A 72089-nucleotide genomic window follows, 5' to 3' on the forward strand; every position below is an offset into this window, starting at 1 on the left:
ATAATAAATCTGGGTTTAATCCTCACTTATACTAAAAACTGATTGGTATTTTGGTCTGATAATAAAGAATTATCATCAAGAGCAACGCCTTTGAAAATCTCTCCCAAAAAAAAAAAAAAAAGTTTCGCTTGTGAAATGCATCACAACTAATGACATGATTTGAGTGTGGAATCCTCTTATTTACCCTTTAATAAAAATGCCATACTATAGGAAATCACATCATATACCCAACAAAAAGACACGTGGCTAATTTGATCGAGAAAGATTGAGAGATTCTTGTAAGTGCGGGAGACGTGTCAATGTTCAAAAGACCAAAAAAGTAGATATTTTTACCCTTAATTTATGTTGATGATTAAGGAAAGGAAAGAAATTTTTTTAGGAAGTTCCGGTATACGGTGAAATGGTACTCCTACTTCTTATATTTATGGTAGATCTCGTCATGAATTTAATGAGTGGACCTTATCACAAATGTGAAAGAAGAGAGTACCATTCTCCGTACTTTGAAAGTACCTAAGAATTACTCGAAAGAGAAGTGAGAGCTATGTCAGTGTAAAGGAATAAGGGAAAGAGCTTTTTTTGGACGTTTGAGTGTTTGACAACGTAAATAATGATTTAATTTGAAGTTTTGGCAGACATAATACTATTCTTTCATTCTCACTCAAATTAGTGTCTCGAAACTTTTATTCCATTCATCCATCGAAATTTTTATTCCATTTATCCATTGTAGACTTCTGAATTAGAGTCAGCACTTTTTCTAAATTCTTTTTGGTTTTTACATGCTTTTTTGTTTTGTTTTGTTTTTTTTTTTTTTTTAACAACAAAATTTATTATATTTTGTAACATTAACATTTATAAAAGCAATGTAATTTCAATTGCTTTCAAATAATTGTTAGCTTAGAATTGGGATTGTGAAAGTAAAGTAATTTTACTCAAATATGTGTCAATCCATCGAAAGCTTTATTCTATTCATTTACTGTAGACCTCTGAACTAAAGTCTTCACCTTCTCTAAATTCTTTTTGGTTTTTATTTGCTTTTTTGTTTTATTTTGTTTGTTTTCGATTTTTTAACAACAAAATTTATTATATTTTGTAACATTAACATTTATAAAAGCAATATAATTTCAATTACTTTCAAATAATTGTTGGCTTAGAATTGGGATTGTGAGAGTAATTTAATTTCACTCAAATACTTGTTATCCATTGAAAGCTTTATTCCATTCATCCACTAGACCTCCGGACCAGAGTCTGCTCCTTCTCTAAATTTCTTTTGGTTTTTACATGCTTTTTTGTTTTATTTTGTTTGTTTTTGATTTTTTAACATCAAAATTTATTATATTTTGTAACATTAACATTTATAAAAGCAATGTAATTTCAATTACTTTCAAATAATTGTTGCCTTGTTGGCTTAGAATTGGGATTGTGAGAGTAATGTAATTTCACTCAAATACGTGTCATCCTTCGAAAGCTTTATTCCATTTGATGATGTCGAAAATATCACCAGTAAGCCACACGGTCCTCGCGCGCTCCAAACAGTACCTGCACAGCAAAAAGAAAGGACCTGGCAGAGAGCACCAGTGTGATGCTGGCCAAATACCCTCCGAAGGTCAAGTCAGAACTATTCTCACAACTCTAGAGTGTTAGAGAGGGTAAATTATGCGTACCTTGGTTCATGAGCGTGCTTGGGTTTTTATAGTAGTAGGGGTTGACCCCTTTTCCTTGGAGTAAAAGTCTTTTCCTTATAAGAGTCTTCTTGAGCGTATTTTGCGGGATCTTTTCCATATAGGAATCCCTCTTAGGTTTCTCAAAACGTGGAGGACAAGTCATTTCCTTATACACGCAAACGTGGTTAGCAAGCATTTTTTGACTAGTGTCGTTAGCTTACATTATGCCTTCAGTCTTCATCCCGTCAACTTCAGAATCCCTTCAGCTTTATGATCCCGTCAGCCTTTGGATGCCTTTGGTGCCTCTCCCTACAACTCTCGCCCGTCGTCAGTCATTAAATAGGGGCTGACGACTCAGTAGATCCCATCACCTATAAACCGTCGGCTTATCTTTTGTGATCAATCTCTTTTATCCTTATCACCATTCATCCACTAGACCTCCAGACTAGAGAGTCTGCACCTTCTCTAAATTCCTTTTGCTTTTTACATGCTTTTTTTTTGTTTTATTTTGTTTGTTTTTGATTTTTTAACAACAAAATTTATTATATTTTGTAACATTAACATTTATAAAAGCAATGTAATTTCAATTACTTTCAAATAATTGTTGGCTTAGAATTGGGATTGTGAGAGTAATGTAATTTCACTCAAACACGTGTCATCCATCGAAAGCTTTATTCCATTCATCCACTAGACCTCCGGACTAGAGTCTGCACCTTCTCTAAATTCCTTTTGGTTTTTACATGCTTTTTTGTTTTGTTTGTTTTTGTTTTTATTTGCTTTTTTTTTAATAAAAAATTAATTATATTTTGTAACATTAGCATTTATAAAAGTAATGTAATTTCAAATTTTCAATTACTTTCAAATAATTGTTGGCTTAGAATTGGGATTGTGAAAATAATGTAATTTCAATTACAACTTAATTGTAACATTTAATATTTATAAAAAAAAAAAATTATAAAACTTGTGTGTCCCTAAAAAATTACTCTTAATTTAATAGGGCAACATGTATATTTCATTTCAATCAAGTTAATTACTCTGAATTTTAGGCGGGGTGGGGGATGGTACTTTATGATTTTATCTTTTCTTCCTAGCTTTCTTTGTCATTAAATCTTGTCACCCTTTTTCTTTTTTGTTTTTTGGGAATCTTGTCAACTTCATTCTATATGGCAATGACATGTTCCAAAACAATGGAGATGATGACCGTCGTATATCACTTACACGTGTAATTGGGGAGTATTAGTAAAGACAGTAAAGACTTTGTTGTACATGTTATATAACATTTTTTTGATACAATGTTATATAACATTTAAGTCAAAAATTGTGCAATACATTATATTTTTCAATTAAATTTAAATATATGGTTTTACTGACCAAGGGAAAGACAAACAATATTTTCTTTTCTAAATGTAATGTAGCTACATATTATCAATTTTTTTTATTAATCTCAATATATCTTGTGACTTTTATACTCATAACTACACTTTCAATATTTTCAATATGAACTAGTTCCTATAAAAAGAAAAAAAGAAAAAAAAAGAATTAGCTAGTTATTAGGAAGTTAGGAACCCTAATCTATTGTCAAGGTTTGGGATATATGTACAAAGAAGAAGAGTTTCAATAATATGAACTAGTTATTAGGAACATACGGGTTAGTTATAGGAACCCTAATCTATGGGCAAGGCTTGGGATATGTACAAAGAAGAAGAGGATGCACAGGATAACCATTTTTTTTTTAATAATGATGGGAATCAGTACTGTCATTACCTTGGAGTACTGAATTCTTATAGCAATTACCCAATTCAGAAAGCCACGCCAAAGTTGGTTACTTGAAATTATAAAGGCATGAAGAAATTTAAGCAAAAGGAAAGAAGAATATGTTGAATGAACTTAAGTCGACGTACTGCTTCAATTAGTGGGCTATGCCTTTTCTTTTCTTAGAAATAAATTCTGTTTACTTTGAACCAAATGCTTCCTTAGTTGATTGCGCAACTGAAAAATTCACTCCAATGTTATTTATTGAAGTTAAACGTGTATTATTCTTAGAAGAAATCGAAGAATATGTTGAATCAGCCATTAGTATTATCTTCTCAAAAAAAAATAATAATAAAATAAAATAAAAATAAAAGGGAAAAAGAAAAGAGAAATACTATTAGTAAGGTCTTACCACATAACCCTCAAGGCATCTGCATGAAAGAATTTATAATGCTAAGATCAATGTAAAATAAAATTTTAAATGTAAAAGTTATATTACACTAAAAAAGTCCTAGATTTTCCATCTAAGAAATTAATCAAATACTATAAGGCATATAAGAATATTTCCACGATGGCCTATTATATATTTTTTTTAATAATAGGAATGGCCTATATTACATTCTAAATGTACAAAATGAAAAAGAAAAAAATTATGAGCCAAACTTTATATATCTAGGTTGCAAATTTTTCCCCCATTTTGGCCATGTGTTCACATATATGAACAAGTAAATAATATAATACATGTTAAACTTAAATAGAGTCCAACCGTGGAACTAATATATAATGTACATTTTAAAAGCAATCATTAATATATATATATATATATATATTTATATATCAAAGGAGTTTTTTTTTTTTTTTTGATGGGCCGGTAATTCAAAGGAGTTAGCTCAATCGATAAAGTCTATTGTCATCGAATAACTATACCATATTAATTAACATATAGGTTCAGTGCTTGTTGGATCTTAAGGGTTGCCAAGTGGTTGTAGTCTCCGTAGATTAAGTGGTTTAGAGTGTTTAAACTTTAGATGCATGATATGCTAATTACTCACATAGCAATACCACTAGGGATTTTTATTTGATTGAGGCCATAGTTATTAAATCCAGCCGGACATTTAATCCAGTCTATGAGCCAAATTATTGCATCATTAGTTTAGCTAATGGGTCATCGGTCAAATCATATAGTCAAATAATTTTTTTCAAAATAAATAAATTTGAGAAATCATAACGTAAATATTTTTTAAAAAGGCATTTGCCTAAATTAAACTGGCCATTATAAATTAAAATTAAGGTTTCACAATAATAAAGTAGTCTTCTAATAGGATGAGAGTCTTGGAGATAGGCAAATGGACAAATAAGTGCTTTTTTTAAATATAAAAAATAGGTTCTCTCTTCTTTAAGTTACTATATTATAACACATTAAACAGCGCAAAAGTCAATAAGTGGATTTATAGATGTAATTTCACAAATTTTGTAAACTTAACCGGGTGATAAAACCCATCCGAGTTACATGGGTTACCTAGTCGAGTCGGTTATGTTAATAACTACTCTTGGGGGGAGGGGGTAGTTAACTTCAAAAGTTGAATAATCATAACCATATATACTTTGGGTTTGGCTTATTTCTAGTACTTTTTAAAAATGAATCTCATTTTGTTTTAAGGAGAGACTGTCACATCACATATTAACTAAATAAAATGTGGAGATTGAAATCCGCTTCCACTTGTCATTGTATATTTAAAACAAAATGACATATCTAATTTAAAAAGTACAAGAAGTAAGTTAAACCCAAATACTTTTATTGGACAGAAAAAAATGAGTACTCTTGCAGCAATCTGTCCCGAAGAAAGGGGAAAATATCTATAGTTATTTACGAAAGAAACATTATTCTAGGGTTTTTAATTTATGTTGTCCCATCCCATTTAGAGCCAAACACAAGTAATATAAGTAGATAACAAGCACCTTGTCCTCCATTTAATTAAAAAGACGTTCCCTTATTGAGAAGATATTTGTTTGCCTTTTTATTTATTTATTTATTTTATGTGGATGCATTGTTAGCCTTTTTTTAATATGAGAAAGTATGTGCATATAGAGAAAGCACCTTAAAAAGCCGAATTCCGATTTGCCCAAAGATATGATATTATAGTGGGGAAAAAGGTGTTTTTTGAACTATAGTGGGGAAAAAGTTGTATATATATATTCTCTATTCCCACCACAACCAATAAGCCAAAGACATGTTGAATTCAGCTACACAAAATGTTTTCAGAGGGATATCTTAGAACAAACCCAGCAAATTATAACCTCTATAGTGGCATCTTTCCACATTCTTGAAAATAGACATTTAAATTTGCATACAACACATGTCCTTTCTGTATACATAATACACACATAGACAAAAACCCTTTAATTTATGGATATATATTTTTTTTTTTTTATAAAAATTTTATAGATTCTTTTAAGCCTCTAATCCATGCTATTGAAGTCTCTTTCCTCATTGTGCCTATAAAAACACCCCCTCATAACCACACTTCCATTGCACCAACATTAACACAAAGTACTTCACTCTCTCCCTAAGTTAGCCATTTTTTTTTCCTAATGTCGAGGCTCATAGAAACACTCAGTGTGGGGAGAGTAGTGGGAGAGGTGGTAGACATTTTCACTCCAAGTATTAGACTGAATGTAATTTACAACTCTAACAAGCAAGTTGCCAATGGCCACGAGTTCAAGCCTTCTGTCATTATTTCTAAACCACGCGTAGAGATTGGTGGGGATGACATGAGGACTGCTTATACACTGGTGAGTTTTTTTTATTCTTGAAGATAAATATAACTTGGTCATTAATCATGTTGTATTACAATATATTTTTCAGCTATTACGTATAACTAATGCTACAAATACTGTGTGAACTTTTTTTTTCTTGAAGATTATGACAGACCCAGATGCTCCAAGTCCTAGTGATCCATCTTTAAGAGAACACCTCCACTGGTTTGTATCATCAAGCTCTAGCTTTTTTTCTTTTTGTACACATTGCATTCAAGACTTTTCGCAAAATTTTTGACTTCAGATATATCTTTGATCAGGATGGTCACAGATATTCCTGGTACAACTGATGCTTCCTTTGGTGAGTTTATATATTACTAAACACATTGCGTGTTGTCATTACTGTATACTTAAAATGTGTCAATAAGTGATATTACTCTAAATACAATAAGTTATATAAGTAATTGTAGTAAAATCTAATACTATTAAAAAAAAAAGGTTTGTGTCATCGATTGTTGAAGGGTTATTGCTTAAAAATTAATGACTTTCACTTTATTGGTTTATTGTTTAAACAGGGAAAGAGATTGTGAGCTATGAGACTCCCAAACCGGTGGTTGGCATCCATAGGTACGTGTTCATCTTGTTCAAGCAGACAGGAAGAAAAACAGTGACGCCTCCAACTACAAGAGACTATTTCAACACAAGAAGATTCTCAGCAGAGAATGGTTTGGGACTGCCAGTGGCTGCAGTGTACTTCAATGCACAGAGAGAAACTGCTGCAAGAAGACGATGATTCAAGGAAAAGGAATAGACTGACCATAATCAATGGGAGAAAATAAAAGGTTGTTTTTTATTTCATTTTATCAGTATGGGTGTATTATTAGGTTATCAGACTATGGTGTAAATTTGGTAGGTATTGGTGCTCCTCCCTTCTTCTTCTTTTTTGGTTTAAGATGTATTGTATTTGCATTCCGAAAAACATAGGTACTGTATTTGATAAAAGTTATCATTTTCATAGTTTTTATATACCCACATCTTGATTATCAAAAAAAAAACCCCACGTCTTATTCGCAATTTTTGTCTATTATTGATTGTGATAGGGATACATGCTAACATAACAAATTTTGATTGAAAAAACTTCATTTTTATATGAATTTATTATCGGTAGATATTTATTAGCACCAATTAAACTATGGTCCATTTAGAGACACTTTCAAATCTATGCTCATTTTCATATCATGTTTAAGTATTAACTTCTAATTGGAACACAATACCTATATATGGGACTATAACAAATACTCGATAAAAAAGTAAATTTGAATATACTAATCATAAGTTAGCAATTAAATATGTTGTGAATTTAGATGTGAACTTGTATGTAACCAGAATTTTTCATTAATATGTGTCACTTTGACAAATAAAAAAAATTGTAATTAGTTTAAAGTATCCTTAATTAACAATGAAGTTTTGAAGTATATAAAAATAAAATTTTAAAAAAAAAAACCAAAAAAAAAAAAGTCTTATTATTGGTCCTTGGTGTCCTAGGTGTTCTCTCAGTTGGACAGGAAAACTGTTGTTTTGGACTTGTTCAGTTTTACTGCTAGGTTTCAGAAGTTTCTGGGTCCTACAACTTTTTAGGTTTCTTTAAGGATCTAGTTGATGATAAGATTGAATGTATCATCAGAGCTAGCCATGTGTTCCCAGCTAGTGCGTAGGTGAAGAAGCAATTAGCAATGGGATGTGTTCCTAGATTGTGATGGGTCCTCCTATTTTTTGGTGAATGCCTAAAACGTGTCACCCTTATGGGTAAGGTGCCACCTATTTTGCAATTAGAATATTATTTCTCCTCTACTTTGTTTTTCTTTTGACTCTAGTTTTTTACCATGAAAAATCATTACTTTTCTTTGACATGAAGGTGAATTGCCTGATGGTGATTATCACTCGTCTATCACAAAGGTTATTATAATAAAGTTTTTAGAATTATTCCTCGCATATTATAAAGGAAAGCTTGCATTATTTGCCAATTGCCACCGTTAAATTGGAGGTGAGCAAAATATTTAAAACAAATCTATTTCCTATTTGTTTGATCAGTCAATAACAGACTATTAATTATATCAAATATACATATAGACAATTAATTTGTAGCTTGCATTCGTAGCGAGCTATTAATGAGTATGATTTGTTGTCAAGATAATTAATACATTTGTAAGTATGAGACTTGGGTATTTCCATAATATGATCCTTGAGATGAGGATTAGGTTTTTTTTATTTTTTTTTTATTTTATTTTTTTTCTGGGTGTGTGAGAAGAAAGATGAGAATTTCTTAGTTTTATCATTACATATTACTTCAATAAGTCTGTGATAAAAATTATTATCTAATTCATAAACTTTTTTTTTGGGGCTTGAATAATTGAAAATCTTATAGACTAAACCAGCCTAACAAAAGAATGGAAGGGTCTAGGCCCATCTCCTCCTAGCGCTTGGATAACTGGCCTAATCCAATTACAAAAGCAAAGCATTATTGCTCACTACGACCTTATCTTCACAGTAGTTTGCATCGAAATTGCATTTCACCTAGGCTGCTAGGGACAGCAACCATTTCGGTTGCTTCTTTTGAAACCCAATTCGTTCCATGCTATCTTATGATCTTTGAAAGGCCTAGCCACTTGGGTTCTTAACTCCCTTTCTAATTGAGCTCCTAATCATCCATAATTGATTTTTATGCGCATCTAATGATTTTTGAACCCACAACCTCACCCTCCACATAAAACTTATAAGCGAAGTACAGGCCAGTTGAGCTGGCACATAAGGTTGAAACATAAATTTGGAAATTGTTCACTAGCTCATCTATAATGCCTAAGGCCTTCTTTGGGTCAATGAGGATCTTGACCAGAGTTGCAAATGAATGGTCATAGACATTGATTTTCTTAAAGCTAGGGACCACAGTTGCAAATGAATGGTCATAGAGCTAGGGACCACAGTAGCACCGCCCAGAGACATTTCAAAAATTGGTGCTTCATAGATTCCTCACCGTTGCTGAGAGAACATTCTGTTTAGTACTTCCTTCTGGCTAAAGAAGCCATGATTCATTTATAGAATCATAAAAAAAAAAAAAAAAAAAAATCAGACAGTTTAACAAGGACAAAGCACCTATTTCTACCATAAAAACGTAAAATTAGAGCGTGTTCCTTCTTACATTCTAGATGACAGTAAATAAATCTGTAACAATCTAAAAAACAACAATTTTTCCAGAACGTTGGGCTACTTATTATGTGCACTTCACTGGATTTTAAACCAGAAACATGCCCTATAATTTGACCCCAAAGGAGCCTAATCCAGACAGGCAACGCAACTTATTTTCTTGCTTAACAGAATCGAAAGTATGACAAGAATATTCTACAAAACTCTATATTTAGGATCATTAGCATACAAGATCCGTGGTAAATTTTTTTTTGGAAAGAAAATATTCCTGTTCCCTTTTGACATTCACTTACAATCAATTACAATCCCAACATTAAAAATTTTACAACCCTCTCTCTAAATATCTTAAAAAACAATCCAGAATGCCATCAAAATACGATGATGCAAGACCCATATCTGTCGCCATGTAGCCGCCAAGCAAATACCGATGATGCAAGACCCATATCTGTCGCCATGTAGCCGCCAAACAAATACCAGAAGCTAACATGGATTTGTGTGTATTCATTTTTGTGACAGTTGAGATCAGACACAACCCTGGACTGCACTGCTATTAATAAAATATCTATCCAGGTGGACAGAAGAATAGACCATCCACTAATGTTGTCAAGCATTTATTTCAGAGTTGCATTGATGCTCTCTGCTGCAGCTTCTTCTGCCCCAAAACATGCTTGAACAACTGGTTCTCTCCAGTCTTGGCCCTTCCATCTTCTCATGATCCACTGATGTTGATTGTGAGCGTTGAGGTGATTCATCTTGCGTTTCTACCTCCCGAGGTTCAAATGATGGGCATGGACCATCATTGCAGGTGCACAAAGGCATGGCAACAGAAGGAAATGGGCTACAAGTGACTGGACAGAATAGTTCTGAAGAAACAGAAGCCACACGATTCTTTCGGATCTCTGGTGTATGAGCAGGAGATTGATGGTCAGGATCACGAGGGTGAAGCATGCATGGGGTACAAAGTCCAAGGGAGATATGTATCTTATTTTCTTTGGACAGAGAACCAGGCAATTTGACAAAAGAGATAATTCCATGTCTACATAGAGGGCATGGAATGGACCCAGGTGGGCCCACCAATTCAGAAGGAATGTTGCTTGTTGAACAAAGATAGAGAGCACATTTTACGCAAAGCTCATGCCCACACCCTGAAATCACAAATACATCAATAGATAAGTGGAAGTGTTTCACCAAGTAATTGGAAGAATTACCCACCAAAAATAGAAAAATGTTATGCGCATGTTGTTTAGTAATGACTTTATGGATGAAAAAACTATACAGTAAATTTTCAATGTTTCAACAATTAATCATAAAACAGTTTCAGATGATCATATATAGAGGAAAATTTACTTAGCACTTCTCTCAACCATGAATGATGCTGATGGCAGGAGAAGGTACACTGACCAATGTGGCCATAAGCTTTTCATAGGAATTGATAGCTTCATGCTCACTTTGGTGGCCAAGAGTAAAAGGCAACCCCATCCTCCCTTCCTCCATTCTCTCTCTCACTTAAAAAAAAAAAAAAGAATTTTACAACTGCATGCGGTTAATTGAATCTCAGTTGTTCCTCCTTCCCATCACCCAAACCTCAAAAACAGAGGAAAGGATAACAACAAGTCTAGCTTTCACATCAAAGGGAACAACAATGGAAGTTATACAACTGCATGGTTGATTAAATCTCGGTTGTTCCTCCTTCCCATCACCCAAACCTCAAAAACAGATGAAAGGATAATGACAAGTCTAGCTTTCACATTAAAGGAAATGACAAATGGAAGTTATTTATTTGATGAGAGTAAGAAAAACCACATGGACCTAGGAGGCAGCAAGCATCACACAACAAGATCCCTCAAATATGTACCCCGGTTGATTCAAGCAAGCATATAAGTACAAAGAATTAACAACTTCAAGAACATTACAATGGGAAGTCAACCATGTCAAAACAGTTGTAGGCCAGTGTGACAGTTTCAATCAGAAAATGCTCACATTGATGGCAGCAGTAAGTTGGTATTATTTTATGATTTTTCTGCTAAAAAAACTAAGCAAATTCAAGAAAAGCTCGTTGGTGAATGTATTTTAAGAACTACAGTAATTGTTTGAACCTTTTCTACCATCCAACTCTAGTCTGGTGCAACATAAAAAGTGTGGTTCCATCAGAACACAGTCAAGGGTACTTCACGCACAGTTCTAACATTAAGCATCTAAAACCATGTATACTCAACTAAGCCATGGGTCTGTAGTCCCAACTAATGGGTGTCAGCTAATGAACCATTTTTCTCTGGCCATCTCCTTTGACAAGTTCTTGCTGCTTCAACCACATCGTTTTTCCCACCCTTTTCCCTTATGCTCCTTGAACAACTCAACTAACCCTTCTCATAGGTCCACTTACAAATCTTTTGTTACATGACTGAACTAACTTAGACAACTCTTTTTTTTATAGGTAATAAAAAATTTTATTAAGAAATTCAAAAAGTGCACTGGCAGTATACTATCAACTCAACAAGCTAAGATCTCAAGTTGCAAAAATCAATAAGGTTGGATAAACTAGAGGAAAACATCCCAGAAGCTGTCATCCATTCTAGGAGGGACTTCATAAATAGTCCTTTTAGTTCCAATAAGCTCCATTCACACCCTTCAAAGCTTCTTGCATTTCTTCTGATCCGAATACACCACATCAAGCAAGGTAGCCTTCCTGATTTCAATACTCTGATGCCGCCCAAAGTGACCTTGCCAACAATGTAGTAAATCAAATACCCTTCTTGGCATCACCCATTGGATTCCAAAAAGGGTGAAATCCATATCCCAGAATTCTCTAGATAACTCTGCCTCGTCTTTTTCCACATATTGTCACTTGGGGCTTGTATGTGGGTGTGTTGAGGTTTATGTTCTGTAAATGCAGAGTATTCTGTCATGTTTAATTTAGTTATATGCCTTTTGTTAACTCAATATGTTAGTTAACTTTGTAATGTTGTGTTTAGTTGTGTGGCTGAAAGTTATCCATATGTAAGCTTCCTATTTCTATTGGACGAACTCCTGTGTATAGAAACTTTACTGTAGTGCTGGAGTGAAGAAGAAGAAAAATCTGCTCTGTTTTTAGTTCATTTGCTTCCCCTACCAATCTCAACACCTATGTCTCAACTATATTTATTTTAACAGCATTTTTTTTTTTTCAATTACATCATCCATCTAAAGTCGTATCATTTGTGAGATCTTACGTAATCAGATTTAAACCCCAATACATCGGTGCAGTGACTCAAGTTCTATGACTAGTAAACTGAAGCTACTGTTTGCTTCACTATTTTGAACATGTATAGCTTATCAATAAGATTTACAAATTACCACCATAAAAACTCAAGCTGCATATATACAGCTCTCTTGATGAGTTCAGGTTTACAGTATAAAATACAACAATGAATGCCAGTGCCTACTCATATGTAGTTCACATTGTGTTCTGTATATTCCAAACTCATGCATTGTCTACCTGTATTGATGTCTAACGGACTTTCATATTGATCTCTATATTACGAACTCATCCATGAATGAGAAACCATTAAGTCAATCAATTAGTAACAATCAGCTAGTCAAGGTTAGCTAAAAAAATCCCTAAAATTCACCATGGTATCTAAAGAAATAGTAGTGATAACATTATTCTAAATCCCTATCCTTATCCATCATAATTTATCCTCAAAGTAACCACAGAGGGCTTTGACTCCAAGCAAAAGAACCAAAAAGACCAGGGTGAAACCTCTAAAATTCTTAACAAAAGGATGCTTAGATCAATGGCTACTAAAATTTTAACTTTATAACCTTAATTATCTTCTGGCTACAAATTAATCAAAAGAAGAAGAACGAATCATATAACAGTATCAGGAAAACAAAAGGAAAAAAAAGGAAGACTGGAGATATAAAAATATCTACTTATCCACACACACGCATGGAAGACTGCAAAAGAAAGGAAACAGACCTTCAGCAGCTACAGAACAAGCTCTCTCCAAGCAGACGGCACAGACATCAGTGTCATCAGAGGAGGTTGTTGAAGACTGCAATCCACACTCTCTGCAGAGGATTTCACAAGGATCATCTTAGTTTTATTATTATTAAATAAGTTTTACACCATTGCAATATCAGGGTCTACACAGAGCAGCCTGCTTTGTCAAGTATGTATATGAAAGAACAGACATGGTCTAGAATCTAGATCATTAATCCCTCTCCTGATCTCCAAAAAGAGATACAAAAAAGGAAAACCAATTTTCTAAAAGAAAGTATAAGCACATGTTAGAGATTATAAGCTTAAGTAAGCCAATTTATGGACTTGAACTAAGTTAAGCTTCCTTGACCTTTTTCTTTCTATTTCTTTATATAAAAAACTGTAAACAACTTGAGCAGGGAGAGGGAGAATTCCTAGCTTCGATTAAACTGCAAAAACAACATGCATTTAGTGCTGCTAGCAGACAATGTAATTCATATCTGCTAACAAAGGAAACCACATGGTTTTGCAGTCTTCCACGATTCAAAGTCTAGTAACATCTCTGCTAGCCTAGCAAACACATTACCAGAAAAAAAAGAAAAAAAGAACAAGATTCCACCTAGTGGCAGAAACCAGTAAGAGTGTCAAACCTCACCGGGGAGAAAGTCTTTAATTCATCACAAGGAGAAGCATTTCTTTTGAAGAAACTCAAATCCTTAAATATCAGCAAAATCCTCTAAAAGAAGTTAACCATGATGACTACCTACCATCATATGACCTAAACAATAGGCACAAGCGGCATGAACTCCATCTTAAATATTCTTGATTCCCTTATCTTTTGTATGTAATTATTTGATTATGCGATTTTCACCAGTATGTTATCTACACATCTTGTGTGCATAAAGTATGTAATTCATTTAAATAAAATCTTATTACTTATTTATAAAAAAAAATGACTCCTTTAAACAAAATATAACAAAACACTTCTTTCAAAGTCATAAGATGCATCTGTAGGCATAGTTATTGTAATATTACCTTGCTATGTTAAGTACACTCAAAAGAGGCAAGGATAGGTAATTAGAAGAAGGGAATGTTGGTACTATCAAGTCAGAATTGGGTGCTAGCAGTGGTTCAAGCCAATGACGCCCCCACATCCTAGCAACATCAACAGGAAGCCACCTGAAAGAATAGAAAATTTTCCTTCATTCATGTCGTATAGTAACTAATAGCAAGAGTGAACACCAGAACCCAACTCAAATATTTTACCCATTGCAGTTCAAGTTCATCCTACAGCCACCTCTAGCAAGGAGGATCTGAAGAAGAAGAAGAAAGAACATCATTTCAAATTAAAAAGAGATCACATATATGTTTAAAAACCATGAAGGCCCATATAAGTATAACTTGCCTGACAACATTTCAAATTACCCCCACAAGCAGCATAGTGTAATGGAGTGCTTCCAGCTCCTGCAAAGATGTACTTCTACTTTAGTTTGATGCATGATCAAGAGGCATGAATATACCAAACATATGCACAGAGCATACCTATCAAATCCATGGACGTTCCATAATGAAATGTCACGGCTGAAACATTTGCATGAAGGTCAAGTAGGAGTTGTACACAATCAAAATACCCATTCAATGCAGCCATGTGAAGAGCAGTAATACCAGCATCAGCTGCCTTATTGACAAACTTGGACAGCGCACTGCACTGGAAGAAAATAAATAAATAGCAAAATAAAAGGTACAGATGGAATGACTTTGTAACATCTATAATCACCCTATCAGGGAAAAAAAATATATCTGGTGATGGCTTGTCCAATGAGAAAAAGAAAATGTGAATTTCAAAATGTCCATGTTATAATTCTTCTAACAAAAATTTAAGCCAGACTATCAGGCCATTTTTCATTAATGTTCTGATTATTTAAAGGATAGCCTTCTATTGCTAACAAAGCATTTAAACATTCTAAATATTTACGAACAGTATGAACCCATTTTATCACCATTTGCAAGTTTGAACACCGTCAATATCTACATATTTAATTTATCAGTTCAAGCCCCACACCTTTGGTCATATTTGTTCTTTACATTTGTGCCATCACCCCCATCACCATCTGTCTGTGCATGTATGGCATCATAAGGAGCACTTGGAACAAAGTCAGCCACAACGAGTCTAATACATCTTGCGTGCCCACTTACAGCCGCAAAATGGAGAGCTGTCCTCCCACTGAGATAATCTGCCCTTGTAACCTGTAATAAGTACATAAAAGAAAAACAGGTCATATTCAAGTCACCCTAGAAAAATGCCTTCAAATATAAGAAGAAAAGAAAAACATTTCAAGGATAAAACCATTCAAATCCGACCATGAAGCTTAGGACTATACTAGGAGATTAATGAAAAAGAATAATTTTGAAATCACAAAAGAAAGTTGAAGATACAAAAATAAGTACATAAAAGTAGAACTCACATTGCATCTGAAGAGAAGAAGAGTCTGCACAACTTCCCAGTGCCCATATCTACACGCTTGCATCAACGCCGTCTTCAAATTCAAATGCATATAAAGAATCACATCAACAAAATCAGTGGTCATCTTAGTTTAGATTAAAGGGGTTTCTACAATTTTGTGCTTAATTGATCAAGAAGCAAGCATTTCATAGCAAGACCCACCCATTATCAATCAAATTGAACACAGATCCATTAACATGTTGCTTATTAAAAAGCATACTCAACTCAAGCTAGCTTTAAAATAGCAGCGTTTGCTTGGACACAAACAATGTTATCTAATCCTAATTAAGGAAAGAAAAAATCCACACCCATGTCCCAAACTGAGCTCAAAATCAACACCCAAACCCGAAAATGCCAAATGAAATAGTATCTAAAACACAACAAACAGCAAAAATAAAGAAAACCCAGATGAGAAAACAAGGAAATCTCGTACCTGGCCACAGTAATTCCTTGAATTCACATCAGCTCCATTCTCAAGCAACAACACCACAATCTAAACACACCCAAAAGAACACAAATTAAGATAATGATAAAGAAAAAAACGACAAGTGAGGTATAAAAAAAAGGGGTAAATAGAGAGAAAAAGGACCTCGTTGTGGCCCTTAGCAGCAGCGAAATGAAGAGGGGAATTAAGGCCACCAAAGGTGGAGTACTTAGCGAGACATGGGTTACAATCCAATAGCATTTTGGCCTCGATCAAATCGCCATCTCTTGCTGCTGATACTAGCCTCTCACCTGAAGCTGAACACCCAAATGAATTGCCCATTGCCCTCCCTCTCTCTCTCTCTCTCTCTCTCTTGCTCTCTCTCTCTCTGTCTCTCTTGCTCTTTGATTTTGTGTCTGTGTTTTTGAGTGTTTGTATGGGAAGCAATATATATTAGGTCAACTGTCGTACAACAAATTCAAAGACAATATTATTAAACAATAATGATTAATAATAAGATAGGAAAATACAAAAGCAACCCAAAAAAAAAAAAACACAGGTTATTGAATCATTGATTTCGGAGCCTGTCCAGGATGAGAGGCTAGAGATGATGACGTGGAAAGTCCTCTCTCTCTCTCTCTCTCTCTCAAAATCTGTATGTGAGAGTTTTTGCAATTTGTGTTTACAGTGCTTTTGGGATCTCTGCTGTAGTAGTTGTTGTGGTGTTTGAGGCAAACACAAAGAAAGGGAAAGGTGGTGGCAAACAAGGAAAGTAGTAAAAGATGAGAGAAGCATAAATGAAGGCCAAAAGTAAAAATGAGCAATGTACAATGTTGTATGCACATATTATTTTGCTATATTTTTATAAACGGTTGATATGATAATTTTTTATTGGTTTTGATTTGGATTTACTATTAACATTGCATTTTTATTTACCGGTAACCTTATAGAAATTTATAAAATAGTTTATGATTTTAACATTTTCCAAAAATAAAAAAAGGAGTAAAGGGTGGAGATGTGTACATTTTTATTCTTTTCTGTGTCCTCACATAAATAACTGAGTTATTTTTATTATACACTAATTAAAATATATTATATCAACTGCTATGAGACCTGTCATGATCTTAATGGATTTGAATGACATGTTGTAAATAGTTTATGGAGTTTCCAAAACTTCTCACTCTAGAAATTATTCACTCTTGCGAGAGGAGTCATTCATACTATCAATAGGAGGCATTGGCCTTACCTTAAGTCCAGCGTAAGGCTACACCTCTTGTGAGAGATTGAATAATTCTTTCTGTAGAAGTGAATAATTTGTTGTCTCATGAATAAGAAGTCACCAAAAAAAAAAAAAAAAAACCTAAAATAAACTGTTGTAAAACTTGTTACCTCCAAATGCATTTGGCAAGTGTGTAGAAAAAAGCAAAAAAAATTTGGGGGGTATTTTTAAGCTTATTTGGACAAATTCCCAGGAAAAACTCCCCCTTTCCTTTTAAGAGTATCTATATATAACAAGTAAACAATTAGTCATTCATCGGTCATAAATTGTTGGGTCTCTATTCTATTTTGAAATGTCTCAAATGAAGTTATCTTTCCAAAATTAAGCTCATTTGGACAAATTCCCTATTAGGAAAAACTCCCCCTTCCTTTTTAGGAGTATCTATTTTTAACAAATAAACAATTAATAATTCATCGGTCCCAAATTGTTAGGTCTCTATTTCATTTTGGGATGTCCCAAAATGAAGTTATCTTTCCAAAATTAATAAATGAAATTTCTATCTTACTCATTAATTTATTTTAAAAGTCAATGTTATTTTTTCTCTCTATAGTTTAAATAAAAAAAGGGTAAATTTGAAATTTTTTACATTTTTAACTTATAGACAATACATTAAATGATGTTCCTTAAAAAATTTGGATTTTCTAAACACGACCAACAATTTAAAACCGAGGGAATAATAAATTACATGTGGCACAAAAAAAACCTTTAGCGTTTCTTTTTTCTCTAATATATGTTTTGTTAGGATAAGTATTCTAGGATCATATCCATTGATTAATTTATGGTTATTTTTGGCATGTAATCCTCTTTTTTATTTATTTTTGAGATAGTGGCATGTAATCCAATTGAGAGTGAGATTTGAAGTAGACGTGGGCACATACAAATTCGTAATATTATTATTAATTTATCATTTACAGGAATTTGACAAAGACATGTTGAGTGGTTACTCAATAATTGTTTTTAAATAAATAGTATATGGATTTTTTTCATTCAATATCACACGTAATACCGCATTGACAGATTGCCTAACAAACCCACTAATAAATATAACTACCATTAAAATTTAAAACCTTACGTGTACTGTGTTTTTCTTCTACGATTATTTTTATGTTTTGTTTTTCTTCATGTTCTTACTTGATGGTGGACCTTGATAATGATATCATACCAATTTTAATCTTTGACGGCAAAGAAAAAAAAAAATTGAAATTGTCCCCAAATTATTAGATAAGAGAGAACTTTCATGCTAAAATGCCTCCTGGTTATCCATCAGAGCTAATAATTATCATTTTCTCTATTAAAAAAAGTAATCGCATTTTTTGACCCAGGGCTCTCATCGGTTTGTTTGGTGTGTGCTTATATGAAACCAATTTGAATAATTTAAAAAATAAATAATAACCAAGATGATAATAAATTAGTATCCTCTATAATTCCTAAATAATTCTATGCCTCTATCATAATTTTATATAAAAATTTTAAAAATCTTAAATTTCATAGTAAAATCTCCTCCTCATTATTGTTATGCATATCATAAAAACATTAATTAACATTTATTTAAATTTAAAAATATATAACCCATACATTTAATTTAATTTTTTTTTTTTTTAAGATTTTCAACTCTCTAGATTCGAGATGTGAATTCATAAAAAGAAAAGAAATTTTCCATGTACACCAAAAATTTACTATAATTCACAAGTATATTACAATTTCCCATTTGGGTTTTTATTTTTTATTTTTTGGGTAGTCCGCGTACCTACTCAAATAAATAACTTTAACTTTAAAATGTGCACAAGTTGAAAAGAGTAATTTTTTGGTATTTTCAGAATACAGCGAATAGTATTTTTCCTTCTCTCACGTCGGGTCACGTCGAGCTCAGCCAGTCGAGCCTCTCCCTTACGGTAGTCCGATCACCGAGCCAAACGTAGACCCATGGTGAGTGAGAGCTCAGCCACAAACTCACACCGATCTAGACAAATGCATCCGATCCAGCTCACTCCGGGTCACGCCGAGCTCAGCCAGTCAATCACTGATCCAGCCAGTTCGATCACCAAGCCAAACACAGACTCACGGTGAGTTTTCCTTCTTCGGTTGACCGTTTTACACCTCCGACCCTCACACCTCACCTCACCTTCGACCCTCACACCTCTAATCCACACACAAGTCCGATCCACATCCCCTCAAACTCAAATATGCCAAAATCCACAACCCATCCTCCCGACCCACCTCCCGGATCCGATCTTAGCATTATATATATATATATATATATTTATATAAATATTTATATATTTATTTACTTTTTTTATTTATTCATTTTTTTAATTATTCATTTTTTATTCAAACTGTGTATTATTCATGGGTTATGCATATGAAATTTTGGAGCTTGACTGGTTTTTGCTAGTTATTCATGATTGGTTTTTGCTTTGATTTTTTTTAGAATTTTGGAGCTTGATTGGTTTTTACTGTGATTTTTTTTAGAATTTGACTAGTTGGGTTATGTGTAGAACTTTTGCTGTGATTTTTTTTTTTTTTTTTTTTAATTTGGCTAGTTGGGTTATGTGTAGAAATTTTGGAGCTTCACCCATGATTGATGTTATTATTTTCTTGCAGTAGAATATGTGTGTGTTTAAACCTTAATTGAAGGTGCATTGGCTATATAGCTGAAGGAAATAGCTGTGGCTCTTAAAGAAATCAATCGGGCCCGGTGGATTACACAGCTCTTTACAATGAGGTAATGGCTATGATGGATGGGTATAGCGAAAATATGCTCGCAACTGCCTTTGACCATCTTTGTGAAAATGAGAAGACAGCACGTGGATTTCTAGCCAAAAATGCTAGGATGAGGAAGCTGTGGTTGGATGGTTTTTTGTTCTCACAAATTTGACTTGCTTATTTCATGTTGACTGTGATGGTAGATTTAGGAATTAACTTTTGTTGTAGTACTAGTATTGACCTACCATTGTATTATATATGTAGTCTTTTGTATTATTGGAACGATACAATTACCCAAATTATGTATTTGTATTGTTCAGATACCACAAATAGGTATCATTTTTGTACACCATGGAGGTATAATACCAATGGTGAACGATTGATGTGGCTGTTTTTATATAAATATTATGGGTATATTCAAATGATTATTTTTTATGTTGAAGTAGATGATTATTTTTGTACTGTTACAGATATGTCTAGGCAATGCAGGTGCTTGAATTTGAATGATTATTTTTTATGTTGAAGTGGATGATTAGTTTTGTACTGTTACAAGTTTGTCTAGATAATGCAGATGCTTGAATTTGTAACACATTTCATATTTTACGTAAAATGATCCACAAACCAAACATGGGAATTGATTTTCCATAAAAACGAATTCCATTTTTCGTAAAATGTTTGACCAAACCAAACATGAGAATTAATTTTCCGTAAAACAGAAAGCATTTTCCGTAAAATGTTTGAACGAACCAAACACCGGAATTGATTTTCCGTAAAACGAATTTTGAGACAACCAAACAGCCTAAATACATTTTTATTTTCTGTAAATTAATATTTCCGAAAAATATTTATTTTCTGAAAAACATTTTACAGTAACCAAATACATCCATAATCTTCAAAACTATCTTAAAATAGAATACTTAAAAAAAAAAAAAAAAAAGTGTTTACATGAAATAGGAACCAAAAAAAAAAAGAAGGGGGGGGGGGGGGCGACATGATTATTAATAGGATTTATAGGAAGACCTGTTCATAAATGGTAGTTCAGGTCAAGGCGCGTGCGGCCTCGATTTCACAAAAAGGTATCATTTTGATCAGATACATCCTAGATCACGTTAATCACGTGTACCTTAAACCGACCAAAAAGTGAAATGCATGCGATAATGCTCTGATCAAAAACACTTCTAGACCAGTACATACATGGTATGTGTGGAATAAGTCTTATATTGGATGAGATGCTGTTAATGAAGGGCTTTAAATGTTACGAGTTGTGATAATTGTTGTGCTATTTTATCTGATACAATATTTTTTCGATATATGTGATCAGATCAGTGGGACACATAGGTAGTGGTGGGACCCAACAGAAAACAGTAAAGCGGGAATTAAAGTCAGAGGAGGGAGGGAGAGACCGAGAGAGAGATATCAGATGGTTGGGAAATACTAAAATAGAATTGAATAGAATCACGTGAAAAAGTGTTGAGCAGTGCAGAGGCACAGGCACAGCACGGACAAAACTGAATTAACGTCGGGCTTTACTTTACGTCACGGATATTTAGGTTAGGTGCGGTTTGGTTGTGGGGAGGCTGAGGTTGTGTGGGCCGGCAATTGGCGCGTGAAACGGCACTTTGGAGGCAAGCAATCCAATGCAATGAACTCTATCAATTTTTTTTTTTTTTTTTAAATCTTTTGAAAAGTTTTACTTGAAACTTTTTAAGAAAATTGTACTTTTAAATCCTTAAATTTAGGAAATGTTTCGATTTTTATGCCTTAATTTTTTTTTTTTAAAATTTTAATCAACCAATTTTGTTTCATTCTCAAAATTCTTTTCGTTTGGATATTATATGATTTTGGGAAATGCTAACAAATATTCTTAGGATATTAATTAATAATCTATTTAAATAAAAATTTTATAGAAAAAGAAAAAAAAACAATTAATATTTTAATAGTTTTTTTCATTTTCTATAAAAGTGATGTCAAAACTTTTTTTAAATGGATTTCAAAATTGAAAGAAAACAATTTCGTTTTGTTGGCATTTAATGACCATTGATAATTATTGACATATCATTGCTTTTTTTTTTTTTTTTTTCAAATGATATTTTTTTGCTCAAACTAAATTGAAAAAAAGCATGTGTAACTTGTAAAAGTATTCTTGTTTTTAACTTTATTTTTATTTTTAGCACTAGAGTATTGCAATTAAAGGGGATGAAAAGGAGGGGTAGATATTTGCAACAATCTTTCATGGCTGGTTTATTACATTTTGAGATATAAGGTGAAAAACTTAAGCACCTTTTTTTAATATTTAATATCAATTTTTAAATCTGTATTTTTTTAAGTATTAACTATTATAGGAATAAAGACCCAAGATTATATATTGGGTCTTGAATTTTGTTCGAGGACATTGATAGGTCTGAGGAGGAACAAATAACTATTAGAAGTTTCCAGTTAAAGTCTCATAAGTAGAGGACGAGTGGAGGGTGATCCGAGGAGGAACTCCTCCTCAGATATGATGAATGTAGCTCAAGTGTGTATTCCGACAATTAGAGTGACACTCTAAGAAACTCCCATAATAGGAATGTGCCTTACGAACATATTAGAAAGAAGGAAGCCCAAAAATATCTAAGGGAAAACTGCTACCACCGCATTAAATGCACTGCACCAATTTTTTTGGCCGCATTTATGTGGAAAAGACCTTTGAACAGTATTACCTTGATTACCACAACTTACAGAAAGCCATAGAGGGTGTTTGATGGGACAGGTACTCAAGTAAGGGCTCAGATAATCAACAAGTGTGAGACTAAGATGACTCAAATGGAGCAATATAATGTAAGAGACCCTCCATGAGATAGGGATCGGAAATATAGAGATAGAGTATCGTAGCAATCTAAATTATCTTTGTATCCATCGATGATTAACTTATGCAAGGGTGACTTCCTCAGACTGAAAGTTTATTAATATCAAAATCTCTTATTTGTTTTTTATTGTCATTTAATTAGTATTAGCCGTTGTTCAATTCATTAGGGCCTAATTCTTCGATCCACTCTCTACAGATTTATTGAATTAGGCTTATTGGACCAATATCCCATATGTTTTAGGCTTGGACTGTAAATCGAGACACTGCAACTATACTTCCTCACAAATTTGAAATCTCTTCTTTAACCTTACCTTACCTTTTCAATGTCTAAAATAATAGTAATTCTAGTGAATCAAGTCAAAGGTTGCATTTGTGGGTTTTAGTGAACTTGACTTGACTAATACAAATTTTTTATATAAAATAAGATATATGAAGTTTAGATCCTGTCAACATTAAAAATCAATTAATGTTATGATTTGATGATAAAAAACAATTATCATAAAATAGAAGTCCTGCATTAAAATTCTATCATATTTATATATAATAACAAAAAAGTCAAACGATGCAATTTTTTCCTAAAAGTAGGAATTGTGTCCTTTTTTATTTTTTGTTGTTGTTGAAGGAGTTGTCTCCTCTTTTACTTTTGTATCAATGAAGAGGTACTTCTATCAATATTTTTTCAACTATAATAACAAATTTGGAAAATGAGAACTGACCTACCTACTATAAAGAGCTTTTTTTTTTTTTTTTGGTTGTTGTTGAAGGCACGGGTGTTCAACCGTACATCTCATTGATCTCAATCAAATAATTACAAAAATAAAAATACATTTTGGTGAACGTAACAAAACAAAATAAAATAAATGTTTGTCAGCATTACTAGATATTGTAATAAATATTAGGGCTCATATATACTTTTTGTTGGACAAATCCTATTGCCAAAATATAGTATTTTTTTTTCTCAAAAAAAAAAAAAAAAATTCAGTTTAGGTTGTCAATAGAATTGCATTTGGGTTGAGTGACTTCAGTCTGTTTTAGAAACTGCTCAAATGTGACAAGGTTATAATATTTTCTTTCTTCAGATAATGAGTTGATAATATTTTCCCTGTATTTGTTACAAAGTACAACTATGCTATCTTCAAGAGTTTGCTCAATACTCACTCAAGCAAAATTATGGTAAACAATAACTCGATTTTTGATTTGGTGAATTGAAACTATGGTTGAAATTAAATAACTATTTGTGTTAATATGTTTTAAGATAATCCTTAAATGTTCAATTAATTAAGCTAAATTATTTGTGGCCTAATAGATAATTTCAAATAATAATACTTCATTAACATGTTCATTTATATTATTAAATAGTATCTTACCCTTAATTTTATACATGTATGGTGGTAACACCACCCAATTTGCAAACGATCAAGTTGTCCATTTGCTATATATGTTTAATCAAAATGTCTCATTCTCATTCTTGAATTCCAATGGCACCTTTGCACTTGCCCCCTAGTATGCATTGCTCCTTGTCAAGAACTTATTTTTTTATTGCTTTATGAATTGATGCAAGCTCACCACATTGGACGTTAATTAAGATATATTAATTATTAGCAATAACCTTAGCTCTACACTTGTTGGATTTTTTTTTTTGAGAATCGTACACTTGTTGGATTTTGTAGTATCACTCACATTATTTTATTAATTTTATCGACACCAAAATATCTAGAAGTCTTATGGTAGACATTAGTATAATTTATAATCCACAAATATATATAATTATGAATCTGGATTATCATAGTTGCTCATAGTTGACTAAGAATAAGACAAAATTATATGGTTAGCAAAAAAAAACAAGACAGAATTATATTAAAAAACTAAAAGTTATGTGGCGTAATACACATACAAATCAAAATCCGCGTTCAATGTTTCGGAACAGCTAAGCTAAGGAGTCATTAGGTTGTTCACTAGTACTATAGTAAATAATACATTATTAATCAATGACGTTTATCATGTTTTGGTTGTGGTCAAGTTGAAACGTCCCTCTTTTTCCGATAATATATCTATATTTTATTCAAGTGCATGTAACATGCTGTTGATATTGCAACGTTATAGCTTTTCATATAGAGATATATATATGGATTCCATTAACGGATGTCTTTAGAATAACAATTGTTAATAAATTATTTTAAGAAAATTTTGATACTACTTTTATACTAAGAAGTCGTAAAAAAAGGTCTTTAGTTTTGATGGGAAAGAAAGTTTTGTATATAACTTATAAGACATGAAAAGGAAAGGAAAGGAAAAGGACAAATAGAGAAATAGCAAATTGTTATTAATTTATAACCTTTTATTATTATTTGATCTTAAATAAAATAAAACATACATTATATACTCTTTAGGGAAGTAGAAAAATTTAACTAATAGAGCAATCTGGCACATGCACCTTTTCAAAACATATTAATAATTAATATTCTGTTATTCAAAGGAAAATTGATAAGGTCTACTTATCAACATCATAGTTGCATGTGTTTCTTAGAATTTGATATGAGCGAATTTAATGGATGACAATACTTCGCTTAAATAATCAAATACAAAAAGATTTGAACCATAGGATTTCTCAATTCTAATAGTCTTTTGTGGTTCTGGAGACAACTAGACCAACATGTTATTCCTCGAAGTGAAGCTCCCAAAGAAGTTTATAATGAATCTTTGTGTACTTAGTTACCTACTACATATCATAAATTCATCATATCATTAGCATTTAAATAAATATTAACTACCACTATTTTTTTATTTATTAAAATCATTTTGATGATATATGGCAAGATTTTAAAAACTTTACAATAAAATTACTTTAAGAACTCTAGAAGATTTTAATCATTCACAAGGAATACCAACTTTGTTTGATTTAAAATTCCAACTTGACCAACCAAATCAAACATTGGATACATATTTGTTTGGTAAAATGGTAAATTATCATAATTGTCAAGCGCAGACTAGTAAAGTTTTAGAGTGCTCTCTTACTACCATCTATGTTAGGCGAAGTACTACCTCCCCTTGCCATTGCCATGAGGGCATGAAAAAATTATTATATACTCTTGAAATATGCAATAACAACCCGAGGGCATATATAGGGGTACCCAGAGCTCAAGAGTTCGAGCCTCAGGTGGGGGGTATAGGACATTAGGATTTCTAACCTGATATATAACATTTCAAGCAACTCCTTTTCATATATAACGTTATTATGGGACCAATAATACAGGGAAATGAGAAGGGATCTTTTAAGTAAAACATTGGTTAGATGTTGGTTAGCTGTGGGTAGGAAAATTCTCAGCTATATATGTTTGAAGCTTAATGTCAAACCCACCCAATTTGAACCTAACTTGCATACTCTTCTACTTATTAACTCCCTCACTTATGGTTTCAGCTTGCCCAACAATGTTCCTTTAATTCTTTTGCTTTTACAGTTTTAATCCTTCATTGATTTCAACTTACGGATGAGTATAGCAATTATAGCATTTAATATACTGTTTTTCTCCCCAAAAGCCAAAGGGGTTCCTTTGATGTACAAAAATTAATTTAATTTTCTATTGTCTATAAAGTTATGTTATTATTTTTCAAAATAAAAATAAAAATCATAAAATCTAAGTTTGGCAGTAACCCTTTTTTTGCTCTAAAAACTTCAAATCAGGTAGGTTAATTGATGATGGGGGCTGTGAACAAGTGTTTTAAGACACTTGAGTTTTCATTTGATCTAGCATGAAAAAGTGCAAATCCTGCATCATTGTTATTATTATTATTTTCACATGTATATGGGATTACAGGAGAGAAATGGAGACCAGAGGGAAGGAATTAGAGACAATATAATCAAATATGGGTTTTCAAGTAAAAAAACCAATCAATCTTTCAGAATAGTCTTATGTTTAATCATGTTGTGCTTCCCCTATCACTACATAAAAGAAACATATATTTGTGAGGTCATGTTCAGGTGGGTTATGGTCCTGGCACATCTTATTTTGTATTGGAATTTTAGGATGGCTTAAAAGTTTCAGGAGTTAATTATTGTTTTCTTTGATTCTTATCTTTTCTTTTGGGTCTCTTCACTAAATTCTGTGTACTATGATGTGCCTCCTTTTTTCCAGTAATTCTTTTGCTTATCACAAAAACGTAATATTCTTTTGCTTATCCCAAAAACAAAGAAAGCAAAAGAACAATTAGTCAATGTGTTAGTTATAACTTTAGGTTTGAAAATTGGACACATATGACTAAAATTATGTGGCAACATAGCTCAATATCTAAAGCAAATAGAATCCAAGCCTTTTCAATTTATGGTTGTGGAATTCCTAGGATATTCAACAGAGATTTCTGAACTTCACAGTAAGATTGGTGGAAAGTGAAGACTTCACAAGTCAAGGAAACAATTGTGCAAACAGATTCTATACCATCTATTCTGCGCTGGCTTGTACATTTGTGGACTCATTTGTCAAATGCATGCATACGAAGGCAAGCACTTTTTGTTAGGCTTAACTTATGAGCAGTATTTATTACACATATGTTAATATACACACTTTTACACACATGCTAAGTTGGAAATTACACACATCAATGCACACACTTTTACACACTCAAAGTTAGAAATCGTGACTTCAAGTCACAATTTCAGTTGTTATTTCGAGTGTATAAAGGTGTGTGCAACAAGTTTTTGCCTTAACTTATTACTTATCCAAATGAATTGTGATAACCTGGGTGAATTTACATGGATGCCCGGGCAAAATGTATTTCACGAACTTCATGTTCAAATTTTAATTCCTTCAATTGCTCAAATTTTTTTCTTCCAAACATGTGTCCCATCTTGATACAGAAAATACTTTATGACAATCACTGGATAGCCTCTACTCCATTGAGCTACATAAAAACTTAACCCGCCTAATTGAAGCACTCTTCTACATAAAGACATCATTCTCCTAAAACTAGATCTTCTTTAAGTGAACCGCATAGCCAAAATCTCCACCATTTATATCACCAAGTCCTTATCTTACGTAAAACATTGCACATGGTTGAAGACCCACAAAACCACACAAAATGTAAAACAAGATGAAACTGTGAAGAGACCAGTCCAATGGCTCCAATTATATCAACAGTGTATTACTGACAACATGTTGTTTATAGAAAGTACTCTTTTATGAAATGGGGACACTATTGAGTTACAGTAGGAGAAGTTGCACAATGTTTGGGCCAGGGAAAGACAGAGATATCTTCACCAAACATAGTAGAGGACATAAGGATAAGGATCTCTAGCTACTATAATGAATGCTTGCCAACCAACAAAAGCAATGTGAGTGTCTAGCAGTCTATCAACTGTATCTAGTGAAGATCACAAAGGCCTCCACAGCCAAGTTAGTGTGCATTTGTTTGCACTTTTAGGAGCTGAAAACGCCCATATTACAAAAAGCAGAAGAAAAATTGCATTTGACTCAGCCCAAAACGTAACTTTTTGATAAAAGTTGCACTTTGGGCCTAGGCAAAAAATGCGTTCAAAACGCGCAATATTTATGGACCGTAGGAGGTCCATAAATCAAAACGCGCATGCACGTTTGAACTGTTACTGTTGGGTTGATGGTGAATTACGAAAATACCCATAAAAATTCCAGTTCTCTTACGCCTGAAGCCTCACGCCCCTCATCTCATCTCTCTGCTCTCCCTTTGCACGAAGCTCCTCTCACGCCTCCCATTTCAAGCATAATCAAAATACAAACTCAAAAACATAATCTTAAAATTAATCAAACCACAACAATAAAAGCAAAAAAAAATTTGCTCTCATAAAACTGATATAATTTAAACAACAAATCTAAAATCAAAACAACAACAACAGCAGATCAAGAACAGAAAAAAAAAAAAAAAAATTAGAACAACAATAAATGATCAAGAAAAAAAAAATAAAAAACCGATATGACCCCTGGTTGCATGCACTCCGTAGTGAGGAGGAGGAGTAGCGGTGGCGGTGTGGTGGAGCAAAGACGATTTCTCCTCTCTCCATGCATGTCTGTGTGTATTTGAACTTTGAAGATAATGACACCAAAAAGGCAAGCAAGATTATGGAATCAAGTATCACAAAGAGAGCTAGAGAATTTATGGAATCAAGTAGGAAAAGAAAAAAAAAAAAAAAAGTAGAAGAAAATGAGAGAGCCAGAGAGTTTCTGGAATCAAGTGGAAGTAAAGGAAAAAAAAAGAAGAAGAAAGAATGAGGGAGCTTCTGGAAAGTGGAAGTAAAGAAAAAGAAAAAGGAGAGGATGTACTAATGGACAATGGTATACGTGTGTGGTGGACAAAATGCAAGAGAAAAAAAAAAGAAAAAAAAGAAAAAGAAAAAGAAAAAGGAAAAGAAAACGTATGGATGAAAGAAAGGCAAAGAATTAGAAATCACAATTTAAAAATATTACCACAATATTTTCACAATAAATTTTAAGTAATTAGCTAATATTGGTAAGTAAAAATATAATTTCAGTGGTGGGTTCAAATTAAAATTAGTAACAACTTTCCATATAAGATTTTGTTATGATTCTTGTGAAAGTATTGCAAAAAATATTGTGGATGTAACACTTTTTGTTGAACAATATAATTGTTGAGAATGAATAAAAAAAGAAAAAATAAATATTAAAAAAGAATAAATTTGATCACAAAATAAAAATTAAAAAAATGAGTAGGCAAAAAATAAATGTCACTGTTGATTGTTCAAACAGTACAAAAATTTGTCTAACTTGTTAGAGATGCTCTTATATATACATTGTCCTTTTTGGTAATTTATCCCTCAAACTGCCACTTTTATAAGTGTTAACCAAACACACAATTTTTTTAAAAAACACTTTTTAATAACTTTTACCAAACACTCAGTTTTTTAAAAATACACTTTTTCATTATGCACTTTTTGAAAACTCCACTTTTTTATTATGCATTTTTACAAAAAACTGAACCAAACTCACCATAATTCTATCAACTCATGTGATTTTATGAGTTACTTTATTTATTGGTGACCATAACAAATTAACAGTAGTTCATTCATCTAATTTATTTCTCTATTTGTCTTTAACATACAATGACGAAATTCGACAAGGTTTTAACTTTTAATAGTCAGGTTACGAAAAGAACTAACTTTGTATGTTTACAATTTATTTAGGATTGAAAATGAACTTTTCAAAGTTCAAGGGCTATAATAAAATCTGACCCAAATTTTGGTTACCAATTATATTTTTTTATTTTTTATTTTTTTTTTCCATTCTTAAAGTATCTTGTTAATGCAACTCTGCTTCGCATTGGTGCGGACCAGAGCACTCTGCAAATATGGCAAGATACCTGAAAGATCCATCAGGCTGGCTTCTTCTGCACACACTGGATGACCTACAGTCGAAGAGTGTGGTGAGAAGAGATCTATGTGGCTCTCCAGCTATAAAAATTTGCAATTCCTGCATGAAATTTTCAAAGTAAGGGTGAAGCGGTGGTAGCGGATATGCTGGATTCTACCAATACTTGGGTCACAGATGTGGTCAGTTAAGACTGCCAACACACAAGCAATTAGAAACTTTAATTACTAGTTTGCTCCTCAACAAATATAAACAGAAACACACATTAATATACATCTGTGTGAGTATATATATGTATGCATATAAGTGTATACACACGTCTCCATATGTATGATAGGAGACAAAATAAAGCCAAAAGGAAACAGAAAAGTATGAAAACAAAAAAGAACGAATTTTCAACTCAAGAAAAATCTTTCTATAAGGAAGTCACAGCCATAACAATTGTAATCTGTAAGACTAAATTCTTTAACTTTATTGGAGTGAGGTAAAATATACATTCAAAGGAGAGTAAGATTTCAAACCAACTTTAGCTTACTTTTAAAGTGTAAAATTTACATCATTAAGACAATCAAATCAAATATAACATCTGTTTTTGCAGATTTCTGTGAATTATTTGACCAAGTTTACACATTTGGTGGCAGAATCTAATGTACTGCAGTCTCATTTTAGCACAACTTCCCAAATCGGAATGTGAGGACTCTGAACAAGAAGGATGATCACCTGAATAAACTTACATGACTGCATGAGCAACTACTTGAAACAATAATTTTCCAGATTGATACAGCTGACAAGATATGTAAAAGTGAAATGTATTAGTTTGACTTCAACAACTGAAACCAATTTAGATACATTAGGTATTAAACAAATTTTATAGAATGAATTTGTGCATAATGTATTAGTTTGACTTCAACAACTGAAACCAATTTAGATACACCGGGTATTAAACAAATTTTCCAAATTCTCAACCATTTTCACCACTGCATAAAAATTTATGTATACAGACTAAAATATCTTTGACAAGGTACAAATGGCTGAAAAGTTTGGATCAACTGTACACTAAAACCTTGTAGCAACTGTCCTAAAAATGTTCACAGGACTCCACTACTCCCCTTGAACTCCCCCCCACCCCCCTTTTCCTGCCGGCTGGCTCCTTCCTTGTTTTTCATCTAAATTCCAAGAGCCTTGATGTCTTGCTAATGATATTGATATTTCCATCCCATTCTTTTTTTGAGGACTACTTGTCCATTCAAATTTATTATTATTTATGATACAGTTTGTACATATACAGAACTAAAACATGGTCACTGCCTTAATTAAACCCCCCCCCCCCCCCCTCTCTTGTTCTGCCACACAAAGAAGGGAAAAAGACAAATTTAAGACTCTTGGATGCCTGTAAAAGCAACATCTGCACATATAATCTCAGATACTTGCCCTTTACTGGATAATACCTCTTGAATGAGTAGGAAGTCATTCAAGAGTCAATGAGTCATGTTTGTTGTTTAATTAATACACACACGTGCACACACCCAAAAAAAGAAGTCATGCTGTTGAAAGTTCTACATTTGGAGCTCATACAAGTTGATGAAGGCTTTAGAAGCTAATTCTTTTTTCCTGGATGCCTTTGAACTTTGGAAATTTAGATTGCAATTGTTTATAATTTCAAAATTCCTCCAACTCCCCCTTTGCTCTTTTTAAGGCATTTCTCCCATTTACAAAGATTCCAGGCTCATTTTGCACTCTCAATAATTTGTACTTATAAGGAAAAACAAGAATAACTCATCCAAAATGTAGAGACACAGTATGTATGTACCTCTATGCACCTCTGCATTTGTACATGTTATGAATATATGTGCCAGTGTCAAGCTACAGTAACATGTAATTCTTAACTATCTGTGCAAAATCTTCTGACTCAAACTCTGCATTCCACAGTCTAAATTTTCTACAAACTACTGTATTAAGAGCATGTTTTGTCTCATGTTGCTATTAGAAGTAAGAATTATCTCCAAAGGGACACTGCAGAACCAAATGAACTTAAGGGATAAATAGATAATCAAATCCTATGAAGATTCAGACATTGCATCATCATTATTGAGTTAACTCCAGTATTACGGAGGCATCTAGACCAAGATCATAAAAAAATTCTAATAGTAAAGCAAGTTGAAAGATAATACAAGGTAATGTAAATTACTTTCGGGAAATGGATGTTTTACCTCACCAGAAGAAGCCATGAAGGTCATTAAACAAGAAATTGATCCTTTATGACCTCCTGTGTACCGTCGCACAAGCTGCAAGAAACTAGTATTATCACAGAATGAAAGAAACACTCAATCTGAATGTGATAGACCAACAACATGAAAAACAGCCAACCTTCCATGTTATCATTGAAAGGACTCTTATGACACCATCTGATCCACCAAAAGCAACAATTCCACCCTCTAAAGGATCATGTTGCCTTGAAATAGGAATTGACTACAACTAACAATATGCAAAATAATCATTAAGCCACAAGCTTTATTTCAGTCACTCGGTTAAATGGACATCCTCTGCATCCAAAGTTTCAAGGCAATCATCATCCTCATCACTATAATCAGAGCCAGCGTCAGAAACGATATCTGAGTCCAAATCATCCTCCCCTTCCCTATCTTTTTTAACATTGTCCCCAACTGCAAAACTTTGAGAACCATTCTCCACAAACTCATTTCTAACTTGTACCATTTCATCATCTTCTCTATCTCTTCTATAATTAACTAATTCTCTATCCACCTTTGCCTTCCTTGGACTCAACAACACCAAGTCGGCCAACTGCCTCCTTGCAATATACAAATCATTTGGCTCAACCAACTCACCCCTCTTATATGCCTCCCTAAGAAAAACCGTATGCAGCTTCCCTAGATTCCCCCTTGTCGAAATATAAAATATCCCTTGATGCTGAAGAAGAAACTCCTTCAACCTCTTTGGCAGATTCATCGCCATCCTAAAATGCGCGATCCTCTCCAATGTAATCTTCTTCTCCACTGTCAATGACAACAACTCGTGAATTGTTGCCACCGCCCTCTTCTCCATACGCTTCTGCGCCTCTAAAGACCTCAAATCATACCCCGAAACATCCTCATAAGGCGACCAATACGGAACACGTTGCCATTTCCACACAGCAATCCTATAATACTTACCAATCTTAAACCCAGGCGGAAAATTCACAATAAACGAAAACCTTATATCCTCGGCATCAACACCTTTCTCTCTGTACTCTTTCTCCCTAGCTTTCTCTATAGCACACACAGCTAAACTCTCGTCTCTCTCAACAATCTCAATGTACTTATTCCTAGTTTCTTTAGCATCAAATAATCGAAAATACTGAGGGTACTTGAGAATTACCGAGTACTCGAAATCGTCAGGCAAACCCAACTCTTTCCTAGCAATCCTCACGTGTTCAAGGCGCAATCGACCCGTGTTGGACATCATTATGAGCTTCCGGAGGCGGGTCACAGCGTCGGGGACTTGAGCAATGAGAGCTTGCTTTTCCTGTTGAATTTGCAGAACGGCTCTCCGGGTCAGTCGAATGTAGAGGATTCTCTGAACCGGGTGCTCGTAAATCTCGAAAACGTGAGGGAACTTGAGGACGAAAGCGCCGGCTTCGTGTTGTTTGAAGCCGAGGCGGCGAGAGAGGAGGTCGAGGCGAGAGATTGGGAGGGTGTGGTTGAGTTGGGAGAGAATGAGGTCCTGAAATTTCAGGACTTTGCGGGTTTTCTTCTCGACTTCCATGTAGTTGTCGTAGCCATGGTCACGTACACGCTGAAGCTTTTTAGGGATGGAGGTGGATTGAGACATGGGTCTTGTGGGAGTGACATTTGAGAGTAGGGGTTGAAGGGTTTTGGGAATTGGGGTTTTGGGTCTGAAGGCTTTGGTGGTTTTGGATAAGAGGATGATGAGCATTTTTCAATTTTGGGGGTTTTAGGGTTTTAGGGTTGTTAAAAAATAAAAGAAGATAGTGAAACGTTGAAGTCCTGGACCTGGTTTCGGTTTCTCTGGGTGTTAAAAAACAAAACAAAAGAAGATAGTGAAACGGCGCCGATTCACTTCACAGGGTTGTTAAAAAAAGAGGCATAAAACGACTACGTTTTATGGCTAGGCTTTCACTTTTCACATATAAAAATAATGCTCTATTTTTTATCTCAGTCTCCCACAGAACGTCTCTCAAGTCTCACTCTCAGCAGCAGTATAGTGCTCACTGCAACAGCGCCGGACTATCGATAACTAGGAAGCCAGTTTTTATTTTCTCAACACCACTTCGTCTTTCTCTAAGTTGCACTGAGTATTGATGGTTTTTTTTTTTCTTTCACAGAATATTGATGTTGAGGGAGACTATTCTCACTTTCCCAGTGTTCACTCTTTAATGGAAGGCCTAAAGTGTGCCACGTCCATAAAAATTCAAATGACTTAACTCTTTAACTTCAACTGGGGTTAACATTATTGTGAAAAAGAAAAATGCATAACAGAGATGGACGTTGAGAACACAAACCAGATTTGATGGGGTTGCAGTTGTAAGGTAAACATGGGTCTGGTAGTTCTGTGGTCACTGGGGCTGGTGGCGCTGGCAGTGGTCCTTGCTGGTGACCCGATGGGGCCTGGTTTGGAAGATGAGCTTGGGGATCTTTCCCCAAATTTGCTTTGATTTTCGGCCAGATATGGAATAATTTTGGATTTAAGCATGGTTTGATTATTTGCATATGAATTTGGATTTCAAATGTTGAATTTGGATTACTTATTCTGCTCATAGGTTTCTTAGATTCACAAAGGAGATTTACTGGGCACTTCTTTTTTGGTGGATCAAAATGTCAGGCCTGATGAAAAGAAAAAAGAAAAATTTAATGACTTTTTGTATTTTTCTAATGACTTATTACAGGTTATAATGGCTTTCACATTTAATTGTATGATTGTATCTGATTTTTCAATTTTTCTCAAACAGATGTATGGAATCGAATGTGTTACAAGTTTTAACCTTGACATTCAATTGGAAATGTAAGACTTCAAAATGCTCTAAAAAAACTGCAGTTGTAAAGAAAGATGCAAAAGACCTGGGAGAAATACCATCCAATTTACTTCATGTGATGTTCAAAGTGTATTGGCCTAAACATCAACTTGGGAGAAATGCCAATCAGTTGATCAAAGACAGAATCCTATTTGTGGGTTATATGTTCAAATGTGCAAAGTCTACTCAAATTTGTATCTTGTTAAGTGTTCAATGATAATGGTGTAAGATTATGTAATGATAGTTAAGTGTTTGTGAGAGGTGCAAGGATAATAGCTTCCATATATGTTATGTAATGACAACTTGTGTGTTATATAATTATGTAATGTTTATTTATAAAAACAAATGCAAATTTGCATAGGAATTGAATAGTATGCAATGTGGACCCGTGTGTGATAATTGTCTACAAAATATTGGTTGTTTGCAAATTTTTGTTGACAATAATAAAACCCAAATTACACAATAAATTATAAATAGGTACAAAATTTTGATTAATGACAAATTGAGGATCATAATCTGTATAAATTGTACAAGCTGCAGAAAATTTTATTAAAAACAAAATTGCTCATGATAACATCACACACGAAACACTAGTACAAGCTACAAACCAATTGGCATAGTATAAACAACCATTAGAGCACTTAGTCACAACAAGTCCCAAAGATTACAAAACACAATCCTAAACTAGAAAAAATTGCTCAAAATTATGAACCATTATTTCTCTCCGCTGGCAACACTTCCTTGAGTTAAGGGACCTCTTGCATCATCAATTTTTGCGGTTGGAGTTTGTAACACTTGCAAATAAACCTTTTTGACCTGATGGAGCACTAGTACAGGACATCTACAAGAAAACAATTACACATTACACAAAAGAACTATATCAAGCAATTGTCATATTTTTCTTATGACTCATCAAGAAATCTAAAAAAGAAATACCAGGGCATCAGTAAAAAAATACCAAGGCAAACTTCATAGTCTCTAACTCTATTATCTTTATTTCAACATGCTTAAACTAATGTTCTATTGAAAGTGTATATATAATATATCCAGTATGCCGGTGTATTAAGTGGTTTTTAGTCACAGTTCATTTTGTTCCTTTAGCCATAGCACATAGGTAAGGTTTTTTATCATCTTCCAATGGGGAATTGAGTGCGCTATCTCCAAGGATGCACGGACGCGGCTCCCAGGCCGGCGTACCCGCGTCTGACGCGGCGGGACGAGGCGACGCGGGAGGGACGCCGCAGACCGCGCGTCCGTCCCGCGTCGCGCCACGTGGCGGATCCCGACTCGGGCCGACGCGGCCAAAATCGGGCCGAATCGGTCCGTATCGGCCAATATCGGCCGGCGACCGATACGGCCGATACGGCCGAAACAGGCCGGAATCGGCCGAAACAGGCCGAAATCGACCGTGAAAATCGCCGGAGAGGCCGAAATTCTGACCTCAGATGCGGTTCTTGCCTTATTCTTTCTTTGTTTTGTGAATCAAGTATATTAATGTGTTTTTTAAGAATATTTTAATAGTAAAAATATATAGAAAATATAAATAAAAATATTTTTAATAATTTTTTAATCGCCGAGTCCCGCCGCACCCGCACCCTACTTTTTCAAAAATTGCCGAGTCCCGCACCCGCACCCGCACCCGAGTCCCGAAACGCACCCGTGCTTCATAGGCTATCTCTTTCTTTCATTAATCACACATTTTGGGTATATGTGTAAGTCAGTGTGTACTCAATTGCAAACGGAAAGCACATATCACATAATCAATGGGACAATTTATCAAACAATTGGAATGCAAAAGGAATGAACCTAAGCTGTGAACTTTATTGACCATGGAATCCAAAAGACCTAATACATAATTCATTTAATCTACATCATTCCATCAAAATCTATTTACAGTCATCATAGAAATCCACATGGGTATCGAAAAAACTAGGAAAAAAAAATAGTGGAAAATTTTCACATAGCTGCAAATTTTCATCTTCAAATGTAAAAATAAAGAGAAAAGTGGACTCACTCCATTCATTACTTGAAAAGATTTGTGATTATTTGTGACTTGAAGCAAAACTTGATCAAATTTTGTTGGAAGAACAACATACTTCCTGATCTTTCTCTTACTAGTATCATCGGGTGAGATTAGAGAATCCAGTTGCTAGGAACAATATTATACTTCTTTGATCATTCAATTGCTTTGTTCTATGTTTAGCATCCAGATCCAAGATTCCAAAGAGACGAGGTTTTTTTTTTAAAGTAAAGCGGTAGCAACGCAGTATTAACCTTTACAGCTAACCCCGATTGAACTTGCTGAGTTAAGCCAGTTGGATTTTAATTGATTTGGCATGCTTCAAACTTCAGATTTATTTCAAACGAATGCTATCCATAAAATGGACACTCCATTTCAAATAGAAATGGAGAGGATCTAGATCCACTGTATTTTTATTTCTAAGGATTTTAAGCTACTGAGAAGAGCTACTACCTAAGTGACCACTGGACATTTGGCTTTTTGTTTGTTTTGTCTTAATAGTAGCCTAGTGGGTTTTGCATTTGATTATGAATTACACGTTGCCAAGTTAGTCTTTAAGGTAGTATAAATTGATTGTAAAGCATTTATTTGGCCAAATTTATTAAGTTATTGTTACGGTCAAAGTTGATTGTCCGATTGAGTAATGTCTAAGTAGGAAAAACATTTTTAATAGTTAAACCGATGAAACCGATCACGAAAAACTGAACCGCTATAAGTCAGAAAACTGACCCTTGGTAGTGTGCATCAATTACGATTATGGGGACACTGATTTTTATCGATTCGGTGATAAATTTAGGAAAAAACCGCACTGACCGAACCGTGCACACCCCTACTACTATGAGAACAATGAAGTAACTACTGTAACTTTTACTTTTTGAAAAACAACTACTTGATGTGAACCTGAAAATAACTACTCCCATATGGTAATTTATAAGAAAAAGTCACCCTATACATGGATACCCAAGAAGTGGACCCATTAATCTGGAGCGTGATGTGAACTTAAAATTTGCAAAGATTGGTGGGTTCCAGTTAGCTCAACTGGTAAAATCTTTGATGGTTATATAAGAGATCTGGGGTTCAATTTTCGCTTACACCAAAAACTGATTGATGTCTTAATTTGATGATAAAGAGCTAGCGGACGACATAAGTTAAAACTCTCTCCAAAAAAAAAAAAAAAAATGCAAAAACTACATAATGGGTCTATGCAATTTTGAGTAGTGTCTCCAGGACATTAAATGGGGAAGCAAAAGGAATTCATGCATAGTCCTAACTCCTCTCCTGTGATGCCATGACAGTGTGCATCATATATTCATACTAGTCGCTAACCCATGCTATGCATAGGAACCTACCTATTTGTGAGGTAAACTAAAATAATTTTATAAAATCTTAAATTGATTAAGAAACTACATCATTGCATAATTTGTTCTTATATGACTTTAATTTGTGTTACAATTTGATGAAGAAGTCATTACTTGAACGACTTACAAAAAGTATTAAAGAATCAGATGATTCACTGCTTAGAAATTATTGATACAAAACAAAATATATATGACTACACAACAGAGAAATATAAGAGAAAGATATATTATCATCAAAAGAATCATAAGATTTGCTTCCTATAAATTTTTTAAACAAAACAAAATACATATGATTACACAATAGAGAAATATAAAAGAAAAATTGATTACTTTCAAAGGAATAATATATGGTATAATCATTGAAATCTACTAAACATGTTTAAATATTGCAAAAACTAACACCAATTCAAATGTTAAAACTTCAAAAATGCCAAAAAGGGTATATATTTAAAGAATAAGTTATTTAATCAATTCAAAAAAATATGACTATTCAAAAGAAAAATATATGAAAAAGAAAAAAGTACACAAAAGAAATTTTAATAGACAAAAAAGAACAAAACTTTTGAAAGACGAAATTTTAGAGAGAGAGGTGATGATGGCTCAAACTTAAGCATCTTTAAAAAAAAAAAAAAAAATACCATAATGATAATGTGGAAGGAAAGCATCTGATGTGGCTGCAATCTTTTCTATTTAAGGTAGTAATTCACAATGCGGCCTGTAGTGATATTCCACCGAGATATGGCTGAAGTGTTGGCCATGGCCATGGCTGTGGATTGGAGATTCTCACAACGTGTGGCTGTGGTTGCGGCTACATGGCTAGGGTATTCTTTTTACTAACTTGGAGAAGAGGAGTTAAGTTTTATATAGGGATGAGAGGGCCGATGAGTATTGATGTTTTATACAATTACAATGCAGAGTTCAAGCTCAAATCAACCTCAACCTCAACCTCAACGTTGAAGATAAAGATAACATTAATTAAGCCTTTTCTTTTATCAACACAGATATATAAATTAAAGATTAAAACATATATCTAATAAAGTTTTACTTAAACTAAACTATTGTAACACTTGATAAGATAATTACACGTTGAAGAAAATAATAAATATATATATATAAGATATAAAACCTAAAATAAAAAGAATCTAAAAAAAAAATATATATATATATATATATATAGTGGTGACGTGAAAAATTGTGGGAGTTTCAGAGTTTTCAGTTTTATATATATATATATATATGTGTGTGTGTGTTTGTGTGTGTATATATGGAGTTTCAAGATTTCAGTTATATATATATATATATATGTGTGTGTGTGTGTGTGTGTGTAGATGAGTCACAAAATGTAAACAAAGCACAGTGTGATGTTTTACTTTTGGGTTGATTAGGTAGGATTTGGGCCCTTGGCGGAATGGGTTTTAAGGGGATTTCATTTTGGTGGGTTGGTTAGTACTAGGGCTAGTGGGTTAGTGGATGGCTCAGCCCAATATGTAGCTTTGTTTTATGAATATAGGTAGTCCAAGATGGTGGAAGCTGTAGTTGTTTAATTGGGTTTTTACTTTTTCAGGGCTTTTTATTGATGGAAAGGAAGGAGATTCGTCAACTGCTGAGTGGCTTTTGTGTTAATGATGACACTTTCTTTGGACTTATCATAATGCTTGTTCAACTACAAATAGATGAAACCCAAATGTATGTACCAAGCCCATGTGTAAATTTAAGAGAGGAGAGTGGGAGTTGCGGCTTGGAGGTCAAAATAAAGATTTTTGTTCACTTATTTTGGGCTTTATGAAAAGTCTTTCAAATGGAGTCTTTCTTCACTTATTCTTCAGGTCTAATGTGCAAACAAACTGAATGCAAGAGGAAGACATTATTCTTGCTTAAAAAAAAAAAAGTCATGCCCCTTACCTCAAATCTATATATATTAATACTCAAATCCATATATATTAATACTCAAAACTTAGACAAATCCAATTATATTCTAAATTAGATTTCAATTGGAATCCAATTTTCCACCACATGTCCATCTAAGTTTTTAATTTTTGTGGCAATTAAATTATTAGGTGCAAAAATTGAAAAGTCTAAAAAAAATTAAATTTTAAATTACATATATTTTTAATATGAGAAATCATTACATATTTTCGGGGCTACACACTAGTATGCAGTTAATGGTTAATTATTGTCCATATTTCTTTAATGGGTCCGTTTACAGGTGCCTTGAGACATTTGTTAATTGACTATTTTAAGAAAGTTTTGATATTATTTTTATGAAAAATATTTTAAAAAAATTGTAAAAAATGACAGTTGCTTTTTTTCTTTTCCTGTAAGAAGTTTCTAAAAATATTTCTTAAATTAATATCCTTAAGGTATCCGATAATTTTTTTCCTTCTTATATTTGTGGCTCCCCTTATAAAGACAAACCAAAATCAATCAAATTATCTTGTTTAGAATAAAACAAAATAGCTCAACCTATCTATACAAAAAAAAAAAAAAAAAAAAAAAAAAAAAAAAGAAAGAAAAAGAAAAAGAAAAAGAAGAAGCTCAACCTCCAATAAAAATCACTAATTCATGCAAAATATTTTGGAAAATCCATTGTCTAAAAGCTTCTAGATATTGTCTAGCTTATGGTGAAACTGAAACTCACTCTTACACGTTAACATTTGATTATTTTAATGTTAGAGCGACGGATTGTGTGTTCACCACGTAAGTTGAAATCGTGTTATGAAAACACGATTTCAATAAAAGTGTGTTTTCAAAACAATTTTAAGATTTCAAAATTATAACTGATGAAAACACGATTTTAAGGTTGTGCATGGATAAGTGCAACTAGCTGTGTGTAACCAACATTAATGTTAATACTAAATATACAAGGGAAGGATAAGAAAAGCAATGAATACATAACTTACCTCACCTTCACCAAAAAACTCTCTGCGGCCATTGAATTTCAACACAAATGCTCTCTTTCTTACATTCAGCAGGTACAAAATTAAGCCTTCCCCTCATTATTCAGCACTAACAGGACATTATCTTTCTTCCTCCTCCCTTGATTTCAGCCATCTCTCATTTATCGTTCAATAAGGTGAATTATTAACTATGATTTGCTTACTCTCACCTCTCTGTTTATCATACCTATATGGCAGGAATAAAAGAGTGCTTGTACCTACAGATCATGCATGTCGGTGTGAATTCTTGAGATTGACCTCTTGTTGACGTGTGTGATTAAGATAATTCTCTCCCTTTCTATTTCACTTTCTTTATCTATTGTGAAATATCTCTATTTGATATTGCTAATTTTATCTAATAGCTTGAATTTACAACTGAATATACTTAATTGATCATCAATGGAAATATTCATTTAACCCCACTAAATATATTTGTTTGTCCTTACTAGTATAGTAGATTACATATTTCCTCACAATTATTTATATGCTTTATAGACTAAATTACTTACAATTAGGAAACACAATTGTATGCTAATTTATGAAAAATGAGACGTGTGTGTGGGTGACAAAAAGACCCAAACATGTAATCTAATTGTAATGTCTAGTATTTGATGATATGAACTATAAAGTGACAGAATTTTCTTGAAACCAAGCCAAGCATCATGAGTTCCTTAATCTTGTCTGGCTTTACCTTTCATGTCCTGAGATCAACTTTTCATCTTCTTTGTGTTTGTTTGTTTTCTTATTTGTTTGTTTGTTTGTTTGTTTGTTTGTTTTTTTTTTCAATTGCACAAAATGATAGAATGATTGTGACTAAAAAGTAACCTGTGACTCAGTTAATCGGTTGAAACAAATGGCCTTCGATTGGAGGAATCCGACTTAAATTCACATCGTAATTTGTTATGAACATAATTTTTTGGTTGGTTACTTTAAGGGAACCAAGACCTCTTAGTTTGATAAATGGACTACTTTGAGAGAGTCCAAACCTCTAAAATGAAACTTCCACTTAATAATAATATTTCTTAGCATATTTTATAATTCACCATCAAGCTGTATAAATAGTTAGCTTTAGAGGATAAAGCTAACATTTAATCTCAAAACAAACCTAATCTTTATCTACTATAAGTAGATAAGATTTATTTAATATTTCCTTCTTAATTTTACCCTTGTCCTCAAGAGTAGGCTTTGGAAAGGCTCTCTCTCTCAAAAACCATTTTCAAGTTTAACTTGATGCCTTTTTTTCCTTCTCTACGACTTTCCTTCTTCTTGAATAATAGGTACCATAAAAATGCTTCTCCTCCAAAATGATAACTAGTCATAAGAATTTCTTCCTTATCTAGTTTCTGGGTGTTTGTGACTTTGTGTTCAACGAACCACTTGTGTGTTGACCATTTTGTCCTTTGAGACATCTTGATTCAAATTATATAAATCTTCAACTTGATCACCATCCTTACCACTCGCTAGTTAATTACGACCCAGACCATTGGGACATTTTGATTACCAGCTGTTATGGTCTCAATTTTTATATTGGTTACATCAAGAGAACTAAGACCTCCAAATTTAATAAATGGACTACTTCGAGGGAGTCTTGACCTTCAAGCTAGACTAGCTAACAAGACATTTATAACTATCCTTAATTCATTGTCAACATTTGAATTAATACAAGACAGACTACCAAATATATAAATATAATACTATAATTCCTATAATTTGTCAATAAAACTAATCATATTCCAAACAATTCTCACTAGTACTAATTTAAATCAATTAAACATATCTCTATCATTATTAATCTAACAATTTTAAACTGCTTCTCAAAAAAAAAAAAAAAAAAAAAAAAAAAAAAAAAAAAAACAATTTTAAACTAAACTAGACTCCTAACATTCCTCTCCTCCAGAAATATCCTTGTCCTCAAGGTTCCTCTTCTTTTTCTTCCTGCACCATGAAGTATTTCTCCTTTTCTTAAATGTCGGTCTTTTAGATTTTATCTGCTTTCCTTTCCCACATTCTTCAAGCTTGCATTGAGCTTTCGAAGGTAAAAGAAGTAAAGCGATAAAGACTGGACTTCTTTTTATTGTTTTGTGACCACACTCCTCCTCCCTTGGAGACATTTTTATTGCTTTTTGGTTGCAAGGACCTAAAATCCTTGCCACTATGGAGGGAAGAAGCTAAAAACCATGGAGATGGAGGAGTGGAGTGTAAATTCTGCGATGCTTCAATGACACCGTTAGAGTCACATTCAAAGATCACATATATATTGGAACCTGTGGAATACTGCCAGTTTGATAGCTTGAAATACAGTATGTGCTTCTCCTTGAGCATAATATTTCTCAGCATACCACTCAAAAACTGACTTGTGTCAAACTCACTTACACAATCCCATCTTCACCTTGTACCTAAACATCCCCTTTTGTCTTTCACCGTTGCCTCCAACTTCCGGCTATTGCCGCCACCAGCTTTTACATTCATTGGTCGCCTACCACCTCAACCAAACGACTGGCACATGTTTGGCAAAGACCCATGAAGGTGATAATGTCCGATAACTTTGTTAGTCTAACGAGTCTTAGGAATTTGAAAGACTTGTTTTGAATGAGAACCAAGATTTGGGAGGTCTTGTTCCTCGGTGGCTTCATTCACTCACTTAAAATATGAGCTATCTCCTATACTTGTATTTTTGGAGAAGCTTCTTGTGTTACATTTGAGTAACAAACATTTGTTGGTCCCTACCAGGCTACCACACAAGATTGCAGAGACAAGTGACAAATATGTACTTGTTGGTCGTGACTTTAAGTGTATATATGGCCCATTGCAGGTGATATGGTCCCAATAGAGGCACATAATTAGCAGGGGGCGGCTCCACATGTTGTTTCAGTGGTTCACCTGACTTGAAAATTATATATATATATATATATATATATATATATGGGCACATAATTAGCACACCTGGATCACATACCAATCCGGTTCAAAATCAAACAACAACACATATCTATCCATCTCAAAGCAACAATAGAGTTTAGAGAGTTTGGAGAGAAACTTTTATGAATCTCATCTTATTTTTCTTCTTCATCTAACTATTTCGGTATTTTGACTCTAAGATTATGGAGTGCATCTTTATGTATTGTGAGTATCTCTCTTTATTATAAATTTGTATTATATATGTGTGAGTATGTGTTTAATACTAATTGTGTATGCTATTTTTTATTTTTATTTTTGTTATAAGGTTATTTGTGTGTGTGTGTGAAAGTATGTGTATAGTATAAATATAATATAAATTTAATTATATAATTAGAAAATACAAATGGTTTATTACACGTGTATTGTTATAATAACTTTTTGTTATAAAGTTAGTAATTCAAGAAAAAAAAATGTTAAAGTTAGTGATTGTTTATGCATTTAATCAGTTAAATAGACAAGTGTACAATTTATGTATGGATAATTGTGGTTGTGTGGGTCAATAATTAATGTAGTGCTAGTGAGATGAGTTTTGTCATTTATCTATATTACTATTTAAAAGGTTTCCAAATTGTCAAGTCATGAATTCTAAGTTTTGGATATCCCAAAATATCTACTTATAAAAAAATAAATAAAAAATAAGGATATCTCAAAATATCCCTCCTTGCTCACTTAGATGTTTTTAAATAAGGGAGACAAATTTATAAAATAAAAGCTCATAATTAAAAACCTCTCACTAAACCCATGTTTTGAACAAACGCACCCTATTTTCCTTCTCATCTCTTATCATTTTTTAAATTTAAACATACACTCTCTTTTTTCTTGCTAAACTAGCTATGATACTAAACCCAAAATTATTTATAAAAAAAAAAAAAAAAAAAACCTCATTGCATGCGCAATGCGCGTGTGATGAGGTTAGTTAGTTTAAAATTATTTTATAAAAACAATGACATAGATATTGAAAAATGCATAAAAAATAAAACTTTTATATAAACTTAAAAAAATAAAATGGTCACACCTACACACATTAATAATTGATAATGAGCTATCATATAACAATTTCAAAATGTGAAAACTCATAAAATAAAATTTTAAAACTTCATGTATTTGCGCGCTCATGTGTGTGTGTTTTTTTTGTCCATAACTTGATATATGAGAAATGCTAATAAGTGCCCTTAAGGCACTTGTTAATAATCTATTTAAAGAAATTTTTTATGATAAATGAAAAAAAAAATTAATACTTTGACAGCCTTTTTCATTTCCCATAAAAGTGGTATCAAAACTTTTCTAAAATAGATTATTAACGAGCGCCCTTAGGGCACTCGTTAGCATGACCCTATGATAATCAAGGGTTTGGAAGTGTCCGCCAACAAGATTAATTAATGTAAATTTATTGTGGTATCTTGGTGTTTGGAAACCTCACCAATTTTTTTCATTAAATTTTATTGGTGTAATTATAATGTGAATTTATTGTGGCATTTTGGTGTTTGGAAATCTCATCAATGTGTATAATTAAAATTTAATGGTGTAATTATCAGTGTGGCTCCATGAATTTAAATTACTTCTAAAAAAAACCTTAAATTAAATAAAATTTAATAATAAAAAAACTTAAATATAGTACTCTTAGGATACTCATTAATAATTCATTTTAGGAAAGTTTTGATACCACTTTTATGGGAAATGAAAAAAGCTGTCAAAGTATTAATTACTTTTTTTTTTTCATTTTCCATAAAAACTTTCTTTAAATAAATTATTAACGAGTGCCCTAGCATTTTCCATTATCATAGTATCGCTCGTATTTGTAACACTAAATAAATACCATTCCTATCCATGTAATGTAATCTCACAAAAGTCTCTCCCCAAAGAAAAATATCATATCATACTCATTCTCCCAAGGCTCAAATAGCATGGCATGGTTCAACAGTCTTCCCTTTATAACAATCCTGTTCATATTGAGCAACATAATCTTGATTGAGCCAACTCATCAATCGATGCCAACAGAAAAATCTGACCTACAAGTGAGTGACTGCTGGGAAAAACTTGATCATCAACCCAACTTTTTACTGGATTGCTCAGAAGAAATTGATGATGCTTGGTTTGATAGGGCCTTTTCTATAACAAAACAATGTTGCCAAAACGTGTTGGCATTGGGTAAAACATGCTATAAAGATATTGTGAATGATCGAGTATCCTCACTGAACCCAAAGGATAAATACGTTCATAGGCTACCAGAAAACAGCAAGAAAGTATGGAATTATTGTGTTCCAGTAGGAGGATCATTCATACCAGCTGAATGAGAAGTCCAAAAGATTGTTCAGACAAGATATGCCTCAAAGAGTTATTTGGTTTATGATGTGATATGAGACTAGGATTGAATTTAATTATCTTTTGTTGTCATTATCTTAGTTTTAAAAGGGAGAGGAGTTGTCTAATCTAGCCATATGTTTTGGCTAGTTTGAATAGTTGTAGTCCAGTCCTGTGTTTAAAATTCAGCAGTGCATTAATAAGAGGCATCACAAAATTCAAACCAAAATGTATATTCTTGAGATTTGTCGTCTCGTAGAATTTGGTATCAGAGCCTAATGACTAAGGTGGAGTTTGGATCCACGTTTTTGCATCATGTTTGCGCGTTTTCTCTCTCTTTTTTTTTTTGTTTTAAGATCAGCACCTGGTGCACTGTTCATGGGACATGAACAATGCACTAAGGCATAAGAACAGTAAAAAAAGAGTGAACAGTAATTTTTAATACATTTAAAAATTATTTTGCTATAGTATTTTTAGTTTTTAGCAAAATAAATTATATCCAAACAGACCCTAAGTACCCACCACCATTCACCCGTTCCACCATCAATGACAAACTCGTAGTCATACTACCCTAGGAGGCGAACAAAGACCGACCAGAATTGACTTGTGAACAACTTGGAAAAAGCCCATTATGGCATCCAACCATATTCTAAATGGGTTTTTTGTTATAAATAATTTAATAGCACGATATTTCATGAAAATTATGTTTGTGCATTCATGTAAACAAGGACAATATATTCCATCTAGTTAGGCTAAGTCTGATTATTTTAGCTATTTTTCATTGGTTTATTTTATTTTGATGTGTTTGTATAGTGTAAAGGTTTTGATGTACCTAGAGTTTAGGCAAACTGACACTAGCCCTGTGCTTGGAATGAGAGAGATAGGGAAAGAGGAGAGGAGACAGTAGACACTAGCCAAAACGAACAAGTTGGTATAATAGAGCTCAAACTTTTTGAACCAAATATGTAAGTTGAGATAACACACCCTACAATTTAGAATAAAGTCAAACAAAAACACTTAAGACATACTTCCTCCCATGTCTATGTTGTTTACCTCTATAGGTTTAATAATTAATACACAATTGACAAAGGGAGTTTGAGCCAACCTCGCTGGTCCACAGAGTCAATACCCGAACCTCCAGTTCCAAACTGATGAATTTAAAACAGAACCCTATAAGAAGACCGACCACAACTCATGTTGCTACCATGATCACGCAAAAATTCCCAGCACACGGTTCGTTCTTGACTCGAAACCCTTAGGAGAATTTTAACCTCAAGCTCCTCCTTTACTCTATCCACTCTATCTCCTATACTTCTTTCATATCTTTTTTGTTCATTTCTTAAAACAAAGGGTAAATTAAGCTAAACACATCATTGCCCATCATCACAACTATGGTATTTTAAGGGCAGCTTTGATCTTCTGAATAGTGCAGGAGATGAGATTGTTAACGGTCTCTACTGACTCCACGGTTAGTTTCGCAGCTGGCTGGCTATTAATTAAGATTTGAAATCCAACAGTAAGTAGACATCCACCGCTTCCATCACTGCCATTATTGTCTTCTTTTATCACAGTTCCATTGCAAATTTGAGGCCCACCAAAGAAGGATTGATCATCAGGCAGAATAGAAAACCCTGATGGTAGGAGAGCCACATAGGTAGAATCCCCACCACCCATCACCACATTTATCGATGGCGCATCTACTGGTGCATAAACAACTACTGAGCCTGATGCATCTGTCCATGTCTCTTGCAATATCAGCATGTTGCTCTCGTTCTCATTAGTGGACTGTCAAGTCAAACAAATACACAGATAAGTCGGGGAAAAAAAAGCAAAAAATGGTGGGATAAATTACCAATTCTCACAAAAACTGAACATGTTAGATAATGGTTAATTTAATCGTTTAGGCATTATTTTAACACTCGGGACTATTTGCTCTGATACCATAATAAATTACCAATTTCCTTAAAAGCTTGAGTTATTAGGAACCAGCGAATTTAATCATTCAACCACAATTTTAACATGTTGGAGTCCAAAAACTACCAAGGTATGCTATGCTGTGCATACAGAAAATGATTACTCACATTTCCACGAAGGAGAGAAACACAGTTGCCTTGTTTCTGGCCTTTGGCAATATGAATCATCTCCTGTATTGGCCTGCCAACGCATAAAATGTCCCACTGACTCCTCGATCGGTCATCTCGCAAGAAATCAAACAGTCCCTGCTGTGATACAGGCATCCAAACCGAAGTTGCAGCACTCACCACAATACCATGAGGCTCACCAGGGTCATCCAAATTCCTCCTGGTCATAACCCTAACATTTTCACCCACATTTCCAAGACGGAGATTGTCCCACTTGTGAGTGGTTGAAGCACAAACACCAGAACAGAATTTGTCAGTCATGCGCTGCGCCAACTTCAACATGCTCCTCTTTCCGGCTGGACTAAGTGCTACAAAAAAATGGTGTATCAGAATGTGAAAATTTACAAAATTTATCCAAGTGAAAAAATGATCAGGCAGTGAAGAGATACTTGTGTGATCTTCAAGGGGGAAGGTTGATGACATGAGGATTGCCAAGAACTCAGACTGCCTTTGGAGGGTAGCAACCCACCTTTGTGCACCAAAGCCCATGCCAGCCCTAATAAATGGCTGGTATAGTTCATGGATACCACTCTCATTATATTCTGAATGTTCTATCCATGTAACCTGCATTTGCATGCACCAAGTATCTATCAGAACCCACTTACTTAGAAATCAAACGTAAGGTCTACAAACTACACCTATGCAACAACAACCCAAACCTTAGTCTATAAAATTGGGGTCGGCTAGGGATCCTTAATAGGCTAATCAGAGTCAGTCACATATATTCTTTTCCACCATTCTATTCTCTAGAGACTACACCAATCTCAACAGAAAATAGTTCCCAAAATAACTATCAACGAAAGGTTTCATCCTTTTTTGCTCCATTTGTTTTCATGAATGTATTACCGTAACACTTGTGAAAATTCTCTCTTCAGTTAGCTTCGGTGAAATGTTCTTACACAGTTAAACTCTTATCCAAAGAAAAGTTTGTGTGTATACACAAGCAGGTATTTAGGAAGAGGGCTAGGAATTAGGATGGTGAAGGTAAGCATTTACAGCCATTATGATGCTTAAACTAGGGGAAAGGTACCACCAACACAAGACTTTATGTTACAAACCATCAGCATATTCTATTCACTGAACATATTTTTCATCGCATCAAGTGGTGATAAGCTAAAATTAAAGTTTGAAGACAGGATAGTACGGCATTTAAAAATTCTATAAAAACCTCCTTCTCTGGAATTTACCAAACAGCCCCTACATGCAAAAAAAAAAAAATCTAAAAAATAGAATGCTGCCGCGTGAGAAGAAGAGAAAGAGGAAGGGGAAAAGGAAAGAAAGATATTAAAATGCAATTAGAGTAAAGATAATAAGACCTAGAGAAGAGTTGACATGAAATCCAAAGCTATCATGAATTAATGTTGCATATAGAGGTCCATAGAAAAGGATGAAGAGCAAAGTCAAAAATCAATATCAGCAAGATAAGGACAGAGTACTTCCTAGATGATACAAAAAATAGGAATTCTTAAAGCTTGACAATAAGGTTTTGTGGAATTTTATTAATTGTTAAAAGAGAAGCTACAATTTTATTAAGATAACGAGAGCCTTTATCGCACTGCATGTGTTTCAATATACTACAATATAGGACTGGATCCAGGTCATATAGTCTCGTGGAGATAAAACATAACACTAAAAGAGAGCAAGAGACAGGAATAGAAGCATCAAATATATTGTTTATACATCAAAGCTTGAAAGTTCCAATGTTACCTGCTGAGATAAATTATTAAATGTACTATATTCAATAAGCAAGGATAGTATAAGAGGCTTACACTTATATTAAACATTGATTAGTGCCCTTGATTTGCTCGTCTCTAAGAGTAGCAGTAGACTAATTAAGTACAGACAATAAGCAATCTCAGCATTGAAGTTCGAATGGGATAAAATAATCATACTGAGGAAGCATCTTCTTCAGTAAAATACTAATAAAAGGTTCAGATTCTTAGGTAAAGCCCTATTATATATCATAAAGAGAAATCCCACCAAATATAGGGCAACTTTGGTGAGTAATAAAAAACAACATAAATTCTTGGAAGCACAAGTCAAGGGGGTTTGGGACTGGGAGTCCAAGTGCCCATAATTTCACCTTGATGGAGTGTCAACTAAACCTAAAAAATGCAGTTATTACAACAACCTCCTTAAATATGCCTAAGGGATAATACACCAACACAGAATAGCACAATAAACATCAAGAAAGAAATTAAAGAGTGAGAGAGAGATTGCATGTAAACATTTAAATAGCAAATAAAAAATCCACATTCACAATTACCTTTGAGTAACCATTAGGCATATCTTGCACAACACATCCAGAAGGAAGCCTTCTACAGTTCACAAATGGGTGCATGTTGGTGCTTTCTATGCTAATGTCAATAGAAACATCAACCACAGCCCACACACCCTCCGCCTGCTGCTTGCAGTACCGGAGGAACTTCAATTGACGGACAGAGACAAATGGTGAAAGAACTTGCAGCTCAGCATGCATCTACAAAGTAAGATCTTAATGAGCTCTAATTCAGCAGCCTTAGAAAGGAAAAAGGAATAGCTGAGAAACATACCACTTGTAGAGCACCATTTTTGGTTCCAGCTATGCCATTTGATATCAAATCAATGGTGGAAGCTCTAGCAATTATGCATGGAAACATTTCTTTCCATCGACCCTATTTCAAAGAAAGGCAAATAAAATCACCATTTAGACACTAAAACTTCCAAGTGTAGCATGATTTCTAAGTTCAATGGTGAATACGATGAAGAGAAAATTGCAGCTATAAGCAACAGTACTAAAAAAACACAGACAAACAAAGGTGCTTTAATCTATTCAGAAATGATATCAAATATCTAGGAGGTACAATGTAAATAAAGTTTAGGAACAACAATGTGCTGAAGCAAAGAAAACAGTTCTATCCCAAACTATACAAAAATGAAAAAACCACCACGAAAGATCATACTCATTTAGCAAAAAAACATTTACAATAAAATCACTTAGAACTTCACAAAGGCACAAATGGTTTTAGACAGCATACCTCGTCCATCAATGTCTCCACAAGAGCCAAGCTGTTCATGATTACCATACCAGTATCCCTTGTAGTCTCAGTTACAAAACCCATGGGTTTTGTGCCAATACAAGGAGAAAATGCCCTTACATACTCCTCTTGATTCAGCGTTTCCTTCCCTCCATCCAAACTTTTGATCCAAAGGGAGCTATCTGCCTGGGCCATCTTAATTAATTCATCCATAGCTGTCAAAGCAAGATCCATAAACATCGACCTGTCCGTTGGTATTTCATTGCCCATGAAGCTCATGGAAGGCTTAATTAGAGGAATTGCTGAAGCGCCCATAATCCCATCTCCCAGATCAAGTCCCATTGGTAAAGGGGAGCCCATAGAGCTTAAACCACCAATCCCATTTCTTCCTACCCCGAGTTCCAAACCGGAGGTTGAGCTTGGGAGAGGGATGGAAGTGGCCAAGGATGAGAGAGGCCTGCCCAAGAACTTGTTTGCCAAAGCACATATACGATTTAATTCATCCTTCAATCGAGCATTCTCAATCCTAAGCTGGTGCTCCTCAAATGATATTTGACCAGGAATGGCCGGTCCACCGCAATTGTTGCACACTGGGTTTGCCATAGCATCCCTCATTAAAGTGTTCTCGGCCCGAAGCTTATCATTTTCTTGTCTAAGAATTATGTTTTCATGGCGCTCCAATTGGGTCTGATTCAGATTATAATTTATCATTTCCTTATGTCCATAAAACAAAACCTACTGGGATAAAAAGAAAAGAATACATAGACTACAGGTTAAAACCAATATATCAATTTACCTTCATTTGGGTTCGCCTATTTTGAAACCAAAATTTGACTTGCTTGATCTCCAAGCCAAGCTTCCTGCTGAGTTCCAATCTTTGCTTCTCATCAGGATGGGGACACTCCTTAAAGAAACTACACCAGTATAACACCAAATAAAACATAAACTCCTAATAACAAATCCTTCAATCATATTGATTTAAGTACTAGAATAGCACTGCATTCAAAAGAAGAATCATACCCTTCAAGCTCTTGAATTTGGTTGGGAGTGTGCCTATGGTACTTCTTCTTCTTCGCCGGCCCTTGATCATTGCCGGCCTCCTGGTCATCACCCGAGCCTTCAACATTATCACTCCCTGACCTGCTCTCATACCCTTCTTCCCTCAACCTTCCCACCATACCAGGATCATAGTTTTCCCCAATCAGAGCCATCTCACCACCTTGGCCTTCCATTTTCCTTGACTGCAGAAAAATCCAATCACATAAAGACCAAGAAGACCACGCACAAAATCACAATCAAAATCAATATTAATACAGAAGTAAACCATGAATCGTTAAGAAAAACGTTTAGAGAGAGAGAGAGAGATGAGGCATACAGTGGAGAGAGTGAGGGTAGAGGAACTGTGCATTGAACTTGGAATAGGTGGAGTACTGAGAAGGGGTAGCGGAGCAAAGGCACCACTAGTCATGTTTGAGCCGTGTGGAGCAATATCAGCCACAACTCTTGCAACCCCTCCACCACCACTACCACCACTGATCAAACCACCAAACCCCATCATAATGGAAATAGATCAAAGAGAAGAAAAAAAAGGTAAAGCCTTTGCTCTCCGTTTCTCTCTTTCTGACTATTTTTGCGTCTCCAGGGTATTATCAAATAGTCACTATCACTTTCACAAGGGTATGCTTAGGTTACAATTCTTTTTTCTTTTTTTCTTTTTTTCTTTTTTTATCTTACATATTTTTGACCTTACCTTAGATTGAGTTGAGACTGACAATTACACTCTCAGCCAAAACAGAAACAAAAAAAAAAAGCTGATTCCTTGTCAACGCCCATGCATGACTTACTCCCTGTCTCTCCAGAAAATCTGTTTCACTCTTACGGATAGAGATATAAAAAAGAGCAACAAGACAAGAAAAGCCCTTTTATCTATTCCGCAGTTCACACCTCTCTCTCTCTCTCTCTCTCTCTCTCTTATACACACAGACAAGCAAACACATGAAACACCATGGAAGACTTTCCAATATGAAATAAACCCCAAGTTCCCATCTTTTCATGGATCATTCTTGACCTAGTGTTTGTCAGTACCGAAAAGGACCTAGAAAGCAGAAAACCAAAAGGAGACTAAAAAAGATGGCAGAGAGAAAAAAAGATGAAGACAAGAACACCAAAAGAGGTGCAGAGGACCTATTTCACATTCACACTATCTATGACTTTTCAAAGGCATAATACCATATCCAAACAAAAAGACCCAGCTGACCCCCCCAACCCTCTCTCTCTCTCTCTGATAAAATAGAGTCAGGAAGGCAAATACAAAAGTTGCAAAACCAAACCCAGTACGAAGAAAAAGGGTACCTTTATAAATTTGAGTATTTGACAGTGAGCCAAGTTAATAAGCCAAAAGATGGGTCCTCCTGTTTTACAGCCAAGAAAGTAAAGGACTTTTTAGATCCTCTTACTTTCTCTCTCTGTGGGATCTGTGGAAGAGAAAAAGACAGAGATAAAATACATAAAAAATTGTTGAATTTCTTTAATTTTTAACTGTGTTTTCAAAACTTCAAACTAAATAAAATACTAAAATAAATAAATGTGGAGCTGACTTACAATGACTAGTAGAGAGAGAGAGAGAGAGAGAGAAACGAAAATTCAAGAGTCAATGAGAGCTTTTGTTTATTGCTTTTTTTTTTAAATAATCACTAACAAAAACCCCAAACAAAAAAAAAAAGTTCTGAATTCTCTTATTTTCACTCTCTGAAAATTCACAAACACCTTTCTTCTCAATGCATTTGCAAACCAAAAATCTCTCTCACAGTCTCAAAAAATTTTCTTTTTCTTTTTCTTTCTTTGGATGGAAGAAAAGAAAAAGAAAATACCACAAATTTATAGGAGTGAGAGAGTGAGAGGTTTTTGTGTGGGACCAGGTTATGAAACTTTTGGGTTCGTAATGTCCGCCCATCAACACTGTTCCACGCCCTTTTCTTTTCACGCGCGCGTGCGTGCGTTACTCTTTTTCTACTTAGGTTGTCCCTTTGTCTCTTTGGGGGGACAAGTACTTTGTTGTACACCATAAAAACCAATCACATTGTGACAACGCCGCATGAACTGTCAAAAAACCTAGCCCAAAATTGTAATTTCGTCACTGCACTGTGACTTTTGGGGTTTGTTGATTCACTGCATGACGCCACTGGTTTTTTTTTACACTAATCCGGATTTTCCTCAGATTCTCAATATTTTGTCCTCTCTTCCCTAATAAGAAAATTATTAGTCCCATTTGAGTCTCTAAACAAAAATGTAAATAAAAGTATTTTCTTTTTATGTTAAATTTTGTAGCTTTTATAAATTGTTTTCAATTAAACATTGGGTTTATTAAAATCTTTTTAAAAAAGCACTCTAATTGCAAACTTAAAACTATCATTTGGAACACTTTAATTTATTTTGTGTTTTTTTCTTCAATTAATGGGATTTATGTAATGGTAGCCTTTTACTTTCTGATCTCTTAAATCATTTTCTATTTAAGTAGTATATTATATTACTTGTTGGAGAAAATTAAATATTGGTGGAAGCTTAAGTATGAAATTGGTTTATGCATGCTTAAATATTTTAACAAAAAAAATGTACAAATAATAACCTATGATGCTTTAAACTCAAAAGCAATAATAATTAACAAATCATTGAGGTATGTTTGCTTTAAAAAAAAAAAGATGATGCATTCAGTTGATATGATTAACCATTAATGAGATTATCATATAATAATAAGTTGTCAATATTCCAACATATATATTTGATATGATTAATTAACCATTAATCAGATTATTAATTATCATATGCTAGTTTAATTATAAAGAATAAATTTTGTGACAAAATAAAACAATGTATGGAAAGTTAATCCTATTGCAAAAAATACGGGATTCTCATATTTACAAGCATAGTGCCTTCTTTTGGCATGATAATATTTAATTAATTTCTAAAATTAGTCATAGACCAATTTTAACGTCATAGCCTAATTGAGTAGAGGAACACATGGAATATACACTATCTTTTTTTTTTTTTTTTTTGGAGAAAGACACTATCTAAATTTGATCACACACTTAGTAATTGTATATTAAATTTGAAGACACTCAAAGTTCAAAACCATGACATAGCCTGAACTTCACATTAGAATCTAAATTTCTTGAAAAATAAATAATAAATAAATAAAAAACATAAACATACACACACATTAAGGGCCTAAACTTTATGTTAGATTTTAATTTAGTTTATAAGTTTTTTTATCCGATTGAATTTATAAGTTATTTTCTGTTTCAACAAGTTTCTAAATACTTAAGATAAGGTCAATCTTACTCTTATAAAAATCAAAATACAAATTGTAAAAAGTTGAGAATCAAATTGAAAAATTGGGAAAAAAAATATAGGGAACAAAAATTTGTACTAGATATAGCTAGACGCTTTTTATACACGTGTTCTTATAACATGCATATAAACATTATAAAAAACAAATTTAAAACAAAATAAGTTTACCACCAATGGCGAAGTTAGGATTTGAGATCAAAGGAGACAAAATCTATAACTAATGGTTTTTTAGATGGAAACATATAACTAATATACTATAAATGTGTATATTACCTACTACGCATATGCAAATATTAGCACGCGCATACAAACATACGTAGAGACACGCACACAACACGCGCGCAAACCATATTAGAAATTTCATGTAAAAATAACATATCAAACAATTGAATGACTTTTGTTCATTATTTTGCTCCTAACTTTGCATATCAATTATTTTTGAAAATGCATATCTCCACTATTTAGATTGAAAACTTGTAAGTAAGGTTATTAGGATTGAGATCTTACATAAAAAACAGTGAAAAGATTTGGGGATTAGATCATAGGATCTGCATGAGGATCGTAAGATGCTACGTTCTGATTAAAAAAAATATTAAAAGATACCTATAATTATAATTCACAATATATATTAAGGAAACATTGAACAAAGGTAATTTTTGACACAAATTATAAATTACTAATAAAAGGAAAAGTATCAAATTACAAAAACAAAGTTCAGAGTGCAAAACTTACAACTCAAAAACACCAAATTCTAAGCTCTAACACCACAAACATACATAATGTCTCACATAAACAACACAAAGCAAGCAACAATTCCATTAAACAATTATTAAGATAGTAAGATTCATCAAATAATTTTTCTAATATTAAGAAATTATAATCAGTTAGTGTTTGTAGCGTCTATGTTAGGCAACTAAGCAACTAATCAACATCAGAATTAAAATATATATATATATATATATATATATATATCTATGTCAATGGTCTCTCTCATAGCAGTGTCACCATACTTGCATTCACTCTTTAGTCTCTGGTCTCTTCTCTTGTCTCTATTGTCTTCTTTGATTTTGTTGATTAGGTTAAGCCATTAAGGTGATGTGAGACTTAGGGATTTTTTTTTGCATATTTTTTTTTTTCAATTTAAGCTAGGGGCACTAGGCTTACTTTTTTTTATCAGTTTGCCTCTGGGCTCCATTTCGTGTCCCAAAATAAGCAATTTTTTTTTTTTTTTAATTTTAAATTTTCCTTCACTGCACAGAATGTTTAGTATATTTATGAGATCATAAAATCCGGATGGGGATCCCACACAATTTCCACTTCAGAAATAAATCCTAGTGAGATCTAGGGCATTTGAAGAATATAGGATTTTAGGATCAGGATACTGATAACCATGCTTGTAAGGGGTAGATTTCATTTGGTTTGTTGCAACTAACATACCATACACACGTATATTACCATGTGCATGCAAACATACATAGAAACACACGCACAACACACACACATACTATAATAGAAAATTCATATAAAGATAGCATATCAAACAATTGACTGACTTGTGTTCATTATTTTGCTCCTAACTTTGCATATAAATAATCTTAGAAAAATGCATATATCTCTACTATTCAGATAGCGAACTTGTAAGGGTAGATTTCTTTTGTTGCAAATCCCCCCCCCCCCCCCCAAAACAAACAAAATAAATAAATACTATAAATTGTGCAAGTTGATCTCTTTCTGAGAAATTACATGTGTTATCTTCTTAAGTTCCCACTTGCATAATTGTTGGTGGGGGAGGGGGGGAATATAACATGATTTTGATTCAATTTATAAGTTATCTATTGTTTCAAACAAGTTAATCATATCCTTAGGGAGTGTTTGGTTTGCTGTAATGTGTTTTTAATGTGATGCACATTACGAAGATATGACATTAAAATTTTTGGTTTATTTTATTTTTTACCATAATATAAAATTACAAAATATATCATATCATTTTAATCTCATCACATTCCTAAACAATATAATGTTGTATTCTTGTATTGAAATTACATTAATGTAAGATTACAATAACGTAATATTATGGCGTAATATAACATCAAACACCCCCTTAATTTACCTTACTGATTTTCAATTAAAAAAAAAAAAAAAACCAAACCAAACCAAAACAAAAACCTTACCGTTATTAAAAATTACTAATATAGCTAGACGTTTTACTGGGAACAAAATTATGTTAGTTAGTAGTCACTCACAATCCCAATCTTTGAGCTAGTTTTGGGCCAAACAACATCACTTCATACATCAATACTTTCAGTGGTGGATCCCATAAGCAAAACATGAGATTAATTAATTAATTAATTTTTTTGTCTTAAGCTTTAGATGTGCAAGATTGTAATGGTCTGCAATCTGCATGTTGCATGAACGTACTACCGACGCTGTAATTGAGACATAAACTTATGGTATATATCCCCATGCATGTGTCTGGTTAATTTAATTGTTGTCTGTATAAATCTATTGGTATGGTAAAACCATTTTGTTTATATCACTATAGCCTTTTTTTTTTTTTTTTTGAGAAGGACATTATAGCCATTTAATTCCACTAAAAAGGCCCAATTAATTTTTTTTTTTTTTTAAATCCAAAACATGGGTGCTCTTTGGATATTTTTATTTTTATTTTTCAGAAACAATTATGAGAGATAAAGAGAGAAGAAAAAGAAAATCAACCCAAAGAATTTTATACAGTTCAACAATATTTCTAGAGGTTCATATTTATGCTTTCTTAGACAAAAATCCTAACCCTTAATATAGGTCACCATCTGACTATCTTCAATTCCAAAAATAAATAAGCCACCATCCTCGACAGCATTTTCAATATTGACGAATAATAAATTTTCCATTATATATATTTCCACTTCACAAATCATGAGTTTCACAAATCATTTAGTATAATTTATTGTAGGAAATTTAACGTAGATTATAACTCATTGGCCTTATGGGTAATTAATCAAAGTAAAATTTGCTCCAATGATTTCGAGTATTTTTTTAATTAGCTAATACACTCACTTCCACGAGATGCCACTATATGAGGGTTTTATCCTATCATATAGTAATCACTACTTTTCACTTCAAACCAATAAATATAATATTTTAATAATAAAAAGTTTGAATAATGCCTTTGAATCAGAGGAATGATGCCCAAATTTGTGTTTTTAGATTTTTAGATGATGTTCATGCAATAATACTATATCAGAAATAATTAACACTTACCCATCAATTATAAACCAGTTTATACCGTTATTTAATCAAGTCAAAGTCTATAGTACTTTATTTTTTTTTAATTATATTTATTATTGGAACAGTGTTGGACATAGATTATTCCAAAAGGGCATTGACATATTACAGTGTACATGAAGCTGTAAATTAAAGCTGTGATGGAAGATGAAGCCAGTTCAAACTATTAATGGTTAGCATTTAGTAACAACGGACCCCCAACTAGATTCATCTACTCCATGGTTTTGTAATGCAAAAGTTTGGCAGGACTATTGAACAAATTAAGATAGCATTGGACCACAGAACCATGCATATATAATGCAAGCTGCTAGCTAGCTAGCTATAGTTGCTTAAATTCAGAGCTGTATCTGGTAAAACCTTGAACAGATTGAATCGTACGTTATATATAACTAGATTATATTTGAAATGTAATGCCATTGACATTGTTTTACAATTTTTTTCCTTAGGTCCATAAAAGAAAATTTAGTTAGCAATATTGTACGTATCATATATTTGGTTTCTATTACCATTAAGTTTCTATTTTTGTTTTGTTTATGATAACCTTAGTTCAATAGTTTTTGAACGAGGAGCACACAAAAACAACATCACATTTTTTTTTTAAAGAAAAAGAAAACAATAAAACATTAATTTTAAGGAACATATATTTTGAAGAATATTTGATTTAAAGATTTATTTATAACGTATGAATAATAAGAAGAAATAATGATACATTAGTACGTCATTTACATAAATTTAGTACTTTTTGTTGTTGAAATTAGGGGCCATTAATTAAATTTAAAATAAAATATAGAAAAGGGAGGAGGATTTTCGAAAGACTTAAATGCTAAATTGGGATTTTCAAAAGACTTAAATGAATTTCTTAATAGGTTTTAGGTTTTTTTTTTTTTAATTTTTTTTTCAACTTAAATGCTAAATTGGGATGAACACTCAACGAATAAGTTATGATGTCGATGCTGATGATAAATTTTTTTTCGATAATTCTAATTGCAAATGTTTCATTAATTCTAAAATGACTTTAAAAAATATATATATTTAGAGGACCATCTAGATTCTAGATGGGTAAAGGATAAATGTACACTTCGGGTTTGTATTGTTATAAAATTAACTTAGTAAATCTACCATGAAGGTAAATTAAATATAGCTAAATTCATTCAAGTAAAAAATAATTAAAAAGAAGGCACCCTTACTATAAGCTAGTATATATAAAATTAATTCCTAATCTACAGTGATTTAAGATTCTACCAAATTAGGGATGGCAATGGGGAGGGGCGGGGCCGAAGGATGAGATCTTCGCCCCCACCCCGTATGGATTTTTCTTGCCCCATCCCCGCCCCGCCCCGCATGACGGGGAAAATTTCTTACCCCATCCCCGCCCCTTAAGGCCCCGCAAAGACCCGCGAAGCCCCGCCCTACACCGTAAAATTTTATTTCTTGTTAATTTTCCCTACAACTATTACCATTTTTTTAAAATAAAATGACATGTTTCAATAATAAAAATATACTTGAAATTATAAATAAATTTATCCTATCAAATCAAACTAATTTTTAGCAAAAACTAAATAATATTATCTAAATGTTTAACAAGACAATATCACAACAAAAATCTCATAACATGATAAAATAAAATTTTAACAAGCTTAAAGAAAAAGTGTTGTTAAGCAGCCAAATGCCCACACAAAATTACAAAAACAATGACACAGACACATATTTAGAGCCACAGACCCGTAACTCATTAAAAAAAATTATATTATGTTCATGATGAAAAGTAAGTTGAGAAAGACCGTATGAATCATGAATGAAATCATCAATTCAATAGTATATAAATTTGTTTCCAATAAAGACAAAAAAAAAAAAAAGAAGTTAAAATTGGTACCTTATTTCCAACTTTGCTAGAGAGAAAAAAGAGGTAGAGCCACGTTAGGTAGAATAAAATAAGTTGATGATATTTTTGTTTAAATAGTAGGGTTTTAGGGTACAATAAAATTACAATTTAACCCTTATTAATGAGGGGCGGGGCGGGGATGGGGCAGGGTGGGGCGGGGTGGGTCTAAAAAGTGTAAACCCATCCCCGCCCCGCCCCGTGGTGTGGGTCTAAAATCTCGCCCCATCCCCGCCCCACCACCTTTGCGGGGCGGGGAAAACCCGCACGGGGCGAAGCGGGGAGGGGCGGGTCAAGCGGGGCGGGGAAAAATTGCCATCCCTATACCAAATGACACATTCTTAAAAATAATAGATAAGGTCTATAAAAAAAGTTTGGCTTACCTCCAATACTTTTTTAATTGGACTTGTCTTTTTATTTTAAATATACAATGGTAAGTGATAGTGTGTTTTAATCTCCACATTTTAATCTTCACATTTTTTAGTAAAATAAAATGAAATTTCAGTTTAAAAAGTACTGAAGAGAAGCTAAATCCTGAAAAAGAAATGATAGATAAGGCTTTCACATCATCAAAACCCTGCATTTATGTTAATGTATTAATTACTCTCTATGAGTTAATTAGGTAAATGCATTTATGTTTATGTACAAATTATTTTTATAAATGAAACTTATTTGGTTATTTTATAAAAATTATATTAGAAAAACAATTTATTAGAAATACATAAGATTCTACCAAGTGGCACATTTTTCGAGAATGAAAAAGAATTCTCTTTATTTAGCTTTCCCCTCATTAAATCTATGCATTTATATGTCAAGATATTAATTATTGGGAAAAGTTAACAAATGCCCCAAGGGCATTAGTTTAGGAACTATTTTTAGAAACATTTTATTGAAAATTCTCTTTATTTAGCTTTCCCCTCATTAAATCTATGCATTTATATGTCAAGGTATTAATTATTGGGAAATGTTAATAAATGCCCTAAGGGCATTGGTTTAGGAACTATTTTTAGAAACATTTTATTGAAAAATGATAAATAAATTAATTTTTCTGACATCTTTTTTTTATATTTCTCATGAAAGAGGTGTTAAAACTTTCCTAATATGATTTATTCACAATTGCCCTAAAGGCACTGATTAATATGACCCTTAATTATTTGCCACAAGTTAATGAGGTAATAATTGTAACGACATTGGTTTAGGAATTATTTTTAGAAACATTTTATTGGAAAATAATAAATAAATTAATATTTCTGACATTAATTATTTGCCACAAGTTAATGAGGGTAATAAATGCATTTATTTCAATATATTAATTATATATAAAACCAATTATTTTGAATATATATATAAATATATAAAAGGGAAAATTATTAGGTACTCCCTCCTATATATAGGAACTAAAATCACAATCATCCAAGGTTCTGTCAAGTGGCGTTTTCTTTTTAATATAAAAATAAAAGATAATTCTCTTCATTTAGCATTTCATCATATTAAAATTTTGCATTTATGTCAATGTATTAATTAATTACAAAAGTTAGTGGAATAAATGAATTTATTTTTATGTATTAATTATGAATAAATGGTGCACCAATCTATATATATATATATATATATATTGTAAGGACTGAAATAGGATTAGGCCCAAAATAGAATTGGGTTCTAGCCTAAGCAGCCAAAATAATAAATTTCTAGAGTGTAGATGAAAGAACTAGATATACTTCAGAAAAAAATATATTAAATTTGGTAATTTAAGATTGTTAGACACACGTAAGATGAGAAAATTTGTCCTCGAAGTAACTCGATTGGTTTATATTATATTGTATTTGTTAAACAAATAAGATCGTACAAGAGTTCACAATCTTCTTCTCAAATTACTTGATTTCCTCTCCTTTCTTTTTGGTACATCTTCCTATGTTATATACTACAATCTTGGTATCATCCCTACCACACACGTGTAGGTTAGATTCGGGGAACTCCTTTCTGTCCCATCCAGTACCTTCCAGAACCATCAACTAGGAGCTGTAAGGCTGCTTGATCATTGTTCAGGTATCACTTCCACATTAATGCGGCTGGAGAGTTGGTTGGGAGGTATTTAATGCGGAGGTAGCAGCCTTTGAAGATATTTGTTTGCCCCTTTCCTTTTTCTACCTCTTGTCCAATGTCCAACCCTTATTTGTGATACAACTCTGAAGAAAGTCCATGATGATATGGCACTCTTACTGACTTCGGATACCAGATACCGAGATGGCTTTTCTCCTCAGACATTCGTTAGACTTATCTCTTATTATCTCTACTCTTCTCTTTATTCCATTCCCCTTATAATTTCATCTGAATATCCTCGAATGGTCCAATGTCCTCGGATTGGGCTATATGCCCAATTAGTACAGACTTAACAGTACCTCCTAATTAGATGGCCCCCACATATATATATAACCGAAATCTCTGAAACTCTCACAATTTTCCATGTCAGCACAATATTTAAATATATATATATTTTTTAAATATCATTTTATTTAAATAAAATAATTTTTGTTTAGTTTAAACTTAACTAGGAGTGAAACTCTATCTCTCTAACAAGTTCAACTTAAACTCAAACTCATCATTATCATTTTTTTTTTAAATAAAATTATTCTTTTAATCAAAATTTAATAAGGAGTGAAACTCTATCTCTTTAACGAGTCCAACTTAAACTCAAACTCAAACTCAAACGTTGATAATCTATATAAAAACAAAAATTATGATAGGACTAAAAAAAAAGAGACTAACGTTAAAAGAAAGATACTCACATTGATAATCATGGGTTTGGTTTTTGGGTTGAAATTTCTACTAATTTTTTTTATTGTACATGGCAAATAAAGCATCTTTATTTTTTTTGGAGAAAAATCAAAGATGCAACCTATATCTTTTAGCCTAGGGAACGATAAATTTTTATTTAGTATGTTATATATAAATTTGTTGAATTTGGTTTGGTTTTGAAGTAGAATTTAAGAATTCTATAAATTTTGAAGTTTTAAGTCTTTAGGTTTTTGGTATTTGCATCTTAGTAGGTTGATCTTAATTCTTCACCTTAAATGCTTTTTATTTAGGTTCATGTGATTTTTTGTTTTCTTATTAAAGGCTATGATTTTTGGTTGATTAATTATTTGTTTGGATTAATTTCAATTAATTATTTGTTTGGATTCAACATAAAAGATAATGGAATTAAGTATTATAATTTTGATATTGTTTCGTGTTTTGAATTGTCTATGTTGTTATTACTACGAGAAAGTCATATTGCTATTCAAATTTGAAACTTAGTATCTGTCTTCCTCATATCATAGTCTTTGTTTATATATATATGAAGTTTATATTAGTTTTGAGTGTGTGTGTGTGTATAACTATTGAGAGTTTTGCTTTATTAATTTAAGAAATGTAAATTATTTTGTAGGTTTCAATAACTATGCACTTGCAACTCAATAACGTTCAATGATAGACAACACTTCTAAACTATGGAAAAGTATAGAAGTTAAATATTTCTTCATTAAAAAAAAAAAAAAAATACTAACTAGCAAAATGTCTATTTACTCATTGTTGGATTTTTTTTTAAGAGTCAATAATTTTTCCATGCATCGCACGAGTTAACGACTAGTTAGTTTTATAAAGCAATTTTTCTTCTTCTTCTTTTTTTCATTTTTTGATATCATTATAAAGGAATTTATCTAGTTATTATTTTTATAAAAGTCATGCTAGTGAGGAGAATAAATTTTATAAGGATGTGGTGTAAAACCCAATTTTACCCCTCCAATTCCAACATGTCACATCATCTTATCACATATTTAAAAATAAATACAATCACACTCAACCAATTCTAATACCCATATATAAATCCAACCAAATTGGGAATTTATCGAAATGTTATTAGGTGTGGTAAGATATATTGAATTTTATGTAAAATGCTGATGTGACAATAACTTATTAGATGGTGTAAAACATGAGTTTTACACCCCATTTTTATAGAATTTAATCTCTACTAATGAGTGCTCTTAGAACATTAGTTAACAATCTATTTTAGGAAAGTTTTGACAACACTTTTATGAGAAATAAAAAAACAAACTATCAAAACACTAATTGTTTTTTTTTTCTTTTCATATAAAAACTTTCTTTAAATGGATTATTAACCAATATCCTAAGGGCATTCGTTAGCATTTTCTTTTATAAATTCTCTCTCTCTCTCTCTCATAAAATAAAGAATTTTGTTAATGAATACCCTAAAGGAAGTGGTTAAAAACTTAAGATGAATTTAATACTTTATTAAATAAAAAATTTTATATGTATTTTTCAAAAAATAAAGTCAAAATACTTTGAAAAGTATGTATTATAACTCATAATTGAGCATTTATTAATTTATAAAAGGAACCCAAAATCATGGTGGTCTAAGGTTCTTACAAGTGGTGTGCATTCTTTGAGAATGACTAAAAATTCTATTCACCTAGGATTCCACCTAATCAAAACTTTACGTTTATTTCAAAATTATTAATTACTGGCAATGAGTTAATGTGGTAAATGCATTATTTCTATTTATTAATTATCAAAAGATGGTGCACAAATTTATTTAATTATTTTTATAAAGGAGCTTATCTAGTTATTTTTATAAATTTATATGAGAAACAATATATTTGGGATACGGTATACAAATGATTATATATTATATATATAATAAGCAGGAACCAAAATTATAGTGGTCTAAGGTTCTTCAAACTGATTCATTAATTCTTTGAAAATGAAAGATAATTATCTTCATTTGGCTTTCTACTTCATAAAAATTATGTATTTATGTCAATATAATAACTACTTGTCATAACTTTATGGGGGGTAAATGCATTTGTTTTTATTAATTATCTCTAGACGGTGTACTAATTATTCATAAAAATGGAATTTGTTTGGTTATTTTAAAAAATTTATATAAGAAACGCTTTTTTAGAATTAAGAAACAATACTTATATAATATGCATGTACATACAATTCTTTTATAATAGCAGGACCCAAATCATAGTGGTTTAAGGAAAAAAAAAAGATTATATCAAGTGGCACATTATTTTAAAATGAAAGAAAATTATTTTCATTTAACCTTTCACTTCATTGAAACTCTGCGTTTATGTAAATGTACATATTAATTACTTAACATGAGTTAATTAATGGGGTCAAGAAATTTATTTATATGCATTAATTATATTAAAAATTTAGATTTTATGATTTAAGTTCCTACCATATATATATTATGGTAGGAACTTAAATCATAAAATCTAAGGTTATGCTTGGTAATAGTTTTTATTTTCTATTTTCAAAAACTTGTTTTTGGGAATATAAAGAAAAAACAATTTTCTTATATTTTTGAAATAAAAAACATGGTTGTTTAGTTGAAATTAAAAAGATAGTTTTTTGAAAAAAAAAAAAAAATACTAAAATATGTTACTAGGATTTGAACTCTAATGCTAACTCTAAAGGAGATAGATTTATTAAATTAAATACGTGTTTTTATTGACTATTGAAAATTAGAAACTAAAAACAGCATTTTGCATGTTTTCAGTTTCCTTCACAAATTGAGTTTTGAGAACAGTTTTTGTTTTCTATATATTTTGGATTGCCAAACAAGTTTTTTAGTCACAAAAATAGAAAAATTGTTTTTAGAAACAGAAAATAAGAGGAAAAAAAAGTTACCCAACATACCCTAATTTTTTTGCCAAATGGTGTATTTTCTTTAGAAGAAAATAGATTCTTTTCATTTAGCATTCCACCTCATTAAAACCCCTTTGCATTTATGTTAATGTATTAATTATTTATTATGAGTTAATGGGGTAAATCATAAATGCATTTAATTTTTATTTTTTATCAATTATCTATAGATAGTGCACTTACTATTTTTAGGTTTATGTTAACAAGTGCCCTTAGGGTACCTGTTAATAGGGAAATATTAATCAATGTTTTTAGGGTACTTTCATGAAAAATATAAAAAATTGTCAAAAAAATTAATTTTTTTTATCATTTTCCTATAAAATGTTTCTAAAAATAGTTGCTAAGCTAATGTCCTTAAGAGATCTATTAACATTCCCCTTATTTTTATAGAGGAATTTGTTTAGTTATTTTTATAATATATATATAAAAAATGACGGGAGTTAACCCAAATCACAATGGTCTAAGATTATTCTAACTTCCCAGCTAGGTGCATTATTTGAGAAAAGAAAATAATTATTTTCATTAGCCTTCCACTTCATCAAGACTCTATAGTTATGTCAATGTATTAATTACTTGTCATGAATTAATGGGGTAGACAAATTTATTTTTATATATTAATTATTTATAAATGATGCATGAACTATTTTTATAAAAGGAATTTATCTTGTTATTTTTATAGAATTTATATAAGAAATTTTTTTAAATACTTATTATTAAAAATAAAATGCTACATTGCTCTAAAGGAAAGGGCGATCCATTTCTATATGAAAAGACCAATTAACAACCGACTGGACAAAGACTTTGTAGCTAAATTGGCACCTCCCTATGCACAAAATGCTTGAGGGTTTAGGGGGTAAAGGGTTCGAGTTGTGAGGTTAGCAGTATGTTGTAATTATTTCTATAAAAAAAAAAAAAAAAAAAAAAACCGACTGTGGAATTATCTTTAATAAAATATAATAAATAAATAAAACCAACTGTGGGAAAGAACTCCATAAGAAAGGTAGACGTAGGAAGAAGAAAGATTTAAAAAAAAAAAAAATCCATTGATTTAGAATATGACATTTTTATTATGTTTATTGTTTTGGTAACAAAGAAAAAGCTATAAGAAGTGGAGAAAAGACAATTTAATAGCATATTCAATAAAATATAAATAATAATGTTGGGCTTAGATTAGTTGAAATACTTAAATATTTATGAATTAACTAAAGACCTAGAATAATATGTTCATATTTTTAATTATATTAATATTAACAATTTTACATTTCCTAACTCCTTTAATGACATGTAATATATAATATAATGCATTAATTATTTTATGTAAAATGAAATTTTATGATTATTTTATATAGAAAATAATTGAATTGGAATATGACATTTGTAGGGATAAAGGCCCAAGATCATATATTGGACCTTGGGCTTTGTCCGAGGACATTAATATGTCCGAGGAGGAACAAATAGCTATTAGGGATTCTCAGTTAAAATCTTATAAGTAGAGGACGAGTGGAGGGTAATTCGAGGAGGAACTCCTCCTCGGATATGATGAATGTAGCTCAAATATGTATTCTGACAATTAGAGTGACCTTCCAAGAAGTTCTCATGATAGGAACGTGCCTTACAAACATACTAGAAAGAAGGAAACCTAAAAATATCTAAGGGAAAGCTGCTACCACCGCATTAAATGCACTGCAGCTATTTTTCTGGCCACATTTATGTGAAGAAGACCTTTGAACAGCGCTGCCCTGACTACCACAACTCGCAGAAAGTAAGAGAGGGTGTCTGATGGGATGGGTACTCAAGTAGGGGTTTAGATGATCAATAAGTGTAAGACCAAGGTAACTCAAAGGAAATTATATAATGTGAGAGACCCTCCATGAGAGGGGGATCGAAAAAATAGAAACAGAGCACTGTAGCAATCTAAATTATCTTTGTATCCATCTGTGATTAACTTATACAAGGGTGACCTCCTCGGACTGAAAGTCTATTGAGATCAGAATCTCTTACTTGTGTTTGATTGTCATTCAATTCAGTACTAGCCGTTGTTCAATTCATTAGGGCCTAGTTCTTCGACCCACTCTCTACACATTTATTGTATTGGGCTCATTTGGCCAATATCCCATACGTTTTGGGCTTGGACAGTAAATCGAGACTCCCCAACATTCTTTGTGAAATGACTCAAATTAAGTTGCTTTGACAACAATTGAAACAGAGAAAATGGGCTTTTGCCCTTTTTAAAAAAAAAGTCAGCATTTTGCCCAATTTTCCAAACTAATTAGAGAAATATCCCTGTTTTGAAACTCGATTTTCTAAAAATCGAGTTTTAATTTAAAACTTGATTTTTGGACAATTGAGTTATAAGAAACTGAAAATTTATTAAGAAAAAAATTGCATGGAACTTGAGTTCCATGCAATTTTTATTTATTTTTATTTTTAAGTATGATTGCCCTATACCCATAGCTGCATTCAAGGAGCCCTATAGTGGCGTTTTAAATGGAACTCGAGCTCTATGCAAGTGTTTTTTTTTTAAGTTTGATCACCCCATATCTATAACTGCGTTCAGAGAGTCTTATAGTGACATTTTAAATGGAACTCGAGCTCCATGAACTCGAGTTTCATGTAAATTTTTTTTTAAAATTTTATTTTAAGTTTGATCGCCCCATGCCTATAGTTGCGTTCAGGGAGCCCTATAGTGGCGTTTTAAATGGAACTCGAGTTCATGGAGCTCGAGTTCCATGCAATTTTTTTATTTTTATTTTTATTTTTATAAGTTTGATCACCCAATACTCGATTTTCTACAAATCGAGTTTTACATTGAAACTCGATTTTGAGAAAATCGAGTTTCAAAATAGGGGCATTTCTCTAATTAGTTAGGAAAATGGGGCAAAATGCTGGATTTTTTGCGTGAAAGGGGCAAAGGCCAATTTTCTCCCAATTGAAACAAAGTCCAACAAAAAATAAAAAGAAATTTAATCATACATAAATAATATGCATAATAACAAATATAAAAATAAGTATAAGCTTAAATTAGTAAAAATAATTAAATATTTGTCAACTCATGATCAGTCAAGTAATAGATATTCATATTCTTAATTATATTAATTTGAACAATTCTTATTTTATCTCTTCCTAATCACTCGTGTAATGTAATATAATGGAAGGTGTGCATCGGGGGGATATCAGCTAGTTTATAATTAAACCTTAGGTTTGTTAAGCTACATGATGAAAATACAACTATGTGAAAAGTTTGAGAGGCATCGATCGAATAAAAACTTTGTTGGCATAGTTATATAGAGAGTTTTGGTTAGTGCGAGAATATACAATTAATTATTATACAATTTTTCCTTTCTTTGGATACTTAAAAAGTTTTACAATCCTGATTCGTCAAAAAATAAAAATAAAACTTTTTTACAATTCTTGGGTGCAACAAATAAATTAAAAAGATTCTATATGTCCATGCTGAATAATTGAAGGTGTGTTTGAAATAAATAAGAACCCATTCCGCACAAAAAACTCTAGAAGTACTGGAGGGTGAACTTTGCCACCTCCATGACCCATGTTATCATTGCCTCCACGTATGAATTGACAAACCAATAATTAAGATTGTATTCTTCTAAATTTTTTTTATTATTATTTTAAATTTGAAAGTAATAATGAGTAGGAAAGATTTGAATTCTGAATGTTTTGGAAATATTAAAAAGTATTAACTAGTTGAGCTACATAGCTCTTGGCTAAATTAATTATTTGAATTGGCATTTTGATTCTTTGAATCCTCCATATATATATTTGTCAATTTGATGAAAATTCAATATTGTCACACAAAGCTGGTTAAATGAGCAAGAGCGGTCCAAATTGAATCTATTAATTTGATAAGTTAATTAATTAAATGGCTATGACTTTTGAGTGAAATTTGTGATGCTATTGCTAACCACAACCCCTGAGAGAGAATTATAAACAAATAATGGTACAAACTGGAAACATGCAGAGGTGGTCATCATAATTTCAGCCCCATGATCAAACACAAATTTAAGAGTACATAATAGAAGCTGTAATTTCCAGACAAAAGATATGTCCCTTGTAAAACAAAAGAATTGTTATTAAACTATAACATTCTAGTCATGGCCCACATGTGCATATCAAAAAAATTTATTGGTAAGCTCCGTATATATGTAAGAACTTTACCTCAGAATATATGATGATACACTTGGTATGTTACTCACATAGCTCATGTCTTGCTTAAAAGATGCTAGATTTCAATGCTTGCATGCTTTTGTTTGCAGAGAGAGGAATGCCATGCATGGTGATGATGATGAATTTTTTTTTCACGTCCTTGGAAAAATTTTAGAAGCCATCTAATCTAATCATTTCGATTCTCCAAAAAAAAAAAAAAAAAAAAAAAAAAAATCTAATCTAATCATTTGTATGCTAAAATAGAAATCAACATGTAGTTGACATAAAAAGAAGAAGAAGAATCAACATGTAAACTGTAGAAATGTTTACGGTACATCGGCCATATGTATTTACCATAAGATTAAAAATCCAATATAGGATTATCCAAATACTTGAAATGCACTAGTTATTTAGAAATGTTGTAGATATATATATAGACACACACTAGCTTCATTACACCCGCTTCGCGCGTGCAATGAGGTTTTTTTTTTTTTAATGTTCTTATTTTGT

The 72089-nt window shown here is 32.6% G+C and overlaps 4 protein-coding genes across 6 annotated transcripts; 1 reads left to right on the top strand and 3 right to left on the bottom strand.

Moving 5' to 3' along the window:
* Window positions 1-6005: 6005 nt before the first annotated feature.
* On the top strand, window positions 6006-6963 carry LOC115958941 (CEN-like protein 1). Its single transcript, XM_031077216.1, has 4 exons — window positions 6006-6206; window positions 6334-6395; window positions 6491-6531; window positions 6746-6963. Exons 1-4 carry the CDS (start codon window positions 6006-6008, stop codon window positions 6961-6963), a joined length of 522 nt encoding a protein of 173 aa, XP_030933076.1.
* A 2549-nt stretch (window positions 6964-9512) lies between these two features.
* On the bottom strand, window positions 9513-17056 carry LOC115959875 (E3 ubiquitin-protein ligase XBAT33). Its single transcript, XM_031078515.1, has 10 exons — window positions 16425-17056; window positions 16269-16328; window positions 15798-15869; window positions 15395-15579; window positions 14875-15035; window positions 14738-14796; window positions 14599-14645; window positions 14368-14511; window positions 13330-13421; window positions 9513-10516 (listed from the first exon to the last, which is right to left on the bottom strand). Exons 1-10 carry the CDS (start codon window positions 16599-16601, stop codon window positions 9975-9977), a joined length of 1539 nt encoding a protein of 512 aa, XP_030934375.1. The 5' UTR covers window positions 16602-17056; the 3' UTR covers window positions 9513-9974.
* A 13871-nt stretch (window positions 17057-30927) lies between these two features.
* On the bottom strand, window positions 30928-34806 carry LOC115960121 (protein ROOT PRIMORDIUM DEFECTIVE 1-like). 2 transcript variants are annotated; one of them, XM_031078836.1, is made up of 3 exons: window positions 32803-34806; window positions 32646-32720; window positions 30928-31219 (listed from the first exon to the last, which is right to left on the bottom strand). In XM_031078836.1, the coding sequence occupies exon 1, from the start codon at window positions 34366-34368 to the stop codon at window positions 32956-32958; it is 1413 nt and encodes a 470-aa protein (XP_030934696.1). In that variant the 5' UTR covers window positions 34369-34806; the 3' UTR covers window positions 30928-31219; window positions 32646-32720; window positions 32803-32955. The 2 variants fall into 2 exon arrangements, with proteins under 2 accessions (XP_030934696.1, XP_030934695.1); XM_031078835.1 differs by having other exon boundaries at window positions 32646-34806.
* Window positions 34807-47965: 13159 nt separating this feature from the next.
* LOC115960175 (homeobox-leucine zipper protein ANTHOCYANINLESS 2-like) lies at window positions 47966-54688 on the bottom strand. 2 transcript variants are annotated; one of them, XM_031078936.1, is made up of 9 exons: window positions 54548-54688; window positions 53216-53436; window positions 52992-53109; window positions 52196-52882; window positions 51731-51832; window positions 51445-51657; window positions 49568-49742; window positions 49119-49486; window positions 47966-48822 (listed from the first exon to the last, which is right to left on the bottom strand). In XM_031078936.1, exons 2-9 carry the CDS (start codon window positions 53425-53427, stop codon window positions 48427-48429), a joined length of 2271 nt encoding a protein of 756 aa, XP_030934796.1. In that variant the 5' UTR covers window positions 53428-53436; window positions 54548-54688; the 3' UTR covers window positions 47966-48426. The 2 variants fall into 2 exon arrangements, with proteins under 2 accessions (XP_030934796.1, XP_030934795.1); XM_031078935.1 differs by lacking the exon at window positions 54548-54688 and adding an exon at window positions 53571-54536.
* Window positions 54689-72089: the final 17401 nt, after the last annotated feature.

Source organism: Quercus lobata, chromosome 9 (genome assembly GCF_001633185.2).
Source record: "Quercus lobata isolate SW786 chromosome 9, ValleyOak3.0 Primary Assembly, whole genome shotgun sequence".
Lineage (NCBI taxonomy): Eukaryota > Viridiplantae > Streptophyta > Magnoliopsida > Fagales > Fagaceae > Quercus > Quercus lobata.

What these genes read in the sequence shown, in the direction of transcription:
- LOC115958941 (XM_031077216.1), top strand. Translation starts at nt 6,006, where the DNA reads ATGTCGAGGCTCATAGAAACACTCAGTGTGGGGAGAGTAGTGGGAGAG. An exon ending in TGAGGACTGCTTATACACTG is followed by an intron (nt 6,207 to 6,333) that starts GTGAGTTTTTTT and finishes TTTTTCTTGAAG; the next exon opens with ATTATGACAGACCCAGATGC. An exon ending in TTAAGAGAACACCTCCACTG is followed by an intron (nt 6,396 to 6,490) that starts GTTTGTATCATC and finishes ATCTTTGATCAG; the next exon opens with GATGGTCACAGATATTCCTG.
- LOC115959875 (XM_031078515.1), bottom strand. Translation starts at nt 16,601, where the DNA reads ATGGGCAATTCATTTGGGTGTTCAGCTTCAGGTGAGAGGCTAGTATCA. An exon ending in CTGCTAAGGGCCACAACGAG is followed by an intron (nt 16,329 to 16,424) that starts GTCCTTTTTCTC and finishes GGGTGTGTTTAG; the next exon opens with ATTGTGGTGTTGTTGCTTGA. An exon ending in TTCTTCTCTTCAGATGCAAT is followed by an intron (nt 15,580 to 15,797) that starts GTGAGTTCTACT and finishes TACTTATTACAG; the next exon opens with GTTACAAGGGCAGATTATCT.
- LOC115960121 (XM_031078836.1), bottom strand. Translation starts at nt 34,368, where the DNA reads ATGCTCATCATCCTCTTATCCAAAACCACCAAAGCCTTCAGACCCAAA.
- LOC115960175 (XM_031078935.1), bottom strand. Translation starts at nt 53,753, where the DNA reads ATGATGGGGTTTGGTGGTTTGATCAGTGGTGGTAGTGGTGGTGGAGGG. An exon ending in CTACCCTCACTCTCTCCACT is followed by an intron (nt 53,437 to 53,570) that starts GTATGCCTCATC and finishes ATTTTTCTGCAG; the next exon opens with TCAAGGAAAATGGAAGGCCA. An exon ending in CCCCCTTGAAGATCACACAA is followed by an intron (nt 49,487 to 49,567) that starts GTATCTCTTCAC and finishes ATTTTTTTGTAG; the next exon opens with CACTTAGTCCAGCCGGAAAG.